This window comes from Gastrolobium bilobum, unplaced genomic scaffold (assembly GCF_033153095.1).
Source record: "Gastrolobium bilobum isolate Gb01-03AN ecotype WA unplaced genomic scaffold, APGP_CSIRO_Gbil_v1 utg7520, whole genome shotgun sequence".
NCBI classification, from domain to species: Eukaryota; Viridiplantae; Streptophyta; class Magnoliopsida; order Fabales; family Fabaceae; genus Gastrolobium; species Gastrolobium bilobum.
The window spans coordinates 11,769-83,857 of record NW_026896153.1 but is presented as its reverse complement, the minus strand read 5'-3'; the positions used below and the strand labels follow the sequence as shown (position 1 = coordinate 83,857).

The 72,089-nt window shown below is 33.8% G+C and overlaps 4 protein-coding genes across 7 annotated transcripts; 2 read left to right on the top strand and 2 right to left on the bottom strand.

Moving 5' to 3' along the window:
• The first annotated feature begins 5,793 nt into the window (after positions 1-5,793).
• On the top strand, positions 5,794-7,827 carry LOC133298046 (uncharacterized). 2 transcript variants are annotated; one of them, XM_061497287.1, is made up of 2 exons: positions 5,794-5,873; positions 6,862-7,827. In XM_061497287.1, exon 2 carries the CDS (start codon positions 6,909-6,911, stop codon positions 7,569-7,571), a length of 663 nt encoding a protein of 220 aa, XP_061353271.1. In that variant the 5' UTR covers positions 5,794-5,873; positions 6,862-6,908; the 3' UTR covers positions 7,572-7,827. The 2 variants fall into 2 exon arrangements, with proteins under 2 accessions (XP_061353271.1, XP_061353273.1); XM_061497289.1 differs by having other exon boundaries at positions 5,808-5,873; positions 6,901-7,827.
• Positions 7,828-9,574: 1,747 nt separating this feature from the next.
• On the bottom strand, positions 9,575-17,870 carry LOC133298040 (protein DNA-DAMAGE INDUCIBLE 1). Of its 2 annotated transcripts, none has more exons than XM_061497282.1 (16): positions 17,714-17,870; positions 17,582-17,614; positions 17,042-17,172; positions 16,118-16,226; positions 15,754-15,861; positions 15,509-15,574; positions 14,485-14,547; positions 14,352-14,396; positions 14,012-14,073; positions 12,944-13,037; positions 12,043-12,135; positions 11,885-11,954; positions 11,684-11,754; positions 10,972-11,017; positions 10,614-10,639; positions 9,575-9,897 (listed from the first exon to the last, which is right to left on the bottom strand). In XM_061497282.1, exons 1-16 carry the CDS (start codon positions 17,777-17,779, stop codon positions 9,769-9,771), a joined length of 1,212 nt encoding a protein of 403 aa, XP_061353266.1. In that variant the 5' UTR covers positions 17,780-17,870; the 3' UTR covers positions 9,575-9,768. The 2 variants fall into 2 exon arrangements, with proteins under 2 accessions (XP_061353266.1, XP_061353267.1); XM_061497283.1 differs by having other exon boundaries at positions 9,575-9,926; positions 10,628-10,639.
• Positions 17,871-32,269: 14,399 nt separating this feature from the next.
• LOC133298039 (enhancer of mRNA-decapping protein 4-like) lies at positions 32,270-45,685 on the top strand. 2 transcript variants are annotated; one of them, XM_061497280.1, is made up of 12 exons: positions 32,270-33,134; positions 39,042-39,091; positions 39,169-39,325; positions 39,434-39,652; positions 40,662-40,790; positions 41,053-42,654; positions 43,038-43,397; positions 43,487-43,606; positions 43,736-43,906; positions 44,222-44,380; positions 44,484-44,609; positions 45,109-45,685. In XM_061497280.1, exons 1-12 carry the CDS (start codon positions 32,409-32,411, stop codon positions 45,415-45,417), a joined length of 4,128 nt encoding a protein of 1,375 aa, XP_061353264.1. In that variant the 5' UTR covers positions 32,270-32,408; the 3' UTR covers positions 45,418-45,685. The 2 variants fall into 2 exon arrangements, with proteins under 2 accessions (XP_061353264.1, XP_061353265.1); XM_061497281.1 differs by having other exon boundaries at positions 33,002-33,134; positions 39,180-39,325.
• A 6,953-nt stretch (positions 45,686-52,638) lies between these two features.
• LOC133298047 (chaperone protein dnaJ 11, chloroplastic-like) lies at positions 52,639-53,344 on the bottom strand. The gene has a single exon (XM_061497290.1). The coding sequence runs from the start codon at positions 53,278-53,280 to the stop codon at positions 52,801-52,803; it is 480 nt and encodes a 159-aa protein (XP_061353274.1). The 5' UTR covers positions 53,281-53,344; the 3' UTR covers positions 52,639-52,800.
• Positions 53,345-72,089: the final 18,745 nt, after the last annotated feature.

The window sequence follows — 72,089 nt, the reverse complement described above, 5'->3', positions numbered from 1 at the left end:
TATATATCCCCTCTTGAACAATCAAGGGAACAGTGGATGAAGCTTCTAGAGATTCTGGAAATTCTTGATCTGAGATAAATCTCATCAAGAATAACCTAACTTAAGAGCTTATAATTTCTTATCTAGTCCTCCTTTAAGAAAATCATGTAAGTGCTCACTTAGATTATCTTGTCCTTAAAACTAAATAAGAAATCATCCCTAGTTCTCTTAGGGTAGCCAAAAGATATGCACTCTTCCATACAAGATTCCATCTCATTTGACTGCTGTTGTAGGACGTGTGTCGTAGCACCCTAAATCTGAATATGGTTTGATCTGGGCTTGCACCCTTTCCATAATTCTTTAAGTGTCTTTACAACAAACTTTGACGGAATCAAGTTAAGAAGATACATTTCCTTCTTTTAGGCATCTCCCTTGAACAACATTGACAAAGATGAATAACTGAACATGATCTTCACCAAGTTTAGAAATGTTTGATTTTTGCATACTGCAACTTCATTCAACTAACGCGTTCTTAGAGTTGACAGTTACAAAAACTATCCCCTCTTAAATCAGGTAAGACCTGAACTTACCAGACAGGTAGCCAACACTTTAGTCAGACCAAAGTGTTTTTGATTTGAACACCTACATGCTTTTCTGCCTCAGAATAAACCTCTTGGAATTTCCAAAAGCTTTAGACTTATGGCGCACTTGGTTCATCTGTCCAAATCCAGAGTAAACATTCATATAATGAAGTACTCATCACCTCTTCTGGTCTGAACGCTAATTGGTCCACATACATTAGTATGTACCAGTTCCAGTTGAATAGTTGCGCAAACCTTTTTGGCCCTTGTAGGATTGCTTGGCCACTTTACCTTCCAAATAAGACTAACATGTAGCTGTTAGTTAAAAGATTCTTGAACTTTCAGTCTCTCTTTTAACTAAAACATATTCTCTACTTGAGATAATGTGACTCAATCACAAAGGCCAAAGTTATGTTTCATTTGAAACTTTTATTTCTTTGGTGAACGTTCTTGTTCATCATCCTTTCCATTCAACATAACAAATTTAAAAAGGGTATAGGACATAGGTAATAAAGACTATTTAAACAATGTACCAGAACAAAACAAGACGAAAATGAACTTCGAAATGTAACTGAGGAATCAATTGCATTGTCAAACCATGTTTTAACCAAAACAACTAACAAAAATTGAATTCCTCTTGAAATCCGGAACAAATAAACAGTCACTCAAAACCATAGTCGTATAAATAACTTGTCTTACTGCAAATGCAGACACAAGTTTCCATTTTCAAGCTTAAAATATCTATGTCCATGTCTGGTTCTTTTCATCACCTCTGGGAAATTTTTCTTTCAGTATCCCTTCAGTCTGCACTTGAAGAACTTGCCTTGCGGCTTCTTCATAGCAACTGGTTTGACAACTGATAACCAAGTCATTTTGTTCTTGTTACCACCCTTGGGTTTCCCTTTGGATTTAACAAGACTCTTAGCAAAACCTGCACCGACTGCATTCTGTCTAGCAGAGCTGCTAGACGCAGCAAACATGTCATTAAGAGTCTGAAGCATTTCTACTCCACTCTTAATCATGTACACTTGCTTCTGCAAGTATTTGGAAAGACTGACAATAATATAGCAGCGAACTACCATATCTTCCCTTTCCTAATCTGAGAAATGCATCTTAGTTTCCTAAGACGCATCCTCTGCAGGTTGCTATGGCCCTCGCATTGTCAGAACAAATTTTAGCTTCCATGTTTTAGAACAATATCAAAAAAATTGCATTTCACTTATTCATAGTTGGTACTATCTAGAGGTTTTCGACTCAAAATCATTTCTAAGATATTTTCTGAAAAACATATAAAGCACACGATTACAAACAAATAATGCAATAAACAAACGAAGTGCAAGTAGATTCTCATAACTACTCTTGTTTATTGTTAACAATCCTTCAGTTTATCTTTACAAGGCTTACGATGGGCAAGTCACTTGTAAAAACCAAAATTGTTATTTGGGCCTTCAGTGCCATTGCCAGAGCCTCGATGGGAGGGTTAACAATTTTACCAAAGTTGAACGTAATTAACCATTGTTTAATTTCAAAATTATCCTTAGTGTCTAAGCATTGCCGACGATGGGCCGTACAATACTTTACTAAAATTTTGAAATTATTAAGATTTAATCTAGTGAAATCTGATTATCCTTATCCGATGGGGCTTCAGCGATAACCATTTCACTAATAAACCCACAAATGGAGCCCGCAGGTTTTAAAATTAATTAATTTTTAAAACCTTCACCCATTCAACATTTTTGTTTGAGAATTTTCATAAGCCCAGTCGAATTCATTGTTTAATTTCAAAATTATCTTTAATAACTTAGTATTATCGACGATAGGCCGTACAATACTTTATTAAAATTTTGAAATTATTAAGGCCCAATAAAATCCAATTATGCTAATCCGATGGGGCCTCACATGATTATTTTATTGATAGGCCCACAATGCGCCTGGAGGTTAAATTAATTTCTTAATTTAAATCTCCTCCCATAGATATTTAAGTCCAATCTAATAAAATCCAATCATGCTTATTCGATGGGACTTCACATGATTATTTTATTAATGGTCCTATAATGCGCTTGAAGGTTGAATTAATCTCTTAATTTAAATCTCCTTCCATTCAACATAAGCAACATTTTCTAATTTCCAAGAATTATTTAATTGAGAGTATCCTTTGTTTGATTTCAAAAACTATATAAGTAAGAGCGCCGATAAACGTGCACTAAGCTTAACATAATTTTGAAAGCATTAAGGTCCTGAAATCCGGTCACTTTACGTCAGCGTGTGCTCCAAACAATCATGATACATGAATGTTGTATGCAGCGTGTGTTATTCCATGACCATTTCAGAAAACCCTACAAATTACTCGCAAAATAAAAGAATTCTCTCAAGAAATTTTCTCTAATTATTTTTCTAGATTTAAATCATCCAAATAGCTGACTTAATTATTAATCTAGATTGCAACAATCATAATAATTATCATTTATGAGGATAATTTGAAATCAAAATAATTTCCATAACGATTATTTGTCTTGATGTTAATAATCCAAAATTAATTAATTCAATTATTAATCTAGATTTTTAATAAAAATCATAATAATTATTAATTAATTTCTTAGGATGATTTAAAATCAAAATAATCCTATAATAACTATCATACTAGTCGCTGAAGACATAATAGCTATTATGCTCATGCAATCATACAAGTTATGCAACAATATGGCACCACCTATTCTATATGGCATGTTATCGCATTAAAGCATGTTATCTATCATATAATTTATACCAATCAATAAAAGCATTAAATAATAAATCATAATTACTTTAATCCATGGCCTTCCTATTTTAAAGAAAATAAAATAAAATAAAATAAAATAATACAACTTTGGAATTCAACTTTCGCCTAGCCCATAGTATCTGTCTCAAGCCCCTTTAGGGTTTCATGGGCCCAAAAGCCCAAAGACCCAATCCTTTGGCGAGAAACCCTAGGACGCGAAAGAGGAACCCTAGCCGTCAGGTCTGCCGCGCCGTCACCCGAAGTCAAATCAAGCTGAAACTCCAGGGGAAGGACCGCCACGTAGAGACGAGTGCACCGCCGCCGGAATCACCCAAAAAGGTGGCCGGACGCTCCCTCACTCTCCCATTCTTTTCCGGAGAGTGGCGGCCACTCTCAGAATCTTGTGGAGGCGCGTGGAGGCGCGTGTAAACTCAGATGGCGGTAAGACACCCACCGTTGCGTTCGTCTTTCCGTCCTCTTTCCAACCATATATAGATCGCCTCATTCCGAGATCGGGAAGACCTCGAAAAGTCTCCGACAGTTCTGACTGCGCATCTTACTCGCGGTTTCTCGATCTTGAACTTTTACAAAATATTTGAAAAATACACAGAAATTCCAAAAATAAACAAAAACAGCAAGGAGGAAACCTAATCATATGGGATTAGCCTCCTTGTTACAAATCGAGAAATACACGAGAGACCTTAACCATGGATTAAAGCATTTTTACCGATTAAAATTTAATCTTTTATGAAAATGAATTATAAAATACACATGCTAGATTCATACCATAATCCTAGAACCCTAGGTGCCACATTTCAAGAAGCAAAACTAATTACATGAATAGTGAAACTAGATTCACATACCAATGTACAGCCAAGGCTCTGATACCAATTGAAGGAAATCTTAGATTTATGCGGAAGCGGTTTAGGACCTAGTACATTGGTATGCTTACCGAATCATCATCGTTTCACAATTACCTCTCGGTGCGCAGGTCTCGTGTAGAATCTTCCCTTGTAGGATTCCTCTTCACGAACAGCTCACCTCAGCGCCGCAGCACGAACAACCTCCTTGAAGCTGGACTGTGGCAGATCTTCCAGACTATCTCTCGAGGAGGATGAGATGGTTGTGTGGGCAACCGTTCAGATGATGAACGTCTGCCTCTTAGGTTTGTTTCTGATGATCTGATCACCTCCGAGGCACAAGAGGAGAAAACTATGAATATATACGCTTAGGTCTTAGACATAACTCAACCCTAAGCCTCATGGGCTCAAGTTTCACTGAAGCCCAATAGGACTTTAGTGACCAAAAGAGCATATATCCAACAGTTACTATAATTGCTAATCTTTGGATAAGAAAGTTAGTATGCTCTACACTTGCCCTGCAAAGGGATCACGTGTATCAGAAAGTGAACTCTGTAATGATCCAGTATTACGGTCCTCTCATCTTTAAGGACTCATGGATGATAGTCTCCGATAAAAAAACTAAGAGGCAAAGGTTTGCCATGAAATGCTTAGGTAAAAGGAAGACTAGTCTATGGATTCTTAAGGATTGTGAGGCTCCCAAACCACTTGGTAACAGAGCCTACCACTGTGTCATCTCCGATGACATGCTCCCTGCCTGATGAAGGCGGTCTTAAAGAAACTCTTGGAGTTTCTTCGAGAGAGAGAGGGTAAAGATAGTAATAATATTATATGAAGTGAGTAGGAGAGGAACTTCTCAAATCATGGATGACACAAACACTGAAAATACCCCGCCGATTATGCTACAGTCTTCCGTGTCCCTTCCTAAAGATTGGTCAAGTTACACTATGTATTACGGGTAGTATATAGTGTATTTCAGAAATTAAATATGTACTACGAGTAGTACATAGTTTTTTTCTCTCTTCAGAAATCATGTACTACCTGTAGTATGTAGTTAGTTTTTGAAATATACTATGTAGAAAATGATATATTTCCATTCTTTGTGTCTATCTCTCTCCTAAAATGATATAACTTATGTCATTTAAAATGACAAAAATCAAACCCAATTATTAATACTAACAAATAAAATCCTGAATTGATGATAATTTACTTCAGTAGTTTTATTGCTCCAGATAAATGATAAATTTTATTTAATCAAAATATTTTAGATATATTTAGATGGAATTTATGTTTTTCTAGGATATAATTTTAATTTCTACACGTATATAAAAGTGTACGAGATCTATACTTTTTTTATTTATTTTTCCTGGCCTCATATAAGTTCAACACATTTCTATTTGTATGTAGAAAATAAAATTAACTTCTATGATATAAAATATTAATCTTAATCTTATTATTATTGCGTCAAAAGTAAATCAACCACACATAAAAATATAACGTCATGACGTCCCATACATATAAGTAATATTTGAAACATAAAAATATTACTATCTAAAACCATCCTATAACATTACAAAAAAATAAATAAATAAATAAAATCATCCTATAAACCCTAGACATCTCCCTCGTACCATCTATTCTGTTGTTGCCCTTGTTTCTCATAGAGCCGCTCCCATATTCTGCTCGCAATCGCAGGTACGTGTTCCATCGTCTTGTCTCTTCTGTCTCTCTCTCTCTCTCTCTCTTTCTCTCTCACTTTTTCAGAACTAATCGTTTGAATCAGTGTGTTCTGGGGCCAAAAGAGATTGTGCGAGGCAAACCCACCTCAAATTTGGTTTCTGAAATCAGAACCAGATTTTCAGTGGGTGTGAAAGTGAGAGTTAGGGAACGACATGGGGTTCCTTCAAATTTTATTTTTTTTCTTTTTGACAAATCAAATGGGGTTTGATCGTATGGTTATTTGTGACTTCAATTATCACTTTTTTTCTCTGTTTTGTGGATGTAAAGAGCGTATTTATAATCTGTGTGATTGTTTTAATTTATCTGTTTAGGCAATATGAGCAGTTTTCGATTGTTTTTTGGATCTGTTATTGTGGCAACATGAGAAAAGCTTCATTGTTTGTCAATATGGTAGTATGACTGACTTAAAATTTTCTATCTTATTTGATCCTTGACTTACTGATTCTTTTTGAACCCTGAATCTCTGTGTGTTTGAACTTAAGAGACTATATGAGATTTAATAGGGTTTTTTCTTTTATTTAATTTTTTACATGTGGGGGAATAGGAATTTGAACACCTACTTTAAGAGATGAAAGAATCAAAAGGGTTTATTTTGTAGGATAAATTTTGTTTATAATCAAACAACGGCTCCAGTCCCCTTGTTTGATTACTGAATACTATAGAAAATGCAAATGTTTCAAAAACTATCAATGAGGTGAAGTCTATTGTTTAATACATTAGCATAGGATTTAACTGATTGAGGTTTGCAATCTGTTAGATATATGAGGTAGTACTGGTATTGGCTCAAAGTTATGAATCTCTGTAATAGTGATCACCAACATTGCTAACAGAAATTTGTTTAATATGCCCTTAAATGTTGTCGCTGAACTGCTATTCTCATACCTATTAATGCAGTAGTAGGTTTTGGCTTATTAACATTTAATTTTTATGTTTATTTCTGTAGATTTTAAATCAACTTTTATTTTGGGGTGCTCTTCGAAAGGTTGCACAATGCAGTCAAACGAGGCATCTTCTTCCATGGAAATTGAAGCTACCCTATCTGAACTCAAACTTTTGCCACCAAAGCCAAAGTTTGAGCCTTTGAAACCTCATGAGATGTCTGATGGTCAGGTTCAGTTCCGCAAAGTGTCTGTTCCACCGCATCGTTATACCCCTCTGAAGAAAGCTTGGATGGATATCTATGCTCCCATATATGAACAGATGAAGATTGACATACGCATGAATTTAAAGGCTCGGAAAGTTGAGCTGAAAACAAGGCGTGATACACCTGATATTAGTAACCTGCAAAAATGTGCTGATTTTGTGCATGCTTTCATGCTTGGTTTTGATGTCATAGATGCCATTGCTCTTCTGCGTTTGGATGAGCTCTATGTTGAGTCCTTTGAGATCAAGGATGTTAAAACACTTCGAGGTGATCACTTGTCCCGTGCTATTGGAAGATTATCTGGTAAAGGTGGTAAAACAAAGTTTGCAATAGAGAATGCAACAAAGACAAGAATTGTGATTGCTGACACCAAAATTCACATATTGGGATCTTTTTCCAACATTAAGATTGCCAGGGATTCTCTTTGTAGCTTAATCCTGGGATCACCAGCAGGAAAAGTATATTCCAAACTAAGAGCAGTTACTGCTAGATTGGCAGAAAGGTTTTGATCCTCTCTTAATCGTGGCATTGTAGGAACTTTTTCCTGTTTCTGTTTCCATAGATTTTTCTGTAATTTCTTTTTGAGTATTGTATGGAAGCCCCGCCACTGTGGTTGCTTAATTTGATTCAATTAAGCTATTTGTTAAGTTAAAATCAAGTTATGAATGTAAGAGCATCGCTTGGAAGTGAAGTTTTGCCTATGAACATTAATACATTATTGTAGAGTTATTTATTAATGTTTATTGCTTGATTGTTACGGAAATACTGGTTAGTTTCTGTCTTGTAATGTGCCCAGATCATCATCAAGGTTTAATAGACAATCAATTTATACTTTGTTTCGCTTATCTTCTGGTCTTTTCGAATGCAGTAACTATTAATCCATTTTTTTGTAATTTCCCTAGAGTTCAAAACCTGCAATACATGAAATATGGGGCGGAACATTGCGGTGTATTAGGTGAGGGCTTGAGAGGAGAGGAGAGGATAGTTAATTTTTATAATTTAATATTAGGCTTTAATGTTTCTATAGTGAATGTAGATAATTTATCTACGTTCCCAAACTAACATTGTTTTGGGTTGGAAAATTAAAAAATTACAATGAAAAAGACTTTGATTAAAAAATATATTGATTTCTGACTCAAAACGATGTTATTTTAGATTCAATGTAAATAAGTTATTTATATTAAGAGAAAAACTACTCTTATGTTACATGTGATAAATTTCTCTCCTACACATCCTTCGATAACTGTATCATCTTCTTTTTTTTTCTTTTTTAGGTGGTGGAGCTTACAAGTTTATTTCTGTAACATGAGATAACTTATCTCCTTTAACATGAGATTAATAAAACCCTTATATTAACTATAGAAAAAGTTAACCCTTTAATCTTATATCATTTTGTATGCTTTCACTTGATATGTTTCTTACATTTATATATATATATATATATATATATATATATATATATATATATATAAAATTCATTTTTTGTTAAGAATAAGTCTTCTTAATCGGAACCATCCATTCTAATTTGGCTATAATTAAACTCAATCTAATACTAATAATTGTGAAAAGAAAATTACGTGACCTATATAGATCGCAACCGGTAAGGGATTATTCTAGCTTAATTAGTTGTTTAGAGTTCGAGTTCTGAAACACAGTTGGATTAAAATTTGATAGAGACATTTGTTTCCCATGTGATTTTATCTGGCTCAAATTGAATTGGTCAAGTAATTGATGAACTGATAAATAATATTCAAAAAAAAAATTATAAAAATAAAATAGGCTCGTACTCTTTAAAATAACCTATTTAGAAAATATATATTATGTCTTCTTTTACAAGGCTCTATGTCTACACGCAAGCTTATATTATATTATTTATTTTTAAATAATATAAAATAAAATTATTAATAATAATTTTATATAATAAAAACTATTGTTTCAATTATTTTTTATAACTCTTGATAGGTCTTGAAAATCTAATAGACTTAAACAAATTAACAGGCATAGGCCAACCTCTTAATTTTTAAATACAAATATTTATAATTTAGCCTACACAAAATGAATAGGTTAAGCTAGGTTCAAAATATTTTATATATATCTAAATTATTATTTTTTGTAAATATATATCTAAATTATTTAAATCAAAGCCTTACTCAACCTATTTACACCCCTCGGTATAGCCAACATTGATGTTCATGTTTTTTATTTTCATGAAATGTCTTCACATTTTTTGGGTGTAACACTAATTCTTGCTCAGGTGTTTGCCAGCACTGATCAGAATATGCTGTATTATTGAAATTCAAAACTTTTACATTGCATAGAGAGGACATGTGATGCGACGTTCCTCCCAAATTTGTAATTTTATTCATATTCATTCATACATACAAAGTTGATAGCCCCATGAAGCAATTTAAATTTTTCACATAAACTTGTTTGGTTAATGACCCTTCCCCGTTCATATTATATATACTGACCCTTTAGAAATCAAGTTTGTCAAAAAAATTTCTTCACCCTCTAAAGATTACATAATAAGCATTGAGTAACTATAAATTGGTTTATCAATTAAAGAAAAACATTCCTTACATGAACAATTCCCAATAAATGCCATCAGGTCTATGATTTTGTTTTTAGAATTTGTAAAGAAATTGGCTAAAAGTAAAAATCATTTGAACTAATCCAATTAATCCTTTCCAATAAGAAATGTTATTTTCAGCCTCCAAAAAGAAACCCAGCTGCCTGTTCCTCATTGCCATTGAACAATTGAAGAGCTTGTATAACTGCATCTCTTCCAAATCCCAACTCAACAAGTTTTGCAACTTTGGCTTCAAAATCAGACTCCTGCAACCATAAAGACTTCATCAGAGAATCTAAAAAATGAACTTGTCTTCAGAAGTCCTTAAAAAAACCACATTTGAAGGCAGAAATAGAATGTTATCACACCAACACATCAAACATGTTCCAATCATGTACTTGTCATGAATATAGGTAGAATACAAACAACAGTAATTAGTCTTAGCATAAGCAAACCAAGTTTAACAAATAAATAAGGATTCAGTCTCAAAAAACTAGCTAAAAGACTAGCTTTAACCTTTAAATCAGAAAAGATGCGACTCCTAAATTCAGACCAGTACACCTCATGTCACCTATTGTAAGCATATTGTTCATTATGTTTATGTCTTATTGTTCATCATGTTCTTGCATCATAATACAATTAACCAACAGTTATATAAATACTATCCACTGTGAGTAAAACCTCTACTTCCTTTAAATATTAGTGTGTACTGTGTCACCACATTAGTTTTACAAAGATTGTTTTAAAAAAGTTAGTCAAAAATACTGTAGCTACCAAATTTGTCCTTTTGCGTAGTCCTAAAAGGACAGATATGGTGACATTTTAGATCTTTAAAGGACTAATGTGGTGACATTGTAATTTACTCAAAATTTTATTCTACACCTGCAAAGGAATGAAAGCCAATAATCACATACAATCAAGTACAAGATTTAAAAAGGTCAGTACAAAGCTGAAACAGTTGTTGATACTTGACAGTATATACCTTAGACTTGTCACCAGAAGCTCCTCCTGAAAATAAGGAAAAAATAAACTAAAATAAGCATGTTATTAACATTAGCTCTTGTGATCTGTTTAGCACATGTGAAATTTGACATGGCAAATAAAATGAATTTTAATTATATGGGCCACCAATAAGTTACTACCTCATTAACATTGTATAAAAGTAAGGCTAACCAGCACTACCCTAGAAAGAGTTAATAATGTTAAGATATATTGCAAGCATAAAAAACTTGTTTAATGGCAATCTAGCCAACTGAACCCCGAAATAAGACACATAAAAAATGAATTTTTCTTCATATTTTAAGCCCAAAATAAATAAAAAACTGCTATCCAGTACTAACCAGAAGACTGGACTCCTTTTGATGGAATATTGCTCCCTGATGTAACCTGAAGGTATAACACAACACAACTATCATTGTTTTCATCAAAACAAAATGACAAAGCAAACCAGAAAAGTCATAAGAATTTACGACACAAGTTGACAACGCATCATTGTTTGCATCTTTTTCTTTATTCATTTTGAATAGTACACACTTATTGATGCACTTAGATTCGGCTCATTTAAGCACAACCCAAGCAATTGGATTGATTCACGAATTAAATCTCAATGAGATTTATGACCCATCAAGCATGACACATTTGTTCAAGGAAGCTAATGTGTTTTGAGGATTAAAATTTGGGATGTGTTTTGAGCTTGATTGATTATCCAGTTTTCATTTATAAAACCTTCCTTTAATTATTAGGATAATTTAATTTTAAATGTTTCCTTATTTTTAGGCTATTTAATTTTGTTTGATTTGTAATTGGTTTATCAAAAGGAGTATAAGATTCCTATTGATTTTGTTAATTTGATAATCGAAACTAAGAGTCCAAAGACAAAGCCTTACACTCAGCAATGGCATATTCTCATCTCTTCTTTTATGATATGAAATTTATCTATTACAGAACTATCAAAAGAATAAGAACAATGACTGCACATTCCATATCTAGAAACAAATTAGAGTTTTACAGTTTCAACACAGTTGCTTTAAGAAAAGCTTAAAGTATACTTACTGGGCCTCCTGAGTTTGAAGCTTCCTTAGCATACTTTTCCTCATCTAAAAACCGAGATGGTATGTCTTTCTCTGAACATAACAGACAAGAAGGCTAACTATATTTAAAATCTAGAACAGGATCGAGTTGAAAAGAGAACTATGCAAACTTATAAGGAGAAAAAATGGTCATTATCACATATCCACATATGCGAAAACCAACCTTGCAAAAATGGCACAGAAACTTCTCCTCCACCAACTCGCAAGACATTTTCTTTTAAATCAATTATACACTGCAGAAATGAGCCACATTTATAAGAATAACAGCTCAGTGTAATTACTGAAAGCAATGATATCCAAGATTGCAATAGAGGATGGTACCTGGTGCTTTCGGAGCATATCCAGCCCAAAGAGAAACTCCATATTGGGAGAATCTAGCACTAAGAATGAGCAAGGGTAAAATATATCCCCAATCTACAGGAAAAAATACATGCACAAAATGGAAGTTAAGGTGAAACATATAATAAACAAAAACATACTGTAAGAGAACAGTCAGACATTTTAGTGCAAATTAAAATAAATCAATTTCAAATGATTCAATTGAAATAATCCTGCATAAAGACCTCAAACATTCTTCCATTGGTGAAACATGAGACATGTCATCAATACATAATTTACAAGATGACCTCCAGTAGACATTCCACACATTAAGAAAATCATACTCCCAATAAGCATTCACAGGAAAACCAGGAGACGTGAAGGCCCCCTCATGACTAAATTGCACTTCATGTCTTCAATCATTTCACCCTTATGAAAAAAACCATTCCCCATTTAACCCTGACCAATGAGGATAAGGACAATCTTTGTATGCAGCCTTACCCTTGCAAATTTGCAAAGAAGTTACTTCCCGTATTCGAACTCATAACATTTCAGTCATAAAAGGGAGATAACCCTTTACGAAAAAAACACATTAAAATGAATGACACAAAACAGTCATATATGAATAAGGGCAGAGGGAGATAATCTGTAATCACAAACTAGGATCCTTCTCAGTAATATATTAATACATTTTGTATCAGTAAATAATACCAGACAATTGATCATGCTCACTGATGTTTTAAGAAAAAATATTACAAATATAATTGATCTCCAAAATAGACATCTATGCGAATAAATTAAACATATTATCATTATCTAGTATCTACCAATATCAGCAAGCAATAAAACACACACAACTTCAGCATCACAAAATTCTCTCCATAAGACCTTTAAAAACATTTACCTTGATTGAAGCTACATGTATTCGACCTAATATTTCTGACTGGCCAACTCCATGAGCAATTCCTTTGTAACGCTGATCTAAAAGTCTCAACAATCTGGAAGATGACATGATCATTAAAAAATGTTACCACATCATAAAATCTGGCATCTAACAAATGCAGCCATGGAATTGGAAGGTACATCATACATGACCATACATTTGTCTAGACACTGCATAAGAGCTTGAAATATGATTTACATTTGTTAAGCTTGTGATTTATGCAATTAAAGTTACAGGATATAGGTGCAACCGTGAAAGATAAGTTCATGAATGACTTTAAGGAAGATTGGTGTTGCTTAAAACTAGCAGAGACATTAAAAGTTTTTTGTGAGCCTTAAAGTGTTTAAGCAGAGAGACATTAAATCCATTTTTTAATGGGTTTACTGTTTGTCCTTTAAAAGGACATGGAGTTATGTTATTTTAAGTAAGAGAAAAACATAAGCAATGAAAATCATGGGAGAAAAAGTGGGTGATTTTTTAAAAAAAATTAAATTTAAAAAAAGAATACTGTTGTGTCTTTCTCTCTCTTAAAATGACACAACTATGTGTCCTTTAAAAGAACAAATAGTTTCCCCTTTTTTAATAGTGAATTGACTCGTTTATGAAGTTTCTTTTTGTGAGCCTTAAGGGTCTCATTAGCCATATAATGCAACATAAAGACATCCCTTTTAGTGTAACTATCAATACAAATAACATAAACTCTGATATAGTCATTTATGTACATTCGTTGTACTCTACGGATAGAGAAATATATAGAGTTGAACATAGTAAAATAAAAAATTGAAAGATTTCGTTGAAATTGTTTCTTTTCTTTTTTCCTTCTCTGAACTACCTGTTTTATGTTTAATTCACATATTGAGCACAATACATAAGCAATTAACATGAAATTTACTTCCTTAATTGCACATCTATCTAGTTATATACAAGAAGAGTGAATTCATAGGAATGCAAATGTGCTACATAATAAATTTAATCATATAGTATTATAGATGTCTTGGAAGCGTATTCCAGACAAACCAATGTACATACCCACAACGCTCAGCACAGCTTTTGGATATTATGGTAGACTGGGCTCCACTATCAACAAATGCCTGAAACAAAGTGAAAATCCAATAATGTGTGTTCCATTCATATCCCCTGTCATTGAAGAGGGAAAGTGAAACTGCAATAGATAGAATGCACCACTAAATTAAATGGATAATAGGCACTAGTAGTCCCTCACAGCTTGAGAAAGACAAGAGCAGTCTAGTCATGTATTATTTTACAGAAAGTAATAAATGAAAGAAAGGGAACTGAAATATAATTCCTTTAATCTGTCTACTTATAAAACCCTGAATGAATGCACTTGTTGTGAGAACAAGCCATTTACCTTCAGCGGGACACCATTGACCTCCATGTCAACATACAACATGACCTGAAATATTGCAGAAAAAGCTAGGATTTTATTATGAAAAACAACGAAGATATTAGCATTAAATACAACACTTAAAAATCATACATACCACTCTAGCAAAAGCTTCAGGATTATATTCTAGTGCAGCTGCCCAATTTTCATCAATTCCTTTCTGTAAAATTAGTTAATTTGCCATTATTCATAATAAAACAATCATGATATCGTGAATCAGGAAGGGGGAAGTTTAAAATATAATCAATGATAGCAAACAGTAGCTATTGAGGACAACAAGATGCAATAGGTTGCATGTTACATAGTAATCTAACAGAAACTGATCATGACTAAACATATGTGTTCTGAACTCTGTACCGACAAGCACAAATTAACAAATTTGCCGAAATTTATGTGATATGGCAATGCTAGTGTTTATTCAATAAATTACAAAGTATAAACTAGTTAACTAAAGATTAATGGGGTAAAGAAGATTTAATTTAGTATTTTTTTTTTTTTCAGGGAGACAAGTCAATATCTAAACAAATATTAATTTAACTCTGTTGTAGACATGGTTAGGTCAACGATATGCTCTTGAATTCATTAGAATCATCAAAAGTTATATATAGTCAACATAATTACAAACAATCACACAGGACAGAATCATGCCTCAAGAAAACAAGCATAATAAATAGGTGATTTAAATTAATGAATAACAATTGAAAATTGACACATAATGATAGCTACTGGACAATCCCAAACACAAATGAAAATAGATGTCCAATAAGTGGATGCATCAAGCGTTTTAAAGGGGACAAGCCCCTCATAAGACAACTCTTAGAGTAGTAAAGCATAACTTTTGCTTAATGTTAACAATGAAATTGCCAAAAACCAGCTCTCCTAAAAGTTTAAGCTGTTAGGAGAAGGTCCGATAATGATTTTTATCCCTAATACACTACCTACTGCTTGAACTTCAGACAAATAAGAGAAGCAAGGAGCAAATTCATGAATAATTAGTCATAAGGCTTTGTTATCAAGTCAAAAGTCAACTCTACTAATACTTAAACAGTTAGGTGGAGGTTCATATATTATTTTTATCTCTAACAGAATCAGGGGGAAAAAAAGAAGATAAAAGAACTGACCTGGCGGATGGCAGCTTCAATCTTCTTTTGTGCTTCAACATCAAAAGGATCAGCATAAAGAAGAGCCTGGGAAAAAAGAACTCAAAACAAATTTAGAAGCATATTATAATAGCGGAATAATGGCAAAACACAAGGAATAAAAAAGAACTCCAAAGGGTTATAAGTAAAGTAGCTTATAATGATGCAATTAAACTCAATCTCTTGACAAATGTAGGGAAACAATAGTCACCATACAGCCTACTTACAAGCTCTTCTTCTTTCTGGCGCTTTGATTCATTTCGACGCATTCGTAAAATGTCCTGCAATCTATTAAGATCATTCCCTAGAATAGCTTGCGCCAACTCTGGATCACTCTGTATGTTCCATTTTAAAGATGGTCATAAGCATATCACAAGAGAGAGAGAACCAAAGAACAAGCTAGTGATTAAAATTTTCCAAATTATATCACATAATTTGATATTGGATTACACTTACATCTAAACCGCTAATCAGTGGGAAAGGAATATGTTTCAATAATTTTATTAAGCATCAGAGTACCATATCATGCATGTACTTCAAATCGTAATAAACAAAATGACTAAACTTAGTCATAACAGAGCATCAATTTACCTGAAAGAGCTGACCCATCAAATTAGAATCACGTCTAATGTGCTGCTGGAAAGCACCAGGGTTTATAGCAGAACCATCAGCATTTAAGCTCAAATCATTGGTAGATCCACTGAAATAATGTAAATTTATCGCAAAAAGTATATCAAGTTATTGATAATTTTCACTTCTATGAAAATGTGCTTTTCCAAAAATTGATTTAGAATATATAAAGATTAAAGTCAAGAGACGTGCATCATATGTCAACAACCCAACAGTTCTCTAGCATGCAATAGCTTCTTTCTTTATTCTTTTACTATTTTCGCAATCAAGATTCAATTATACAAATTACATGGATGGTGAGCAAATGCGAGAAATAGATTAAATAATAGAAATAGTTTCTCATCTAAAAAAATAGTAAGTCTATTTTCAAGCAGTACCCAATAAACATCTTCCAGACTTCCACTACCTTACTTACAGATGTATCACTTGATTTTCTAAGTTATGCATATTCTTTACAGCTTTCGTAAACAAATGGCATCCATTTAGCTCAGCTCGGGTTATTTGAAAATGCATTACTGAGTAAAATGTTAGGGGAGAGGCATGATTAGACTCTTGTCAAAATGGATAGAGTATGGAGCAAGCTGAGCTACAACCCAGAATCTTTCTGTGACCGGAGAAAATGGATAGAGTGTGGAGCAAGCTGAGCTACAACCCAGATTTTTTCAGGTAAAAGAAAGAAAAATTGTCAGAGATTTAACAGATTATATCACTGGTGAAATATCGACCTATTACATCACTATAACCTAAGTATAGGGTCATAGCCAAGTCACAGAGAATCTCAGTGTTCTTTTACTTATAAATTTCTAGCATTTATTAGTTCACACTTAACACGTAAGAAGAACTAGACCACAATGCAATGTAATGTAACATAATAAAAAGGCAAACCTAGAAGCAGCAGCACCAGATACCATCATTAGCAAATCGCCATCCTTAACACCAATGGCACTCAACTTCTCAGAATTCCTCACCTCACTCCCATTAAACAGAAGTTGCTGTTGCTGAAGAGACACACTTGTCTTCTCATGAGCACAAGTTTAGCACCAAACAAACACAATAAGAAATCCAATATCAGAACAGAAGCAACGTAACCCCTCCCCCCAAGACAAGAAAAGAAAAGATACACAAACTAAAATCAAATAAGATCCAACATCTCATGCACACCTCACGTGTCATCTCAAACTAAAAAAAGACACATAAATCGACCACCAGTATCATCAAACAAACCTTCACATGGGATTTTGCTTCTAGGTTGTCAAATAATGAAAAAAAAAAAAAAAAATAACGTAAAACCTAAATATCCTCAGCAACATTAGACATTGGAAGAAAATCACCCCACCCAAAAACAACACCCAAAAAAAAAAAAAAACTTTTTATCAAAAATTTAATTTTTTTGGGTAAAAAGAAGATGGGTAATGGAGAACTCACCTCAACTTCGAGCAATGCTTTGACGTTTTCCACCTATCACAAAAAGAAAGAGAAAAAAAAAAGTAATGAAAAGCAGTAATATGAAAAGATAGAGATGAAGATAAAAGCAAAAGTAGGATCTTTGATGATTACAGATTCGTGGGGATCCACATCCAACGTGATAATTTGTTCATCAGCAGACATGACAGTGATCTTCATCTTCAACCCGTTTCTCTTTCTATCTCTAGATTTGTGAGATGTTAATGTTGCAACAAAGGAGAAAAAGTTGATGGTTGTTTACAATGGTAGCTGAGGTAGCAGAATTTAAGACTATTGGAAGACTTGGGCTTAGGTTATATATACCTTACAAAAGGATGCGAACTTGATAAGTGTGACTTCTTGGAGTTGCTTACTTCAACTTACAATGATGACTTCTTAACTAAGAAAACTATTAATATTTACCAAAAAATAAACTAATATGTAACTATGTTTCTTTTTCTTCAAGATACATAAGTAACATTTCAATGACATTCACATGTGTATAAGTTTGTGTAAAAATGGCCAATAATAACAGAAAAAAGGGAATTTCGGCATAAAAAGTGAACTTTGAGTTTGTTTTTTTATTATAATTTACATACTTAAAGATGAAACACCGAACAAAATGTCACTCTTCACCAACTTTTTTACTTAAATGTCACGCGAACATTATTATTTTCCAATCTGTCATGGGGGCAAGTTCGCTATCCGGTGTAGCGAACTCGGTTTGCTGACGTGTCACATTTCTAGTAGATAACACGTACCAAGTTAAAAAAAAAAAATGAAGTTCGCTACCCCGTGTAGCGAACTTAGTGTCCACTAGAAACGTGACACGTCAGCAAACCGAGTTCGCTACACCGGGTAGCGAACTTGCCCCGTGACAGATTGGAAAATAACACTGTTCGCGTGGCATTTAGGTAAAAAAGTTGGTGAACAGTGACATTTTGGTCACTGTTCCCTTAAAGATTAGTAGAACCAAAAATATTTATTTACTTAAAAATTATGATTTTATTATAATTGTTAGACAAATTTGACCTTCATTTGATCATGGAAAGAAATAAAAAGTGAATTCAAATTTATGTTTATTTGAGAAAAAGGCAATCAACATAAAATGGTTTGGATTAAAATTGATTTTTTTGAATCAATCCTCTGATTAGCAAAAAGTTGATAGGATTTAGAGGTGGCAAAGTAGGCGATCTGTCCCGCCCCATCTTGTTATTAACCTATCAAAAAATAAGTCAGTCTGTCTTATCCCGCTTTTGAAAGTAGGCTGAAAAACTCAGTCCACCCCACCTCGTTTGGCAGGTTGGCCCGCCAGTCCAAGTCTATTTTACATTAACCTGTCTCGGCCTACCTATACCCGCCAAAAGACAAGCCCGCCCCGTTTAGTGAGCGAGGCGGGCTGGCCGGCTGAGCTGAGTCTGTTTTGTCGGCTCTAATAGGACCCCTGAATCGAAAAGTCGATGGTTTTGTTTAGATTATTTTTCCCTCAAAATCAAATCAAATCACAACAAAGATTCATCTATATTAAAAATAATCATAGTTGAAGGAGTTTGTGATTTGATTTGGTTTGATTTAAAAAAAAATGAACCAAATCATTCATGTACTTTTAATTAGAATATCAAACCATACCAAACACATCATAATCGCCTAGGTTTAGTTCAATCCAAGTATTTTTTTATTCTATATTTTTTTGAATAAATCAAATAATTACAAGGCAAAATAAAATAAAATTATAATTATAATAAGTGATATGCAATGAAAATGGAAAATAATCATGGTGGAGATTGAAGCTACCTTTCTTGATTATTAGAGAAGAAGATGCTAATACTAAGGTGTTCTTGGCTTGTGTTAACGTCGTGCCGCTTTTGAAACCGGAGAGAAAGATAGGGCGAGACTTATTTAAATAGATTTAGGTTTAAGAATGTATGTGTGCGCGTGTGCGTGCAAGTGTTTGTGTGTGTGTGTGCACGCGTCCCATACAAGATATTTTTGTGAAAAGAGATATTATTATTATTATTGTTATTATTATGGGCAAAATTATTCACATATTATATGAGATAAGTTTTTACTTCTACACACCCTTCGATAATTGTGCAATCTTTTTCTTTTCAGGTGAAAGAGCCATAAATTTATCTCTATGACATGAGATAACTTAACTCCTTTAATATGAGATTAATAAAACCCTATTATTATTGTTGTTGTTGTTGTTGTTGTTCTATGTGATAAATTATAGGGATTTTTCATAAGTTAAAAAAAGAAGAATATAGAACAATATGGTATATTGATGTGTTATAAAGTGATTGATATGATATAAAAGACAAAATATCAAGCCTTATTTATAATAAAAGTAGAATCCTAAAATTAAAAAATAAATCATGAAATATTCGGTAATAGAAAAATCAATCCAAAGAGATCATTTAAAATAACTCAAGACTCTATTAAGATATAATCAAAATATGTAAATATTCCAACCAATATTCAATTTTATTTTTTCTTCAAATGTCATCATTTATATTTTTTTATTATAAAAAATATATATAACTTTTTTTAAGTAGGCAAGGGCCCAAAGAAAAGAAAAGAAAAGTAGTCATCAGGTCTAGAGTATGGTGGTGAGTTGTCGTAGAAGTCATCAAGTCCATATATAAAAGCAAAGAAATTATCCATAGAAGTATGATATGTACACAAACCATTTCCTCCACCAAATATTAAATTAGTCATCCAATCAACACAAGCATTGGAATGACAATCCAAGTGAAGTAAAATACTATTTTATTCCCTATTAACCCATTCTTGAATGCAAGCTACTAGACGGGAATCACAGTCACCATGATCCTTTTGGTTGATGAGCTTTATAACAATTAGATCACCACTTTCAACGATAATCTAATGAAGTTGCAAGGCCCAAACCATTTCCAAACTTTTAAGAACCCTCCATAACTCAATTCTACAAGCTTATATTTTGTTGTAAGGGTGGTAAACGAACCCTTCATACCTTGAACGACACCATGCTTCTTTAGCAAGTTTCCATTTGCCTGCACTAAAGTAGTTCACTGGCCCGACTTTATCTAGCTTTCCTGCCGAGATCAGGTTGAGATGCATATCGGGAACATGTCTCACCTTTAGAACTAATTTGCATCTGACATTTGTAGTCAAGGTGACTTCTTTAATGCCGACTATCTTGCTGGTAACCTGACTACCCATCTTCACAATACCAAAGTCGTTACTTTTATACGATAAGAAAAACACTTCATGTGGAGTGACATAGAAGGACGCTTCTAAACCTATAATTCATGAACAGTCATCATATGCTACATTAAGATAATTGTCCTCACTGATTAGGAATACATCTTCTTTGGCATTAGTAATTACAGCCATGGTACTCTTCTCATCCTTTTTCTTTGAATCTATCTGATCCGGCTTCACGGTGTAATTCTTCTGATCTCTTTTGAACGTCTGATATTCAAACTTCCTGTGACCTGGTTTCTCACAATAGTAGCATGCTAAGTCGAATCTCGGCTTTGACCATCCTTAAGACTTATCTCGACCTTTACTTTTACTCATTCTCGATTCTTTGACCTCCCACAATTCTCGAAGAAATTGGCCTCGTACTGGTAGTCATTCCTTGTTCTTTCCTTCTAGCCTCTTCATTCAATAAGTTGTCTGGGACTAAGTCCATGGTCAATTTTTCTTCTACGACCGAGATGCTTAACATTACCACCAAGATGTCCCAATTCTCAGGCAATGAGCTGAAAAGTATGAGAGCATGTAACTCGTCATCAATATTTATGTTAATCTCTATTAACTGATTTACGAGCCCTTTGTATATGTTCAGATGCTCGATTATGCTTTATCTGTCCCTATAGTTAAAATTGATAAGTCGACGCATTAAGTGAGTTTTATTCCTTGGTATCTTCTTTTGAATCAAGAATTCAAGTTTTGTCCATAGTTCATGAGCATTGGTGTAAGTCACCATATGCTTGAAGAGACTATTGATAATGTACTTTCAGATCATTGCTATTGTCATGCGATTTAAGAGCTCCCATTATTTGTCGCTTTTTCCTTCTGGCTTCTTTGTGCTCAGGACTGGCTCATACAAATCTTTACAATAAAGGTGATCTTCCATCATATGTTTCCAGTAGGAGTAGTTTTCTACAGTGAGTTTGAATATTTCACCATCATAAGTGACAATACCTTCCATCTTGAAGACTTGAACCTCTCACAGCCCTTGACCTAAGAGCTTTGATACTAGTGTTGGGTTAAGGAGCTTGATCCAAAAGACTCTTATTTGTAGAAGTGATGTAAACCAGTCGAAAGTAGAGAAAAACAAAGAAATACGAGAAATACTCATAGAGAATACAAAGCAATTTTAATGTAGAAAACCTCCTCATGTGAGGAGTAAAAACCATGAGATCAATTAGTCTAAGAAAGCTTCCATTATAAAAGTAGTATTACAAAGATCGTCTCTCTAGTGCAAGACTAGAGGTTTATGCACAAATACTTCACCAACTAAGAATGAATTACAATAATTTTATTTCTCACTTAGAGGATTTCTCTCTCATTTATGTGGTGGAACTTTATTTATGTCTTCTAGGATGAACTCTCTCAAATGCTTACTTATTAATTCAAGGCTTTTCTTCAAATTGTATTTGTAGATGAACTATGGCACAATTTTTCAAAGACTAATTGATTAGGGGACAAGCAGGTGTAGAACTTTTTGACCAAAGTTGTCTTGAGTCATATGCACACCTAGAGTCATGTGCACCTTGAGCCTTGTGTAGCCTACCATTTTTTTGAGATATTCTATTCAGTTCATCGCTTTGCGACTAGTCCGATTCGGGGGCGGGTTCTTGGATTAATGCTTTAAACCCTTCCCAAATATGGTTCTAAGGAGGATCAAACACATGTTTTTATCCTCACTTATCAGTTCCCTAACGTCAACTGAGCTACCATTATTTTAATGTGTAGCCTACTTTCAATTAAGGTGGAAAATGCTCCAATATTTATGCATCTTATTAATATATACAATCAAGAAAAATGAGGGAGCACATCAAGAGCATGAAAAGAAAGACACTTAATCAGAAAATCAACAAAAAATATTCCAATAAATAAACTACCAAGTTTAAGAAAACAAAAAAGTAACAAGATATCCTAAAACAAATAAATATAAAAAAAAAATAGAAATGGAAGGGGGAGTTAGAACAATATAGGATATGTGTGACCCAAGGAAGATCTAGTTAACATCATCTTTGAACTTAGTGAAAATTATGCTTGAACACCTACAATCCCAGCAAACTTTTCAATATATTTAGTCTATTGCTAAAATCAAGCAAATGCACACTCTTCCCTCAGAACATATTCTTAATTTCTTGTGGGAATTATGAGTTACAATGTAGAATTAGTTAGGTTAGTAAAAGTTTTGAAGTTAAGGTGTAATTTAGAAAGAAGAAAGATAGGAAAGAGAATAGACAACAACGAGGATGTATAAGTAAATACAATAAAGTGAGTTAAGATTCTCTTGTCAAAATTTAAATGCGACGATATATAGAAAAAAAAAACTAAAAAAGAGAAAGCAAGCTTTTCTCTAAGATAATTTCTAAAATGAGAATAATGTAGTGGTAGAGTATATTAAAAAAATAAGCTAGAGAATATAGAATATAGAGGTTAAAAATTTGGTAATTGGAATGAAGTTGATTGCTACCATTTATGGATTAAAGGTCATTGTGCCTTATCCATATTCATTTTTTTTTGTCTAAATCATAATAAATATTATTTTATAATTCTCAAAGGTATCTTTTTTTGGCTTAGTGACGGGGGATGAAATAAAATAGAATAATAAAAGATATTATTGTTTATTTTTTTTAGACATGGTAAATATAATAGAATAGAAAAGCATTACATCGCGAAGTTAGAAAATTTAATAATGTAGAAAAATTGCAAGTGTGTTATTCCTTCTAAGTTAATTTATATGAAAAAAAACATGGACGATACTCAAAAAGAGTATAAATTAGGAAATGATAATATTGTGTACGTATTTAATTTTCCTATCATTACTACTCTTTTATGAATATTAGATTAAACTTAAATCAATAGTTGAAAGAGAGAGAAACAAGATGTACAATTTGTTGAGAAAAATAAGGGAGAGATAAGCAAAACTTAGAGGTTTGTTTATTTATTTATTTTAAAATATTTTACTTGAGACCGTTAATTTGAATTTAATCTAATGATAATAAAAATGTAACAAAACTAGACCAGTAATCAAAACACCTAACCTATAAGCAAAACTAGTAATCTAGTTTCCTTAAACATCCCTAACCAACCCACCACAAGAAGCTTATCTTAGATTGCCACGAGAAGCTCCGTTGGTGTTAACATTAACGAAACCCTCCATTAGAAACTGTCAAGCAATATCAACAGTCGTATATCTTTTTTCTGATTGCATACCAACCAAGGCTTGCAAAAATTCATGCACTTCTTTAACAAAATTATGAATCCAAAGCTTCCTATGACTCAACGGAGTAACCAAAGCACCGTGGACTATTCCATTCCTCCACTGCCATAACTTGCAACAAGTAATAAAAAAAGTAGATAAGTAGAGATCATGCACTAAAGTTCCCCTCTCATCACCAATGAATTATGAAGCCACAAGATCATAACATTAGCATTTTAAATATTATACATAAGTACAAGATCATAACATTATGTCATAATACAATGTAGTATAACATAAATGAAAAGACATACCAAGAATAGATCATCATTAGCACATTGCCATACTTAACACCAAAGTCACCCAACTTCTCGGAATCACTCACCTCTATCCGACCAAATAGAAGTTGTTATTGCTTAAGAGGCACACATGTCTTCTCAAAATTAAGCGCAAGTTTAGCATCAAACAAACACAATAATAAGACATCAAATCACAGAAGCAATCTACCTACAAAAAAAATATAATGGAGAACTCACCTCAACCTCGAGAAATGCTTTAAGGCTTTTCCCCAACCACAAAAAGGAAAAAAAAGAAAAGAAAAGAAAAGAAAGAAGGAATGAAAAATAGTGATATAATGAAAAGACAAAGATAAAGATGCAAAAAGGTAGGATCTTTGATCATTACATATTTAAGGGGGATGTACCGCCACCTTGAGAATTTGTTCATCAAAAGTCATGACAATGATACTCAACAGGTTCATCATGTTTCTTTCTCTATCTATAGATTTGCGACGATGTTGTAAATTATTGCAAAAAGAAAAAGAAAAATAGAGGTTAGTTTTCTATGGTATATAGAGGTGCAAGAGTTGAAGATTGTTGGAAGACTAGCTACGGTTATATATATGCTTCATGTAGAATGATGATTTCCTTTTTTCCTTTTTTTGGAAATTAGAATAATGATATCTAAACTATATGTCTTTTTCTTCAAAAGAGAAAAAAAATGTAGAGTTAGTGAAAAAATATCTAAGTAATATTTTATTCACATTCATATGTCTAGATATTTGATTAAAGATTTTGAGTTGAGACATGAAGTTCTCTTACTATATTTAGTATATCTTAACTTATTTTCTGACAAATATAAAAATTCTAATTTTTGTGGGTTTTTTTTTCTGTCATTTTATTTGAAAATAGTACAATGTTATATTTTTAAAAGGGGGAAAAATTTAATTGACTCTTTCTAACATTGTACAACAATTACATATGCAGGGTGGCTTTCATTTTGAACTAAATAGAGCTCAAAAAAGCCTAGCTAATATGAAAGCAGACAAGAAGAAAGTTAGGATTATCTTGTTTCTTACATAAAAAATGTTTAGCAATCATAGCTATTATCACAAATATTAACACTAGTAAACACACACTCTCGTCACCTTTTAAGAATAGCTTTGAAACCTTGAGAGCCTTTTTTTCCTAGATTACCAAAATGAGAACTCACAAAGGACAAGAAGGCTTACCATGCATCAATGCCTCCAAAAAAATTATAAAAAATAAGAAGGCTTTTTGCGGCTCTTTGACCTATTTGGGGTCTTAGACCACTCAATACACCTATTTGGTATTGGATGGGAATATTTTTCTGTTAGGGCACATTTGGTTGCAGGGGGTCCCAGCGGGTTCGAGTAATGCCCCCTCCCCCAGTAGAACTCGTTTTTCTTTCTTTTTCAACTAGTTTTGCCCCCTCCCATAGCGGAACTGTATTTTATTTTTTAACCAGTTTTACCTCTCTCCCCAACAAAACAATTTTTTTTTTGTTTTTTTTTTTAATTCTGCCTCTGATGTGTACTCGTGTCCATTAGGGTGCTTAGCGTGAGGTTATCACCCCAAGGGAGCAACTCTATGGATCCCGAAGGAGTTGTTCTATTACAATCGAAATCCATAAGGACCCCATGAATAGGGGTGAGATCTTTCTCCGAGAAGCCCAACTTCTTCAAGAAAATCAGGAATATGATGTCCGCACCATTACCCATGCCAACAAACATCCGCGAGACTTGAGGTTTAGCAATTATCCCAGAGGCTACCATAGGGTTGTTATGATCCAGTTCAGTGTTTATCTTTTTTTTAAAACAAAAAAACCCAATTCCACTGGGGGGAAGGGGCAGAATTGATTGAAAAAAATAATCAGCCTACCCAATACCAAACAAATCATCCTACCTAATACCAAACAAGTGAAAAACATATAGGGAACCCCAAACAGATTAAAGAGCCAGCTTTTTGCACATCTACACTGCCAACAAGTATATCTTTTGTGGTTTGGGACCATAATAATCCAACAACATATAATTTGCACATGTTTTTTCATGTTTCCACTTAACCAATTATTCCTTCAAACCGTCCATTGTGTCCATTGATTATTGTTCAAATGTTGTGGCTAGTTCATATATCTCACACCTTTAGGGAAGAGAATAACGTTGGTTAGCTATAAGGATATACAACCATAATTAGGAAGTTTAAATCTTTGATACTCCTTCGGATAACTGCAATAACCTAATGGAGAATGATTTGGAGGGCACTAGTTAGTCCATGATGTGCTCTTAGGGTAGCTAAGAAATTTTATTCTTCTCATTTTGATTCATTCTCTTTCCAAAAACAAAAAGTTACATCTTTGGGATATATAAAAGTAGATGACTAGAGTTTTTTTTTTTTGTTCTTGACTTCCTGTTCATATTTTATTGGAAAGAAATTTTTTCAGCGACTAAGGAATCACCTTGGCAATGATATATTTTGTTAAAACTTTCATGATAACTTAACATAGGATAGTGCTGGTGACATCCTTCTATGATAAGGTTTTTAGCGACTAAGGAATCACCTTCGATCCATATTTTACGGAACCCATGTTTCCACGAAATATCTAACCTTGTAAAAAAGCCCCACAATTATGCATAAAGGGAATTCCCCCAATCTTAGATTATTGGAAAACCCTGCCACATCCAGTTTTTTCGACATCCTTCTAATAGGAGCCATCAACATTAATCTTTACTTAATCAACAAAAGAAAAAGTGTAATAGATCATATGTTCTCTCTTTGCCTTTCCCACAAACCCATTTGATTCAATAGTGAGTTAAATGATATAATATTTTTGTAGCAAATGATGATAGTTCAGTTGACGCCAGAGAATTGAGCAGGTATGTGGGTGAGAACATGTGTACGATCATTTCCAGTACCATCTTTATGAGGGATTTAAAGCCTAAATCTCGAGACTTGCCTCAAATTGGACTAGTCGTGAAACGATGAACCGATTAAAATATCTCCAAAAAAATGATATAATATTTTTGCAGTAATAAAGTGTTTTTTGTGTGAAGTCACACTTAAGTATAATATTATCATCAAACACCAATTTGTTGCGTTCCATATTACCCAACACATTACTCAAAAAAAGAATGCTCCAACTTTCTTCCTCTAAACCCCTATCTATATGTTCTAGGTTATAGTCAATCCAATTCGTCAAGAAACTTGCAAAGACCGACTTGGATAATGTAATCCTTCCAACAAGGGAAAGAAAGGTTTGTTTCCAATAGCTGAGCTTTTTGTTGGACTTTGGCTAACACATGTGCAAAGTAATTTTTCCCCACTCGCTTATAATGTAAGGGAAATCCAACATATTTCCCAAGTCAAATGCAAATGAGAATCCTATATACTGACTAATTTCTTACGCTTTGGTGCAGTGTACATTCCTTGAGAAATATATCTTGGTCTTGTCATGGCTAACTCTTTGTCCCGATGAATTACAAAAGCAATTAAAGACATCTCTTATAATTATTGCTCGCTCCAAGGATGCCTCCACAAAGAGAAGTATAGCAAAGAATGTTCCTCTTGGTGGGCTATTACGCTTCAGCACAATAGTTTTCAATGTTCCTTATTGCGTAGCTATAACAATGAGGTGAGCTGCCTCTCTATACATAATATGAAGAGATACGGTGACAACAGATCTCCTTGTGCAATGTTTTTCGTCAGCTTGAACTCCTTCATCATTGATTCGTTCCAAAGAATGTTCATTGAAGAAGAATATACACAAGACATAATAAGGTTAATCAAGTTACTTGAGATTTTTAAGTCATAGAGAGTATCCAATAGAAAATCCCAACCCAATCGATCGTAGGCCTTCTCAAGGCCCACTTTTATTCCATTCACCGTCTATTCCTTCTTTTTCGCCTCATTGAATGTATAATTTCTTGTGCAATTATTATATTATCTATCCTATGTCTCCTGTAACACCCCATGTGCACCCGATGCATTAAACATACAATAGCATTAAACGCAGTTTAATTAAATGCAGAAGCTAATTATTTATATTATTAAAAGTTTTTAATTCATTATTCAACTTAACTTTTTCCTTTTTTTATCTTTATTAGCCTGATGAATTGCAATAACGACACAATTGCATATATAAAAATGCATACATGTCTTATCTCATAAACATAATCAAATACTAATCATGTACTTACATTGAATAAGCATGACAACATCCTTAAAACATGGTGTATACAAATACATACTCTCAATCAACAATAACAAGATCATTAAATAGTGGCATAAACAACCCTTTTGCTCACACCAAATAAAACATACATAATCTGAAGCATAATAAGCATGTCCAAGTACTACAGATATATATATATATATATATATATATATATATATATATATATAATCCATGCATGTCATGATAAAATGTCTACTCTGACCTCTTGCTTCTAGGAGCATCCATCTCATGGATATCTGTACCTAAAAAATGTGCCACAGATGGGGTGAGATTTTGACAAATCTCAGTAAATTGGGGTTCTCGAAGAATCACTCCGCCACAAGTTCACTTACAGGTATAATAAGTTCAACAGAATAATAAAATGCATAATGCTGGATATATAACATGTAACATGTGCAATATCACTATCTATTGGCCAGAGACAAGTATGCATTACACATGTCTGCAACATACTAAAAATATATGAGGATTCCCCCATACCCTACACCCAAAGATGTTGCCTGCATGTAGGACACACTATCACACTCGCATATATATATATATATATATATATATATATATATATATATATATATATATCAACACATTATGCCACAACTCATTTTCGAAGATATCAGATATATCAGTGCATAAATCATTTTCTAAAAACATACCATGCACATAAACCAACCTCCCATGGAGTTTGGTGGAACAACAAGGAATAAACCCTGAGAACCGAAAGCTTACCTGTCAGCTAAGTCATCCAGTACAACCTCCAAGCCCAACCGATCACAAGACAACAGTCCAAACAATGTCACAACCTAGATTTTACATGCAAATCAGTCAAAAGATATAATCTAGCTTTTCATGCCTAACGAGGCTCTATTTCTTTTTCGTTTCACGTACTGCAGGCTTCTTCCAAAGCCTGAAGCACTCAAACGCTTAGGTTCTGACTTACATAATTTTTATAGAGGTTCACATTGCTCATTTAAGGATCCTAGATCATTACACAGGGTTCTGTATAAGCAAAACAGAAGAAAACTTTTTCCTCAAATCAATATCTGGATATTTCGCGAAGAAATGCAGAAATGCATTTCACGCGAAGATATCCTTCAAGACTTCATTTTTAACACTAATAGAGGCCCAATACTCTGTTTTTAGCTTACTCATGCTATTTCACCCTTAGGTTACTTGGTTATCTCTATTTATATGATAAGACATAATCTTTTCATAGAAACTTAAAAGAGAAAGGTAGGAATATATACCCAAAGCTCAAAAACAACAAAACAGAGTATCTTCAAGATCAAAAGCTCACACTTTGCTTTTGTCCTCTAATTTGCACGAATTTGGCTTGACAAAAGAGAGTTCTTACCTCTCAAAGGTTACTCCTTGGTGCTCCAATGGTAGTGTAAAAGACTCCAACTCTCAAAACACACAAGAACCTCATTCGCCAGCCCAAAACAGCAACAAGAAGGTTTCTAGAAAAAATTTTGTTGCCCCAAGATAGTTGCTTTCAAGTGACAAGAGGGATCAAGAGGAAGAAAAATGAATAAAAATAAGGTTTTTGCTAACTACCATGAAGAAAAGGTGTGAACTTTCTTGGGAATAAAGAAGAGTGCGTCAAAAGTTTGAGAGGAGAGAGCTATGTACGTTTTTTGTGAGATATGAGAGGAATAACTAATTTTAGGTTATAATAGGTTAACTCACATAACCCAGCGGTATTAGTTCTAACACCTCTGTTACTTATTTTTTTTTCAAACGTTAAAATACTATCTTAGCATTTTTCAAGAATATTAATATTTTTATTTCTATTTTTTCAGGTCACTTCGCCAGTACACACTTATATCGCCAAATACACAATATTCACACTTTTTTTCCAAAAAGTGACTTGATATTAATAATTATAATTTTTCCTCTAATTATCCTATTTTAATTATGAAATAATTTCCTAAATTTATAATTAAATTATTAAAATTCCTAATTTAGTAATACAGATTCTTACACCTCCCACAAACAAATGCAGATTAGTTAGACATGATTAACAATTCCATGATGGGCTTCAACCCGGTAGCCATAATCTTTGTGATAATTTCATATAGTACATTACAGAAGCTAATAGTTCAGGATTATTTGACTTAGGTATCAAATAAGAGTCAGGTTCATCGCTTTCACGTTGGCTGGTTCCTAAAGACATCTTCAATAAGTGTGCATATCAATTATCAAGTCTCCTACTATGTCCTACTGGCTACTGGTATTGATATAGATGACATGAAGCCCATCATTTAGGATTTTTTTTTGGGCGTTGCGGAGTAAACAAGTCGGTGATTATTTTTCCTAAATAATTTTTCTATTCCATTTCTGTCCAAATATTTTTTACGACTTTCCTTTTAAGTCCTCACATTGTATCCCTTTTTTGGAAAAGATGTTGGTTAATAAAAAGCTAGCAACATTTTAAAAAGCCTTGTACGAACCCATTGAAAAGATAGCTTCCTCAATCTCCTCTCTCTATGGCAACCTCCAAACTCCAAAGCTTGGATCCGTTTTGAGAACTGCTTATCAACTTTGTCACCCTCTCATAGTTAATTAATGTTATTATTAACTCATATAATTCATATCTTTTAATTCTATTGCTGAAATGTATAATTAGAGGTCTTTTAACATAAATTCAACTTTTAAACATGAAGATCAGCTAGTGGCTTAAACTCTTAGTAAAATTCAGGGATAATTTTATGTTTTTTATTTATTTAAATCGTAATTTAAAACATATAGTATATTGCACAATAATGTACAGAAAATCCCATTGTGTTATATACTAGAATATAAGTAAGTGGCTTTTTTAATTTTTTTTTTTTTGGGCATAATTTGGAGGTGTCCTTGTTCAACCTTGTCTGACCATTTTATTCTCGGAGTATAGCTCTGAAGGCTATCCTCTTATTGAAACAGCGGGTTCATTGAACTTTACTATTAAAAGAAGGATGAGACTAATACTCCATTCGAGAAGGAAGACACAAATGTTGATAAAACTTCATACATTATAATAAATTAATAAGAATAAAATAAGGGAAATACTATTCTCATTTCACATGAGGTAATTATTTCACCATTATAATTATCTCATGTTATTTCACTTCGAAAATCCATCCACTTTTCTTTCTTTTTTCTTTTTTATCCTTTAATGGTGGGCCCCACATGATTTCTCTATGTGACATAACATGTTTGGTGCATAGTATATGATAAGGCCTGATAGTGTAATACCTGATTGTATAAGACCTGATTAAATTTTAATACTATCCAGCGTTTGGTATGGTATTGTATAAGATAATATCTTCCAATATTTTAAAAATTAATATATTAAAAAAATTTATTTTAATATATAAATATTGAAATGATATATTAGTTCTTGGGAATTGTATTTGTAAGCAATATTAATACATCAATCCCTTATCAGGCCTAATCCACCACTCCAATGCCAGATTAAGTTATACATCATTTTGATGTATAAAGGGATCTTGCTGTAAGCTTATACTATACGATGGTCACACCAAACAACTGAAAATGTCATAACGTATAGTATAAACTTATACTATCAAGCCTTATACGTTACACCAAACAGACCATCCACGTAAAATAATGACGTCAAAAAAATTGTGCAGAAAATTAGAAATCCCCTTTGTGTTTGTGGGTTGTAACTTGTAAGTTCCATTTCCAAAACCCCCACTCTTTCAGATCTCACTCTCTCTCTCTCTGCACGTACTCGCAGACTCTCTTTCTCTCTCTAATTCTCAATCTCAATCTATCTGCAAATTCTGCATTAGTCCTCACAAATTCAGTCAGATTGAATTGATTATCAATTGAATTCAATTCAATCTGATGATGGCTTCCCCTAATCAACCTCAACCTCCTCCCTTCGATATGCACACTTTCTTCAATCCCCCAAACCCAAACCCTAACCCTAACCCTTCTTCCCCATTCCCTCCGTCATCCTCTTCCTCCTCTTCATACCCTCCTCCATCCACCGGTCCCTTCTCCACCGCCCCTTTCCACCACAACATCCCCTACGACCACCTCCAAATCCACCACCACCACCGCTCCCTCTCTTTCCCCACTCCACCTCTCCAACCTCAACCCATCCCTCCTCCTTCCAACCCCAACGCCGGCGCTCGCCTAATGGCCCTCCTCAGCGCCCCGCCCAACCCGTCGCAGCCGCCGCCACCACAGCAACCAGCATCCACACCTTTCTCCTCAGATTATGTTGCCGCCAATTTCCCCGTTGTTCTGCCGACGATGGGCGTGTTGACTGCCGCCAATGCCGCTGCGGCGGCCGCGCTGATTCGGGCGCCGAGCAGTAAGGTCCCCAGAGGAAGGCATTTGATCGGGGAGCATGTTGTGTATGATGTGGATGTTAGGTTGCCTGGTGAGGTGCAGCCTCAGCTCGAGGTTGCTCCCATCACCAAATATGGGTCGGATCCTAACCCGGTTTTGGGTCGCCAAATTGCTGTGAATAAGTCGTATATATGCTATGGTTTGAAACAGGGGAACATTAGGGTGCTCAACATTCACACTGCGGTCAGATCTTTGCTGAGAGGCCACAATCAGGTTTGGTTTCTTGGTTTTAGAAATGGTTTATCTTGTTGCTTAGTTAGTGGCTTGTGCTGGTTTTGTAATAAAAGAAGAAAATAAAAATAAAACACCATATTTTTTCTTTAGGTAATTACTAATTAGTGTTGCAATGATTCTTGGTGAAAGGTGGCATTGTGTTTATTGTGAAACTAGTGATAAATAGAAAACACCTTAGATTGATTTTCCATTAAAAACATGTAAGTACAATGAGAGTAATCATCAATAAAGGCAACAAAATATCTAGACCCCAATGCGAGGAGCAATGGCATTCATGAGGTTTTGCGATACCCCATAAAGATGTTGACTGTTGAGTCATTGGTATAAAGGATGTTGGCCTGAGTGCAGATGAATTTGCTGGTAGCATGTACACTAAAGATCTGCTTCAAGGAAGGATGAATCATGGCTTTAATGGTGCTACATAGTTGAGCATCAACCTTTGTCAATAGAGGGACCATGTCAGCCTTAGTAGTGATGTGATCTGCATGATACTTGGCCACTGAGCTTTAGCTTTATTTCAGAGGCCAAGTATCATAGGACCATCCAATTTGTAGTTTGTGAAAACTGGGGGCTTTGCCTTTGGAATGGAATATCTTTCGACTCTGCTTGGGAACTAGATCTAACCATGGGTCAGCAAAATAAAGGCCCAAAGGGGGCCAAACAGCCTCTACAAGAAGCAAGGGAAATGTCATGGATGTGAAAAAGGGGTGGCACCAGACCTCTGACTTCAGCAGCAAACAGATCAACAAACGGCGGCGGGGAGGGCTATCTTTTGGGAGATTTTGCATAGAAAGGTCGCGAAAAATTTTATAGTGGCAGCAGGCGGCGGACAAAAAGATGACAAGGTTATGACACCACAAATTGGAGGTCAGAATGAGAGGCCATCACTGTGGAAACAGTGCACCATGTGGGTGGATATCCTCTGAGTCCTTTGGCTGTGAAACCATTATGGTTGAAAAGATGATCCAGATCCATGGGTTTTTTCTGGCGACAGACGGCTGGTGGCCGGAAGGATTACTCTACTATGTAGACAAGAAATCAGAGTGGAAATATGGTTACTGGAAGAAATTTGTCATCGATGGACAGTGAGTCCACTGGATAGCCATGAATTAAAGTTTCCTCTTCTCAAGCTCTCGATTCTACATTGAATGGAGAGGAAACTAGAAGAGGATGAAAAATTTCTGTATGTTTTGCTACTCTACAAGGTGTTGATTATATAAGGAAAGACTTGAAAGGAGAAAAATTGAAAAATATTATTGATTCTAAAAAAAAATGTACAGAGGAATATGATATATATATATATATAGAGAGAGAGAGAGAGACTAATGGGCCTAAAGGAATAAACCCAAATCCTAAAAAATAAGAAAACATAATCTGGCTACTAAAAAAAACAAACAATTACATAATCTGACTAATAAAGGAAAGATATAGTTGAGATTAAAGAATAATTGTACATTGAATAATCATAGTGTATTACAATGTACAAGAGCTCTCTATTTAAAGAGACTAAAAGACCTAATAGGTTGAGCTCATACGATGTGGGACTATATATATACTGAACTATTTTTACAACTATTCTAACACTCCCCCTCAAGCTGGAGCATATATATTGTAAGCACCCAGCTTGCCACAAATATATTCAACCCGAGGACCCCTAAGAGCTTTAGTGAAGACATCCGCGAGTTGATCATTGGAGTTGACAAATTCCGTTTTGATTTCTCCTGACTGAATCTTTTCTCGAATGAAATGACAATCGATCTCTATATGTTTGGTTCTCTCATGAAATACAGGATTAGAGGATATATGTAGTGCAGCTTGATTGTCACAAATGAGAGTCATGGGTTTCTTCTGTTCACAAAGATGGAGCTCCCGAATCAACTGCTTTAACCAGATTAGCTCGCAGGTAGCAACTCCCATTGCACGATACTCGGCCTCTGCACTAGATCGGGCAACAACAGTTTGTTTCTTACTTTTCCAAGAAATCAGGTTTCCTCCAAAGAAAACACAATAGCCTGAAGTAGAGCGCCTATCCGAGGGTGATCCTGCCCAATCGGCATCTGAATAACCACAAATTTCTGTATTTCCCTGATCTGAATATAATAAACCTTTCCCTGGTGCTTCTTTGATGTAACGAAGGATTCGAACAGCGGCATCCCAATGAGAATCACACGGAGAATCAAGAAACTGACTAGCGACATTAACAGCAAAAGAAATGTCCGGCCTAGTCACAGTGAGATAATTGAGCTTCCCAATCAACCTCTGATAACGTCCAGGATCAGATAATGGTTCTTCTTGTCCGAGTAGTAATTTGATAGTAGGATCCATGGGTGTGTCAAGTGGCTTACACGCCAACATGCCAGTCTCTTCTAGGATATCCAAGGCATACTTCCTTTGACAGATAGAAATACCCTGTCTAGATTGTGCTACCTCAATTCCCAAGAAGTAACGCAGCTTCCCGAGGTCCTTTGTCTGAAATTGACTGAATAAATACTGTTTTAACTGACGAATTCCAGCTTGATCACTCCCGGTGAGGATGATGTCATCAACATAGACTAACAAATAGATGCACTTATCAGGAGATGTGATCCTATAAAACACAGAGTGGTCAACTTTACTGCGAATTAAGCCAAACTTCTGAACAGTAGAACTGAAGCGACTGAACCATGCCCGAGGAGACTGCTTGAGACCATATAAGGATTTGCGAAGACGACACACCTTCCTAGACTCCCCCTGAGCAACAAAACCCGGTGGTTGCTCCATATAAACTTCTTGTAAATCACCATGAAGAAAGGCATTTTTGATGTCAAGTTGAAGGAGTGGCCAGTGACGAATAGCAGCAAGAGCAAGAAATAGGCGAACTGACGCCATCTTAGCGACCGGAGAGAATGTATCGCTATAATCAAAGCCGAATATTGAGTAAAATCCTTTGCAACTAGGCGGGCCTTGAGTCGATCAACATAGCCATCAGGTCCAACTTTCACAGTAAACACCCAGCGACGACCAACTGTAGATCTCTCTGGAGGAGCAGAAACAAGGTCCCAAGTGCCATTGGAATGAAGTGCAGTCATCTCATCAAGCATCGCTTGGCGCCACCCTGGATGGGAAAATGCTTCACCTGTGGTCTTAGGAATAGAAATAGAAGAAAGACTAGAAACAAAGGTGAAATGAGGTGAAGAAAGACGGTCATAGCTCAAAAAAGTATAAAGAGGATAAGGGTTACGAGTAGTACGTGTACCTTTTCTTTGAGCAATGGGAAGAGCCTCTGGTGAAGGATCCGGAGGGGAAGAAGCAACAGCAGTGGGCGATGAGTCAGCAAGAGTCGAGTCGACAGGAGGCACAGTTTTGCGACGCTGATAGGTGAGAAGTGGACTGTTCTCAGGTATAGAAGCAATAGGTTGCTCATCTGGAATAGAAGCACCTGCAGCTGGCAAAGACAAGTCAAGAAAAGGGACAGGAAGAACATGATCAACCTGTGACAACTGAGATGGGATAGAATTAAAGGGTTGTTGATCAAGAAAAGTGACATCAGCGGAAACTAAGTAACGCTTAAGATCGGGAGAATAACAACGATAACCCTTTTGAAGACGAGAATAACCAAGAAAGATACACTGAAAGGCTTTGGATGTTAACTTATCCTTACCAGGAGTGAGATCATGAACAAAACAAGTACAACCAAAGACATGTGGAGTTAGAGGATAAAGAGGAACATCTGGAAGCAATAGGTTATGAGGAATGTCATTGTTGAGCACAGATGAGGGCATGCGATTGATGAGAAAACAAGAGATGAGTACAACATTTGCCCAGAAGTGAAGGGGAACTTGCATATGAAGAAGAAGGGTACGTGCAGTTTCAATGAGATGTCTGTTTTTACGTTCAGCCACCCCATTTTGTTGTGGAGTGTGAGGACAAGTAGTTTGATGTAAAGTACCTTGTGTGGCCAAGAAATTAGAAAAATCAATAGAAACATATTCCTTAGCATTATCACTACGTAGAATACAAATAGAAACACCAAATTGAGTATGAATCTCAGTATAAAACTTTTTATAAATGGAAAATAACTCAGAACGATTTTTTATTAAATAGACCCAAGTGCAACGGGAAAAATCATCAATAAAGGTAACGAAATACCGAAAGCCTAAAACAGACAAGGTACGACTTGGACCCCAAATATCTGAATGAACAAGAGAGAAAGAGGCATCAGCTCGTTTATTGACTCGACTGGCAAAAGAGGAACGTGTATGCTTCCCTTGTTGACATGACACACAATCTAAAGACTGAAGACCGGATAAAAGAGGAACCATTTTCTGCAACTTTGAAAGACTTGAATGACCGAGGCGACTGTGGATAAATTGTGGAGATTCTGTGAGAGAGAGTGCCACTGAAGGACGAGGCACATCCAGATAGTAAAGCCCCCGTGACTCACGACCCACTCCAATCATTTTCCCCGTACCCGGATCCTGCACAGAAACAGAATGGTTAAAGAAAGTAATGGTGCAAGTGACGGAGTGGATCAACTTACTAATAGAAATTAAGTTATAAGGGATGTCAGGAATGTAATAAACAGATGTCAAGGCTAAGGTAGAGGTTGGACGAGCTTGTCCAATCCCACGAACTGGGGCTTTGGTTCCATCCGCAAGGGTAAAAGAAGGTAAATGATCAGAATAAGTAAGAGATGTAAATAGTTCCGTATTACCACAGAGATGATCGGTAGCACCTGAGTCAAATATTCAAGTGCCAAGTGATGTAGAATGAGAAACACAAGCAACGGGATTACCAGTATATGGTTGAGACTGAGGAGAAGCCTTCTTGAGAAGAGTTTGGAGTGCAGCATAGTCCGCAAGTGAGAGAGAAACTGAACCAAATGATGCATTGTCTGACTGAGCTATATTAGCAGCAAGAGAGCTAGAATCCTTCAGTTTGGAAGATGTAATGGGCCCAATATTAGTAGAGATGATTCCTGAGGAAGTTTTGACAGGAGGACAAGGAGAGTTAACCTCCGAGAGATCAGGGGACGCTGCTGCCATTTAAAGACAGAATATAAAATCCGTAAACGAAGGCAAACGATATCCAATCAAGGAGAACCACGCGTCTAAAGTGAGACCCACAAAGAACCAAGCACAGATCCGGAAAGAGGAGAAGAAGACGAGAAGTTCTGTCCAAGAACGGCCGGAAAACTCCACCGGAACAGTGCACACGCGCCGGTTGAAGGTGGCGCGTGAGCACCACGCGCAAAGGAGAAGAACGGCGCGTGGCTGACGCGACGGTGGTCGGACCACCATAGAACTGGTCGCCGGGATGAGACGGTCCTGATCGCAGGTAGTCTGGGCTAAAAACTCGCCGGAACAGTGCTTCGGTGGCCTGAACAGTGACGAGCGGCGGTTGTTGGCGGCGGGAAGTGGTTCTGACAGTTGAAGAAACAAGCCGGAGAGACACACGGCTTAGAGAAAAAACTCGCCGGAAGAATGCACGGCAAAGTAGAAGAAAACACCTAAGCAGTGGGCTTAGGGTTTTAGCGGAAGCGGATCCCCAGAGCTAAAAAGCTCTGATACCAAGTTGAGATTAAAGAATAATTGTATATTGAATAATCATAGTGTATTACAATGTTCAAGAGCTCTCTATTTAAAGAGACTAAAAGACCTAATAGGTTGAGCTCATACGATGTGGGACTATATATATACTGAACTATTTTTACAACTATTCTAACAGATATCTTCCATATTTACAACAGAAAAAGGTTCAATGAACCTAGACACTACATTAAACACTTCCCTATTTACACAATACTTTACTCTTTACGATATTTGTACACTGTACTTTACACTATGGAAACACAGTACAACACTGTTTCCAACACTTTGATTAATCTATTTCTTTTTTTCTTGTCAGAGGGTCACGGACTTGGCTTTTTTTGCTGAAGATGTTCATCTCTTGGCTAGGTAGTTTCTGTTTCCTGAAATTGTCAAATGGCCCAGTTTGTTTGTCTATGGATTATGGGAACATGCTTTTTCTACAGTGTTGGTGCAGATGGCCGTGTTTATGTGTGGAAGATCTCTGAAGGTCCAGATGATGAAGATAAGCCTCAAATTACTGCCAATATTGTTATTGCTATTCAAATAGTGGGAGAGGAGAAAGTTGAACATCCTCAAATTTGCTGGCACTGCCACAAACAAGTAATTGCCACATACTCTCCATTTTTGTTCTCAGTTCTGAAAGCTTTAAGCAATTATTGAACTTTCTTTCTTGTGTTCTTGTTATATTGATTTGACCTTTTCTTGCAGGAGATTTTGATAGTTGGTATGGGAAAATATGTGCTGAGAATTGACACCACAAAAGTTGGAAATGGTGAAGCCTTTGTGACGGAGGATCCTCTGAGATGTCCTGTTGACAAGCTCATTGATGGGGTTCAACTTGTAGGCACACATGATGGGGAGGTGACTGATTTGTCAATGTGCCAATGGATGACAAATCGATTGGTATCTGCCTCACAAGATGGCACGGTTTGTATTTTCTTGTTCTAATTAATTGCTAACTTTTTTTCCTTTTTTTCTTTCCAGTTTTGATTCATTTTTGGTTGATGATTTTATTTGAATTGGTATTTTATGGGCATTTATAAATATCTTTGCATCCTCTTATCTATACAGCTTGTAACAAATTTAATTCTTAGCTTGTTGTGCATAGTCTTGGGATAAAAGTAAAAGTAAACAATTAATATGTGCATTTAACAAATGATGGGCCTAAGTTTGTATGTACCTGTAGAAAGATTAATAAAGAGATCCAAGTCCATCAGCCTAAGAATACGGGGGCTGTCTCTAACAATGATAACGGAAAGAAGGTGGTTATTGAGAGATAAATCAAGAAATAATAAAGAGAATCATTCCATGGTGATGTAAAATGGTGAAATTGACTTGCTGGCCAAATAGAAGTGGCTCAATTAATTATGATGAAAAGATTTATTGGTGATGCCACTTGGGTTAAAGCTGAGACAATGTTACAGAATTTTTTCTGATCAGGATAAATAATGCAGTGGCATTAATGTTCCATGAATATCTATGATTTTCTTTTAGCTCGCATTGGTATTTACTAGAAAACGAAACACACATATATATTGGTGCATTAAGGGATAGAAATGGAGATAGAAAACAATATAGCAGATGCAGTTACAGAAAAAACTAGTGAGGACAATGATGGAGAACAACTATGAAACTGGGTAAAAAAGTTGGATATAAATATTTCAAAATTTTATTTTAATCTATACTTAAACTTAAAACTTGTCATTTTTTGTTGAAGTTATTGAACAGATTATGATCATTTGTAAACTCATGGGAAAAAAGTCCTGAATCTCCTGATAGAAAACTACCACTTGTTCTTTTCTCTTCATTAATTTGAATATTCTTATTTCTCAACTGAGTGTACCATTCTCATGGATGAGTATGTCCTGCTTTGTTATTTGTTTAATTTGTAATAGATGTGTCAATCATATTTGTCTTTGATCATCAAATGTGACAGATAAAGATCTGGGAAGATCGCAAGACACAGCCGCTTGTGATTTTGAGACCACATGATGGGCAGCCTGTTTTTTCTGCTACATTTTTTACTGCTCCACACCAGCCTGGTCATATTGTCCTTATAACAGCGGTAACTATATTTATCAAGTTTTCTAATATTGTTGAGTAGGTCTTCTATCTGAATTAGTGTTATCCAGAAGTCAATTCAATTCAATTTCTGTGATAATAACCAATTTCATTCACTAGAATCTACCTATTTCTCATTTTAATGCTTAAAAAAAAATTAGCAGAGTCCTGTATCCAAAGTTCATTAGTATTATCCAATAGTCCTCCATATGTAACTATTCTAGTGATATTTGTTTTACTTATTTATAATTGACACCTGTTTGTAGGGACCACAAAATCGGGAAGTGAAGCTTTGGGTCTCAGCAAGTGAAGAAGGTTGGCTGCTCCCAAGCGATGCTGAATCATGGAAATGCACTCACACATTGGAGCTGAAGAGTTCAGCTCAACCGTCTCATAAGGATGCATTTTTTAATCAAGTTGCAGCATTGTCTCATGCAGGTCTGCTTCTACTTGCAAATGCCCAGAGGAATGCTATATATGCTGTGCACTTAGAATATGGTCCTAATCCAGAATCGACCCGGATGGATTATATATCTGAGTTTACTGTGACAATGCCCATTTTGAGTTTTACTGGGACAAGTGATATATTACCTCATGGTGAACATATTGTTCAGGTTTATTGTGTTCAGACACAGGCTATTCAGCAGTATGCATTGGATTTAGCTCAGTGCTTGCCTCCACCACTGGAAAATGTGGGAGTAGAGAAGTCAGATTCCAGTGTTTCGCGAGATGCAGTTACTGCTGAAGGATTCACCTCTTTAGATTCATCTGCAGGTCGAACATCTGAAATGTCTTTAGCTAGTTCTGCTCCCAAAACAATGATACAAGCAAGTAGCACTGAGAGTGGACTTGTGGCAAGATACCCTTTAAGCTCTGGCCATATCGAGGCACCTATTTCTAAAGAAATCAGCAGCTCAAATATTGAAGCTAAACCAGTTACATTGGCTCCTTCTAGTAGTGATGCTGATATTGTTTGTGTTCCATCTCCGCCTCTTCCTTTGAGCCCAAGGTTGTCTAGGAAACTTTCTGATTTTAGGAGTCCACAGTCTAACTTGAGTGATCATGTTGGGGACCAACCTGTTAATGATTATTCAGTTGACCGACAAATGGATACCATTCATCGGAACTTGTCTGATGTACCACCACTGAATAATGATTTGAAGAATGATGATAAGAAAGTCAAACAGGATGACATTCCTGGTGTACTTAATCCTTCTGTCATGTTTAAGCAACCAACTCATCTGGTTACACCGTCTGAGATCATAAAAGCTGGTTCCTCCTCTGAGACTAATATAATTGATAGAAAGAGTGAAGGAGAAGCAAAGATCCAGGATGTGGTTGATGTGGGTAATGCTGAAGTGGAAGTGAAAGTTGTGGGTGAGGCAAGATCTAATCCAAGCGATGAGTTTGGCCGGCAAGGGCCACAACAAAACCTAGTCTCTGATAGTAAAGAAAAATACTTTTGCTCTCAGGCTTCGGATCTTGGTATTGACATGGCTCGAGAATGCTCTGCGATATCTAGGGAAACTTACATTACAGAGGAGCCTGGTCAAGTTGATTCTATTGTGGGCGACTCACTGGCCCAACATCCTAATGCCAGCGAGGATGGACTCCAAGACTTGGCAAAAGATGTCCATGAAAAGGTGTCTGACTCATCTACATCAATGACGATACCACCATCCCCTACGCCTAATACTAAAGGGAAGAGACAGAAGGGCAAAAGTTCTCAAGCATCAGGTCCATCTTCCCCATCTCCAAGTGCATGCAATTCAACTGATTTGTCTTATGAACCAAATGGAAGTTTGAGCCTCCCTTCTACAGAAAATGCTTTTCCTCAAATTCTAGGAATGCAAGAATCGCTCAACCAGGTGATTATTCAAGAGTTTTTTGCTGGTCACGATGCATACCTAACAATAAATTATAATGTGCATGTATTAGAATGCATTTGGGTGGACTTTTTTGGTGAACGTGCTTATAATAAAAAGTTTTTTTAAAATGGTAAAGTTTTGATTTTAGAAAAAGCTGTAAACAGCTTCCTTTTTTTTTTTTCCCTTATTGCAAAAAAGGCCCATCCAAATGAGCTATTTTTTCCCCTTATATCAAGAACATAAGGGACATATAGATTGTATATGTTTGTATTCATACTGAATTTTTACTTTCTTGCAAAATGTACTGAAGTAACTTTACAGAGTTGTATTTTCCATATTTGATCAGTTTGAGTCATCAATAATTTTGTCACCATACTTGGCAGTTATTGACAATGCAAAAAGAGATGCAGAAGCAAATGACCATGATGGTTACAGTTCCAGTTACAAAAGAAGGTAGAAGGCTCGAGGCTTCCCTAGGGAGGAGCATGGAAAAAGCTGTCAAGGCTAACACTGATGCCTTGTGGGCTCGAATTCAAGAGGAGAATGCGAAAAATGAAAAATTGTTAAGAGACCGCATCCAGCAAGTTACAGGTTTGATTAGTAACTTTGTGAATAAGGATCTACCAGCAATATTGGAAAAAACAGTGAAGAAGGAAATGGCTTCAGTTGGGCAAGCTGTAGTTCGTGCAATGTCACCTGCTGTGGAAAAAATAATATCTTCTTCTATTGCAGAGTCCTTCCAGGTTTGTACACTATCTTTATATCTAGTAGAATTAAGAATTAACTTGGTGAAGTTATCTTGCTGGGATCTAATTGGCACTTTATGCCACAGAGAGGTGTGGGTGATAAGGCAGTGAATCAACTTGATAAATCAGTTAATTCAAAACTTGAAGCTACCGTAGCTAGACAAATCCAAGCACAGTTTCAGACAACTGGCAAACAGGTGCTTCAGGTATGACACTTACCTTGCATTTACGTTAAGTGTGTTGTATCTTATATTAATTCATTCGTGGAGTAAGTGGTATTTGTGATTTCATAGAGTTCGCATTTGTTCATTAGTGTGAAATAATTTCTCCTGTAGGATGGACTCAAATCCAGTTTTGAAACATCAGTGGTTCCTGCATTCGAGATGTCATGCAAAGCCATGTTTGAGCAAGTAGATGCTACATTTCAAAAAGGCATGGTTGAACATTCAACTGCAGTGCAGCAACGCCTTGAATCTGGGCCCACTTCTTTGGCAATGACTTTAAGGGTGAGTATACTTGTTCATTTGGACAAAAATGTCTTGCTTCACTCTTTTGGAAAATCAAGTTCTAGGTTACATTTTATTCAAGAGATACAGATAAATTAATGACTGTGGAAAAAGATGATCAAAGAGTTCAATGATATGAGAAAAAAGGAGAGTGTATTCAAGAGAGATAAATAACGTACTTGTCACTTTCTGAATAGAACTAATTGTTCTAAGTGATGTCAAGACAAAGCTTTTGGACGTGGTTGTTACTCTCATTTATAGCTTGCCCCCCTTTTTGTATCTCAATGGTAGTATTCCTCTTAATTCAATTTGCAGGATTCCATTAATTCAGCATCGTCAGTTACTCAAACCTTGAGTAGAGAAGTTCTCGAGGGCCAGAGAAAGCTAGTGGCACTTGCAGCTGCAAGAACAACCTCGGGCACATTAAATCCTTTGCCCGTCCAGCTGAACAATGGTCCTTTACTTCATGAGAAGGTGGGGTAACTTTGCTAACCACTTGTGGGTCCTTGTTGTAGGAACCCATACTTTTGAGTGTACATGATAGTAATAGCTCTTGCAATTTTGTGATGCATCTCAGGTTGAAGTGCCACTGGATCCCACTCAGGAGCTATCAAGGCTGATTTCTGAACGGAAATATGAGGAGGCTTTCACTGGAGCTTTACAAAGAAGTGATGTGTCGATTGTATCTTGGTTATGTTCTCAGGTATGCCAAAATGTTTCCATATCTTCAATCAAAAAACAAACTGTAGGTCAGCTTGGGTAAAATCTGTTGTAATATGTTTCCTTTGTTATTATCCCTGATTGGTTTAGGAAGGGTAAATTGTGTAGAAGTTCCCAATCCCTTGCAATTCAATTCTTTGCTGTATAACTTTTTTAGGTCTCTGATTCATACCATGTCTATGAATTGAGAGTGGCATTTTGAGTTGTCAAATGTATCACAGGAATCAAAGTGAACCATCATCATCCTGTGCACAACATTCCACATTTTCTTGTTTGTTTTGGGGGAGGAGAAAATGTGTGTGCCATTGGACCCTTATTTTGAGGGAGCATTAACCTAGTAGCATTTTATTAGTCCTTATTTCAGCCAAGCATTAATTAATTTAAGTTACTTGCTGTTATATGGGTGCTTGGAGATTTCTTATCTGAACTTTCCTCAAATAAATATTGATTATTAACAGAATCACTCCATTTCTGCTAAGCAGGTTGATTTGCATGGACTTCTGTCAATGGTTCCTCTTCCTTTAAGCCAAGGAGTAGTGCTTTCACTTCTGCAGCAGTTGGCTTGTGATATTAACAACGAGACACCCCGAAAGATTGCGTGGATGACAGATGTAGCTGCTGCCATTAATCCCTCAGACCCCATGATTACAATGCACGTGCGACCCATCTTTGAGCAAGTCTATCAGATACTGAATCATCAACGTAGTTTGCCTACAATGACTGGAGCTGATCTCTCCAGTATCCGTCTTTTGTTGCATGTCATCAACTCTATGCTTATGACATGTAAATGATTTTTCTCATTTCCAGAAATGTGCAAATTCACTAGCATTCATGGTCGATATGGTAGTTGTTGGAGGACAATGCCAGAATGGTCCAGGTTCAAATGCTGGTAGAGTTCAAAAAAAAAAAAGAAATGTGCAAATTCGCCTTTTGAACTTCTAATGATTGGAATTTTGTACAAAGCTCAGTGAGTTTCTTTGTAGTCATTTTTCTATGAACGAAGGAAGTAGATAAGTAGTTTATCTATCAAATTATTCTGCAGTAACGAAATTGATTTTGACTCCCAACTCACCCGCTCTTCCTTCTACATCATTAGGAAGCCATAATTTCCAAATGCGTTAATTAGTTTAGGAGTAGGATGAAGATATAAGTTCAATTTTATTTTATTTTACCATTAGGTTATCGAGTATTATTTTATGAGATGTTTATTGTTAAAACGCGGAGTATTCTAACAGAAAAGGAAGTTAGTTAAAGTGTTTAATCATGTCGTAGGAGATAAGTTTATTTTTTTATTCATACATAAAAGTATATGTATGAGTTGTTTATTGTTAAAACGAGCATTTTAATGGAAAAGGAAGTTTTGTTAAAGTGTTTAATGTTGCTTATGTGGTAGGAGATAATTTTTTTTTAATATATATATAGAAAAGTACACGAGATCTATGTGAGGAGAAAAGAGAGAAAAAAAATAAATTTTATAATTTTGTGTATATAAGAGATAAATTTATCTCTTATAATATGATAAACATTAAACATTTAATTAAATGTTCAAGTTCTTCGAACTCTCTTTTAGGATTATTCTAATGCTTGGAACATATTAGTTTATAGAGATAGATTTGTGTAGGCATTGTAGATTTTGTTTATATATTATGTAGATTAAATGAAGAATAGATATAATATTATTTTTTCTATACAGGGGTGGTACTGAGGTATCAACTTAAGGAAACTATCCAAGTAAGTATCTTATGTTAATCCGTTTCTAGTGATTTTATATGTAATTATGATGGGCTTATTGTCTCTCTAACAATAGGAGAGACAATTTTTGAGTGTTATTAAATCTGACTCGGGCATCGATCCGGTCGGGGTATTAGGTTACTGGGTCACTGGTCGGATCGGTGGATCACTGGTCGGACCGTTTGACCCGAATATATATAGATATATAAAAATATATATAAATATGAACATATAAATTCAATTATATTCTCCATATCTAAAATGAATTAAACAAGGTTCATTAAATAAACTAAAAAACAAGAAGCATAAATAAATAAAAATGCATGCTATTACTATGTCAATTTAAATTGCAACTCAGAATCTCCATAAATATACCTCTCAATGACATTGTGATTGAACTCATATTTTTCAAATTCAGCTACATTAAAATGACTTATGTCACATTCTCTTAATTTATTATTCCGCAAATTGCTTCAGTATTAGAAGCTAAAATTTGAGGTCATTGTAGAAGAGTATACTAGCAAATAAAATTATAAAAAGTTTTAAAATGAGTTCTATATTTTTTTTGACAAGATGAAACAATTTTGATTTTTTGATTTTTTTTAAATGCATGACCCGACCGGGTCATCGGATTTGGCCAGTTTTGACCGGATTTGATTGGGTCGATGCATGACCGGTCCAATACTTAACCCGAACCAGTTTGATGACCGGTTCGTCAGGTTCCGAGTCGACCCGGATTTTACAACTATGCAATTTTCTCTCGCACACACTATGGAAAAATATGTCAATTTTTTTATTTTGTGGGTTCCTTACGTTTTTTTGTGTATTTATAATGTAAAGAGAATGACTCTCCTGCGAGAGTCATATACCCCAATTATTATTGTTAATTTTAGGGTTCCATCATCATTGAGATGGCTTGAGAGAAATTTATATAGGATGTTTTGAGAAATTTATATATCCTCCTCCATAGGTCTTGGAGTCTTAATAATTTGTAAACTTGAAGACTGTGTTTGGTAGTTTGGAGAGGAAGGGAAATAAGAGGATCTAAGAGGGGTGTTTGATAGTGAGAATTTTTTTTTTTTGGTCTGGGAATCATGATTACTAGAAATATAGTACGAATACGAGTTTTCCGGGAATATTATCAAAAAAGTGTTTGGTAGAGAAAAATATTACTAAGAATATTGGTTAAGTTTACTAATGTATGTGTTTGGTTGATGATAAAATATTGCTTGGAATATAGGATGAATTGACGAAACTAACTTGGACACTATAACTTATGAAACACGATCAGAACAAAAAAAACCATTGGATGCTAAGAACGAAGGATAGAGCGTAATTTAGTCCGAAAACACAATCTACATTTTACCACTTTATTGGTATCCTAAAATACCACATCTTCAAGGGGAATCGTGGTTCACATTTTTATGTGTTAAAGTGAATACTGGGTATCCATATTTTTCAGGACAAATTTGCAACTACCTTCTAACAAACATGAGTATTTCACATTGCTATACCCACTTTACCGGTAATATAAAATATGTCATCGTAACAAACAACCCCTAAGGACGAGGGAAATGAAGGAAATTGAATGGTATTTCATTCCCTTATTTGGGAATTAAAAAAAAAAGGTAAGGGAGAAAATATAGGGTTAATGAGATATTTTTACCATTTATCATTTTTTTAAAAATTAATAAAATTATTATATTTTACAAATAAAATTAAATTTAAGATTTCTAAAAAAAATTATTTGTGTACTTTTCACACTATTAAAAAAAATCATATTTTTGACACAATTTTTTCGTCGAAAGATGACTGAATTTTTTATTCGACGAGATTTTTGTTGGAAATAAATTTGTGTCAAAATTTTCGACGAAAAATAATCCGTCAAAAATCTTGTTTTTCTATCGAAATATAAAACAATAACATATGACACGGGGTGAGATTTGACGCAAATTAATGACACTAGTTTTTTTTTAAATTTTCAACGTAAAAAAAATCCGTCAGAAAATTTCAATTAAAAAACAAATTTTTTCAAAAAGTTTCTTGCGGATTGATGATATTTTTTTTTAAAAATTTTCCATTAAAAAAATTGTCAAATTTTTTTTACTGAATTTAGTTTCCATAAAAAAATTTGACGAAAATGATTTCTTAAATATTTTTGACAAATTTTTTTTCGGAAATATTTTCTGTCAAATTTCTTTACAGAAATATTTTACGTCAAAAAGTTTCGATGAAAATGTGGACGTAAATATTTTCGTCGAAATTTTTGATGGAAATATTTTTACGTTAAAAATTTTGACGAAAATATATCCGTTAAATTAAATTCCGTAAAGAATTTTGACGAAATTTTTTTCCGTCAAAATTTTTGACGCAAATATTTTTCGTCAAAACTCATTTCGGTCAAAAATTTGGACGAAAATATTTTCATCGAAAGTTTCGACAGAATTTAGATTCTGTCAAGAGTTTTGACGAAAAAAATTTTCGTCAAAAATGTTTTCTGTCAAATTTTTTTACCGTAATGGTTTTCGTCGAAAATTTTCTATGAAAATGTGTTCTGTCAAAAATTTGAACGAAAATAGTTCTTAACGATAATGTTTATGTCAAAACTTTTTACATAATTTTTTTCTGTAAATTTTGTCTCTATTTTCGACGGAATATGATTTGTGTCGAAAATTTCGTTGAAAGATTTTGTCAATATTTGAAACGTTTCTAGTAGTATCACATTTAAAACATAGATTACACATGTAATTTTCATATTTTAATACTAAGGATAGATAAGTAATTTTTAATATTTTCTCCTCAAACTCTCAATATGTTTAAATAAAATTCTATCATTTCTTTCTTTCCTAAAAATACTCTCAAACAAGCCCTAAAAATAGGCACACATGCTCACAACTTTGGTTTCAAGGTCCAAGAATTCATGTCATGTGTTCCCCTTCTCCTGTAGGATGTAGCAGGCATAGGCCTACCCAGAATGTGTTAGTTGTAGTTGTTTTTTCTTTCCCTCGTGTATCAATAAACAAATAAATAAATGAGAAAGGGAAAAGGAGATGGAAAATAAAAAGTGCATGGTGGATTTGAATTTGACAGTGTTTTTTTTTTTTTTTTTATTAAAAAAAACAATGTTTAAAGCTTAATTATCAATTTAATGAAGTTGGAATATTTTAGGGGTTTAGTGGACCTGTCACGTGGCAGTACTACAAATAATAATTAGATCATAAATAATATATATTTTTAAATTGACATTGAATTCATAAGTCAAATAATAATTAATAAATTAAATAATTTTTATTTGTTTTTCGCAATTTATTAGAATCTCTATAAATTTTAAAAATGCAAATTTATTATTACTAATGATAATTTGATATTGATTTTTCTTTTTGTTTTCCTTCTTGTTTGAAGAATTCAAATATTTAATATATTTAAATTTGGTGAGTCATATAATGCATATTCCATAATTGCTTGAATGATAGTTATTCTTGAAACATCATGATTCTTGTGTTGTGATTCCCATTTTTTCTAGAGATTAGTCGATATATTTGTTGTGTCTCAGAACCTGACAATTCTTAGCCCGACCTCAGATTCAATTAGTTCAATCTTCTTTGGGTCGGCCTGCAGAAGCATTGGTGAACAGTAATAGCAAATTAAATTTTAAAAACAGAGATAAAAAGGAAGAGAATACCAAGAATTTTTTTTAAAAAAAGAGGATGTGAAGAGTAAAAATTACGGGACCAAGTTCAAAAAAACGTCCAATACGAATAATCAGATTACACAAGATTCACTATGGCTAAATAATCAGAGGACTTCATTCTCTAAAGGATGGATATACTCATTAGTGTCTCACACAAGTGTTTCTCTCTGTAAAAGGGATATAGAATCTTACTGTACATGATATTCTTCTTCTTCAGCAATGGCACTGGGTTTCTTCCTCAGAAAATCTTCATCTCTGACTTGTGCTTTCTCTAGGCATTTCTTTTTCGCTCTCTTCTCTCTGACATCTCAATTTCTAAGTATCTCTTATAAACAAGAGATTATGACACCAATTAATTTGCGTCGGGTTCATCATGAGACATGGACCCAACAATACTCTATTTCATTTCAATAGGTCTGAAGAGTTAAACAATGAGAAGTTTATGTTTCAAGAATTAGTCACTTGAAGTCATTGAACTCTATCAAATATTTTAAAAAAATTGGGAGAAGAGCAAAAAAAAATCAATAATAAAAGTATTATTATTGGCGATATATTTGATATTTTTTTAATTTACAAGGTTTTGAAAGATTGTGATATACAAATGAGAAGTGTATACAGTATTAATTATTATTTGACTCGATGAATTTAATGTTATTTAATAAAATGATAATAATGTTATTATTTATTATTTTAATCATTACATATTAATTATTATCTATCAACTTAATTAATATTTAAATGAAGTAAAAGAATATCGATAAAAGTAAGAGTGATTTTGAGAGAAATAGTGAGAATACTACCAAATGACAATATATGGCTTCTTTCTTTTGAGTTAACTTAATCTTAATTATAGTTTTGAAGGGAGTTGGATTCTCTTGATATTCTTATCTGAAATCGTTTATAGGATTGATTCAGAGTACAAGAAGGTCAGAGATGAAAATATCTAAATTTCTTTCAGAGATGACATATGAGGATCGAACCGACACTCTTTTCTTTCTACTTATTTAATTTTCTTACTATCAACTGATTTATCATCATTTGATATACGCTGAACCTTTTTTGAGTCAAGTCGAATCCCAACATGTTTATGGCATGTGTCAGTCTTTTCATATTAATAGTTTAATCAATTCAGCTACGCCAAGTACAAAATATATCGTTACTTTAAATTAAAAATAATAGTGCACCATAAGGATTTATGGAATTATTTAATGTAAAATAGTAGCGTGTTATTTTTTATTTTTTTTGGTAATCAAGATGAAAATAATAGCGTGTTATTTGTTAATAAGTTTAGTCTACATGAAAAGATTAGTTCTACTAAAAAAATTCACTTTACACGTGTGAGGTGAGATAACCAAAGTATGAGCGTATAAAAAATAAGGTAGAATTAGTTGTAACTATATAATAAAAACTATGGTAAATAGTATTCTTAATAAAAAAATTCAGTTTACATGTATTTCCAAAAAATATATAATACAAACTTTTTTTTTGGGTAGAAATATAATACAAACTTTACAAATATGCTATGATGTATATGGTAAGTAATATTCTTAAGATTATTGAGCCTAAAATAATGTTCATTGTAAGAGCATGACATAAATTTTTGCTACAACTAAATCAAAAAAGTTATCATTGTAACTAGTTAGTCATTCAAAATGCAAGTTACATAATTCAATCCTTTAATTGTAAAAGTGATTTCTCGTATGGGTTTAATATTTCTTGAGATAAATTTAGTTTCTATATACATATAAAAGTATGTGGATTCTATACGGACCCATATGGAAAGAAGATAGAAAAAAAATATAATCTCTATATACTTATTATATATCTATATATATGAGATTAATTTATTTACTACAATAAAAGAAACATTAAACTCTTTAAAAAAAAAAAAAAACTTAAATCGTAACAACCTTGATACCACTTTCTAGAAACTAAATCGAAGTCAAAGATTTAATTAATGTCATCCATCTATTATGAGGACTAAAATGGACGATTAACCTTTTTAAGTGCCTCTTAATTGTCATTTGTCTGAGTTTTAGATGACTATTAATTAATTGAGAGATAAATAAACGAGATTATTTACATTTTAGAGTTATATAAAAATTATTTGAGATAATTATACTTACCATTATTTTCTGTTATAATTCTTAGGGCTTTATTAATCTCATGCAATAAGAGAGAAGCTCTCTCATGCTATAAGACAATCATGTGTGGGACCCACCACTTATAGAAAAAGATAAAAATAATAATAAAAAAACACAGAAATCCATGTACATGACAAAAAAATACTCTCCTACAACATAAGAGTATATTTTCCCTAATTCTTATTACCTATTTTGTTATTTGAAATCAATAGCAGTTATTTTTTTTCTTCTTCTTTTTCAACTATTAATGTTAAATGTATCCACCAACATCCAAATAGATAATAAAAACAATAACATTACCCAAATTATTTTAGACTTTTTCAGTAAGTTTAGCATATCAACGCAAATAGAATTCCCATTTTGTTGTTTTTTAAATTGCAATAAAATGGAAATGAAAAATAACCCAATTAAAAAAACTTTACATTCTCACAAAAAGAAAGGGTCAGAATTTACATCATTTTTTGTTTTTGTTTTTTTCTTTGTTGTATGTATGTAGCTAAAGTTAGTAACTTTCATAACCCAATCACTTTATCGTAATGTCTCTTTCATAAGCCCCATAACTTTTCTCTTTTCATTGTTATTTGCCAAAGCAAAGTTAAAAGCTCTTTCTACCAGCATTGGTCCGTTTCCCATTTCCGGGTCGGGTAAAACCCAGAATCCCGATTCAGGCTCATCGGAGCCGAGAACGGGCGGTTCCTCCCACCACGTGCCACCGCAAGCGACAGATCGTACATCGCCCTCGCTGACGGATCTGAAAGGGTCTCATACGCGTTGCAGATCTCGATGAAGTCTCCGCCGTCGGTCTCCGGCGACCGCCGCAATACCGCGTCGGGGTGGTAGAGCTTCGCCAGGCTCCGGTAAGCCGACTTGATCTCCGTCGGCGACGCGTCCTTCTCGACTCGCAGCACCTCGTAGTGACTCGCCGCCGGCCGCCGAGAATAAGTTACCACCGGTCCGGCCTCTGCTGCCACGGAACGGATCGACAACCGGCGGTGGTTCGCTGATTCGAAACTCGGCCGCCGGATAAACCTGGCGGAGGTGAAGCAGTAGGAGGAGGGAAGAGCGGCGAGTCCGAACGTTGCCGGCATCGGGAAATGAACAGAAGGGTAGCTATGTGTTTTTTTTCCGGCGAGGGGTAAATTGGGAATGTGAAATATTCACTCTGATTTTTGTGCTGAGCAAAGTACGCTTATGAGGGTTATATAGAAGTCAAAGATGGAGAGAGAAAGTGAAGAGAGAAGGAAGGGCATAAGAGTCATTTTGATTGCCACGATGGATGAATACATAACTGTGGGGTTTGTTTAAAGAAAAGGGAGACTAGAAAAAATGAAAATGATGACGTGGCTTATGCTGTGCGTTAAAGAGGTTCTAGAAGGCTTGGAATTTGAAAATGAAACAATAGTGGGGTGGGATCCACGTCTGTCTGCTGCAAAAAATGAACAGAATTTAAAAGTTTTTTTTTTTTTTATCAAAAAAAAAAAGAAGAATTTTTTTAATATTTTATTGTTGTCTATATAAGTATGTACATTTCATTATAAATATAAATATTTAAATTAACAAAATATTTTATATTCTTCCTAAAATGCATCTTTTTATTTAGAAGAGTCGAATTTTATTTTTCAGAGCTTGTTTGGTGTGATGTATAAGTCAAATAGTATAAGTTTATACTATACGTTACAACATTTTTAGTTGTTTGGTGTGACCATCGTATAGTATAAGCTTATACAGCAGGATCCTTTTATACATTAAAATAATGTATAACTTAATCCGGCCTAGGAGGGTAGGATTAGGCATGATAAGGGGTTGATGTATTAACCAATGCAACTCTCAAGATTTTAATATATTATTTTAATACTAATATATTAAAATAAAAAATAATTTTTCAATATATAATTTTTTAAAATATTGGAGCCTTTTATTTTTATAAAAATTAATATATTTTTTGGACACACTGATCAACATATTTCTATAAGATATATTTGGAAGAATTATGTAAATTAATTATTGAAAGGTATTTTTGAAAAAAATATTTATTTTTAACCTATCTAGTATTATACAGTGCATTACCAAACATTGGATGATATTATCTTATACAGTATATTATCTTATACAAATCATGCCAAACGCTAGATAATATTAAAATTTAATCAGATCTTATACAATCAGGTCTTATATTATCATGCCTTATCCTATACTATGTACCAAACATGTCCTTATATTACAAAAATAATAGTTTAGTAAGAGCCTCGATAATGGAGCATTTATAAATAGTTTTTATAATGGAGCCTTTAATGTGTTTATGCAGGGTTAATGTTTTTAACATTTTAAGAGATAATTTTATCTCATATATATATATATATATATATATATATATATATATATATATATATAAATGTATGTATGTAGGACTCATGTAGGGTTATGTGAAAAAAGAGAAAAAAAAAGCATGGTCTACACACTTTTATATATGTGTAAGAAATAAGTTATCTCATATAATATGAGAAACATAAATCTTTTTGAGATATTATCTTAAAATAGTTTTTGAAAATTCTTGAATGAATATATCAAATTTTTTGAGTATTTAATATATTAAGTATTTTATTTATTATATTCTATTTTTAATTTCTTAATTAATATTTCCACTTGATAGTACATACTTAAAATTAGACAATTTTTTTTCTGAAGAGAGGGGATGCTTATGTTTGAGTTTTTTATTTTCTTTCTCTCTCCCATTCAATGATTATCTGATTCATTCAGTCGAGTTGTAAAAATATTTACACAAGATCCCGGTAAGGTCAATGGATCAAGAGTCCGTTTGTTTTCCTTTCTAAAAAAATAACTTTTATCTCTTCTTTATTTTAGAAATCTTTTTTACAAAAGTTAAAGTTGTTTATACTTTTATAAAAATATTTAGTTTTGAAAAAAATATTTGGCTTTTGACTTCTGCTTTTTTTAGAAGTTAAAATTTTAGCTTCTGAAAAATTAAGTTTTTGATTTTTTTGTGACTTCTGCTTTTTTTAAAAGCAGATATCCAAATGAACTAAAAACTGAGAAGTGCTTTTTTTCAAGAAAAAAAAGCATCTTTTGAACAAAAAAAGTCCAGCCAAACGGGTCCTAAAAGATTCAACATCCCGGGTAGGATAAAATGTATTTGATTGCAACTACGGTGATTTGTGTAACTTAAAATTGTGAGTTTAGGTTTATTTTGTATTTAAAATATTAATTACAATTTCTTAATATTTGCAAATAGACAATGTTAGAAATATTATATTAAAATAATTATTGAAAGGATAATTTGTATTCAAGAAAATGTTTCAGTAACATATGCGGGTATTTGACTCTTTTACCTTTTATTAATTAATTAATAACCATTTTGTCCCTCATTCAAAACTATCTATCAATCTGTCCCTCTTTAATCGATTAAGTTGAAAATTTAATCGATTAAATGGTCAAAACGGGCAAAAATGGTTGACTTGAAGATAGAATTGATTAAATCTTCAACTTAATCGATTGAATCTTCAACAGTGAAGCGAGCGAATTTTCAAGTCCTCTGCTTTGGACAGGCAACGTTAAATCACAAGGTGATGGTGGCAATGATGACGTTGACCATGAGGGACAGAGGCAAAGGGGAAACTCTTCTATCCCAGCAACTCTTATACTTAGCACCCTTGTTGTTGTTCTTGATTCTTTCGTTTTTGGGTCTGCTGTAAGTTAGTTACCATTTTTCTCACATTTTGTTTTGGCAAATCCATCAATGACCACTGTCACATGAGTAGTAATTAATTTTGCAGGTGGCATATTCACCCCCTACTCAATCTAGAATCATGGATGACCTCAATCTCGGTGTGGCTGAGGTTTGAACATTTTTGCTAGTTTTGTTGCTTGTTGACTGTTGGAGATTTAATCGATTAAGTTGAAGATTTAATCGATTAAATCTTCAAGTCAACTATTTTTGTCAGTTTTAACTATTTAATCGATTAGATCTTCAACTTAATCGATTAAAGAAGGGCAAATTAGTAGATAGTTTTGAATGAGAGGCAAAATAATTATTAATTAATTAATGAAGGGTAAAAGGGTCAAAAAGCCAACATATGTTGTTTAATGTAACACATGTAAAAATCTAAAATTAATTAATACCAAGGCAAAACATATCGTACAAAAATATATGATAGCAACAAGGAAAAATTAAAGCTTAATCTTAGACATTATGTCTTTAAGACAATTTGTCATCTCTATGTTGCGCAAGATTCATGTACAATTATTTTCCACGATAAAATAAATTATCTCTATTCCTGTGGTGGCACTTTCACATAAAACAGCTCTATCATATTCAATTTATATTTGACTAATCGCATTTGAGTAGAAAAATAAAAAGAGTAAATACCATTTTCAGTCCTCAGCAAATTTTACGATGTCCTCTTTAGTCCATAGCAAATAAAAAGGGTATTCATGGTCCCTAAGAAATTCAAAATGGATCCATTTTAGTTCTTTTGAGGGACTAATGTGGGTCTTTTTTGAATTTGTGAGGGACCACGATTTCAACTAAATGGTTCCATTTTGAATTTTTTAGGGACCACAAATAGCCTTTTTATTTGCTAGAGACTAAAGCGAGCATCATGAAATTTGCTGAGGGCCAAAAATGATATTTACTCAAATAAAAATGTAAATAATGTACAAAAACCAATAAGAAAAAAAAAACTAGGGTATTGAAATTTTGATCCCTTATATATTTATAAAAAAAATAAGGTCATGATACTCAATCAAAGACGAAACAATACCGGCGATGAAACAACATAACTTTTCAAATCAAATTTCTTATTCACAAAAATAATTAATTTAAAATATTAATTATAACAAATAATGTAATAGTGCTGTAGTAAATTTGAAAAAAATAAATTAGAGAAGCTTGAGAAAATCTGAAAATGGATATATAAGACGTTTCTGTGATTACAACAAGGGTTTATTGTTTCTTATATTGCAGGAGATAAATTTATCTCCTACATACATATAAAAGTGTGTATGGTATAACAACCCTAATTCTCAAGTTGTGTTAAACAGAGGTTTAAGTGAGACAGTATGTGAATTTTGTGACTGTTTAGATGACTCTAATAGTTAAATCATGAAATTGTCATAATAATGAATAGAGGGATACAATTCATGTCTAACAAGTCAATTAGGACTTAATAAGAACATTAGTTATGTTAAGAGACATAAATACCAAATTTGTAATACCAAGGGTATTTTGGTAATTTTACAAATTAGGTTTGAACTGAGCTCTAACAGTCTAGTTAAATTCTCTAGTGAATTTTAAGAGATATAAATGTCTTTAATTTGATAGGATGATGTGTAGAATAATTTAAAGAATTAGGTCAAAGATTAAGAAAATTAAAAGTCAAAAACTAGGTTAAGTAAGCTTAAACTTTACAGCTAGACTTAATTCTTAGTCAAAGATGATTGTTTTGAATTATTTGCTATATCATGTGTGTAAGTGTAATTACTTCATTATATGATTGATTGGTCAAAAGTTCAAGTAACTGAGGTGTAAAGTGAAAACCAATAAGAATTTAATTACTTTAAAGCTTTGAAAAAAGTCAAAAATGGTGGTTTTGTGTGGTTTCTTCCAACCAAGTTGGTTCTTCCTTCATTTGTGGTGCATTTTCACGCCACTTTGGCTGCACACAAGTGTGTGTGTCTTCTCTTGGAAGCTAACTTAAAGTTTGATAAATATCTTAAGTGTTTAAAGTAAAAATGTTAAGAAACTTGAGTATTAAGTCTTTGAAATTGTACAAGTGGTCATCTTTCCTTTCTTCTTTCATTTCCATGCCACTTTCTTCTCTTCTCTTCTTCTTCCATGTTCGTGAGCTTCAAGAGGGAGAGAGCTTGAGAGAACTTGATTTTTAGCCATTATTTCAAGAAACTTTCAATATGAAAAAGATTCCTTGTGAGCTTGTGAGCAAAACCCCTCAATCTATACACTTGGAAGCTTTGTTTTGAGTGAGATATCTTCTCCTAAAGCCTTGATATAGCTGCTGTACTCTTGGTATTTGGATGAATTTTTGCTTAGTTTTTATGTTGGAAAGGATTTTGATCATCTAAAGGAAGCTATACAAGGTATTTGATGTTAATTATATTGGTTGGAAAATAATTTCTAAACCTAGGGTTTCTTTTGTTTTCATGAAGTATCATGGATGTTTTGTGATGATGTTTGAAGTGGTTTTGATGTTGGAAATTGATTGATTAATCATTTAAAGTAAAGAGAATATTAAAGATGTTTGAAAATGCAAAGATAAATCACCTAACTTCTATTGCATGATTCGGCCATATATGTAATACGTGTGAAGATTATGTATTCATGCTATAATGAAGATGAAATTAGGATTGTTGAGTGGTTTAATAATGATTCAAGTGATAAAAATACAATGAAATTCATAAACCTTTGATGATACATATGATTCGGCCATCACCAAGTAATTAAGGTCTACGTGTGATTGATATTGTATTGATGTTGTGTGTTGCTTTAATTTGTTATTGATTTCAAGTTAAATGAATGGATAATAAGTTAAGAAAATGCATGTAAAGAGGTTGTTTCTTTGAGATTCCAATTCGGTCATGACATGTTAATTTAAGGTTTGTATGTTGTTTGATTAAATGAGTATGTGAAACATGGATTCAATGATTAACTAAGTGTTTTAGATCATTGGGTTAAAGTTTGAATGTGTAAATATTGATAAAACCTAACCTATACCATTCAGCCATTTTTTTGTTAATAGGGTATTAATAATGTTTAATTTGTATTGAATGATGTTAAGTGCATGTTGTGTACAATGAAGTGTAATGGAATGATTAAAGTAAGTGTTTAAAATTATGAATGTAAATTGACACTTGGAAGGATAATTGGACAATGATTTTGAAGTCTGAGTTAAAGTGTATCTTGTGATGCATGATGAAATGTTAAATGGGGAAAGAAAGATGAATGAAAAGTATGAAAATGTGTGTGAATGTGTGTGCTAGAGTTTCGGCCATGTTGGTTTTATATGGTTGGAATTGAAGTTAATTGATAACTAAACCCTAGAAACTTGAGTGAAGTGTGTTCAAATGAGTTTGAACTGTTAAGTCTCTAATTGATGGTGTTTGAATATAGGTTTAACCTAATGTCAAATATTAAGGTCTAGGTATGACTTGTAGTATAGGCATGAATTGTTAAGAGTGAATTGTGTAAGAAATGAAAATGTGGAAGTAACAAGATATAAGTTTTGTGGTTCATTGGATTGTGTGAAGGTTAAATATGATATATGTTTGGATAACAGGTATGAGTCAAGAGATACAGTGATTCCTGATCATAATTCCAAGGATTTGATCTAGTTACTTGTACTACAAGTAAGCTTGCTATAGGAGCTGCAAGAGATAAACTCTTGGTTTAAGAGGATTCTTCCTCTTTGTTTGTTCTATCAGGACAAAAATGAACCGTTAAGATTTAGTGTCAAAATTTTTAGTTTGACATCAATGTCAAAGGATCATATATATATATGGAAAAAATATTTCTACAACCACTTTAGATAAGGTAGCTATCCCAAAAAGTATGTCGTTTTGATTAATGAACAACGTTTATGTAATATTAGGTGAATTAATTAAGGGTGTTTCAGTAAAATATATATTATAAAAAAATAAACAAAATTACAGAAACACCCTTCATTAATCAAAACGACGTAGTTTTTTGGGCAGCTGTAGATAACCTTATCTAAAGTGGCTGTAGAAATTTTTACCCCTATATATATATATATAGGTAGGATCCTTTGACACCTCATCTAAGAGCCGTTAGATCAGAATAATCAATGATGTCACATGCTTACAAATCAGAGTCGTTGATCTTTTTTGATCTAACGGCTCTCAGATGAGGTGTTTACAAATCACTGATGTCAAAAGATTCTACCTCATATATACACACACACAGACACATGGACAAGATCAATTTACACCAGTGTAAGAATAATAAATGTTACGTTCAATCTTAACCATTGATTTTTGCCATCAAACGATTGTAATTAATTGAATTATTTTTATTATTTAATTATTAATTTCCAATAAATTATAACTGTCATATATCAAAAATCAATGGTTAAGATTTATTATTCTTACACCGATGTAAGAAGATCCTGCCCCATATTTATATATATATATATATATATATATATATATATATATATATATATATGAAAATACTAGTTTCATGTTATAAGAGACTAATATCTTATTTCATATACACTGCGATAATTGTGTTGCCATTCTCTCTCTCTCTGTCTCTCTTTCTATCTTTTTAGTGGTGAGCCGTGTCATTTTGTGTTTTAGCATGAGGTATGCTCTTCTATTACATGAGAGTAGATAAGCCTCTATATATATAGATAAATACTTATCTCATGCAACAAAGACAAGATAGTGGAGTCCACATTATTTTGTTTTTTTGTTTTTTTACAAATGGTGGATCCCACTATCTTGTCTTTGTTGCATGAGATAATTATCTCATGCAACATGAGATTAATAGATCCCATATATATAAAGTATGATATTCTTATTACCTATTTGTTTACTACCAACTTATTATTATTATAATCACCGTTGGATTTTATTTTTTAGTTGATAATCTCTGAAAACATTTTGAAAAGAGAGAAAAAATAATTTTTAATATATTTTTTGAAGTACATAATTATATTTAAATGATAATATGTTGATAGTAAAAAATTTGATAGTAAGAATATCTTTACTCTATATATATATTGAGTAAAGAAAATCAAAGTAGTTAAATACTTAAATATGTGTTCTGAGAGAAAGCTTCTGGAAAGCATAGACCTGGTATGATACAATATATGGAAATGAGAAAAGTACACAGATCCTTGTATCAGTCAAAATCTTATTCAATTTGGAAAAATGCATAAATGCAATAGCCAGAGGTCGCAGCATATAATAAAACTAAATTACATTATTTGAATTGGTTCGGGAAAAAAAGTTACCAATTTTTTTTTAACTGTTAGTATTTTTTTTATTTCCTGAAAATCGATTTTAAATCAGATTGAAACCAAAACTGAATCGTAAAATAATAAAATAAAATAAAATAAAATCGGTAATGCCATAATAATTGGCGCATGCTAATGGTTTTTTTATGATGATGTCAGTACTCCTCACCCCAGTTGTCATAACGAGCCCCAGTTGTCATAATGAGCTGTAAAAGAAAAAAATGTCTTCACTATAACGGATGTATCATCGATTATTCTGTATATTTTTTATTAAATATAAAAATTTATATATAATATTTTTATTTGGAACAGATTATATTTATAAACTTTTTTGTTTACAAACTCTTACAAATTACACTATATTTTCTCAGAAGAACACTCATTTCACTATGTTCTCCCGGAAGAACATAGTGTAATTTGTAAAAAAAAATTTAAAAAAATTTGTAAACTGATTCTTCCTCTTTTTATTTTTATAATTATTTTCTATGTGTTTATTTTTTTTAGTAAGAATATAAATACTTCTATTGTACAAAACACATGTTCGCAAAAGAGAGAAGGACATGAAATGTCAGTGGACCCTACACTTTCAAGTTGGGCTACGAATAGAATATTTATAAATTTTTTATTACATTTTAAAATATACATTTTAAAAAATTTATTTTTCAAGAATACATAATATAGTTTATGAATAAAAAATTCGTAAATATATATAACCTCATTTCTGCTGGTCCTTCTCTACATTACAATTTACATAGTGGTCTTACCATATCCTAGGGTTTCTAAAATTCTCGTATTATTATTATTTTTCGAAAATAAATTTAAAAATTGAGTTGTTTCCAACTTTTTCTTTTCCTTCTTTTATCCGTCGAAGGTTTTTGCTAATAAAGGGTTAGAGCCACCTAAGAATTAGAGGGAATCAATCTATAATTTAAAATTATTAAATTCCATCAGGCATTACATATAAGTTTAAATTTTTGAATTAAACTTGCGGTTTAAACTTAAGTTGTTGGGGAAGATAATTATTTAATATGTGATCATGAGGTCAGAGTTCGATCATCATCGCTATTACTTTATGTGATACAGAAGAGAAACTGTATTGAGTAACAAGAACAAGAACAATCTGTTTATTCCGCAATTCCAAGATAAACCGTTTCCATACAACTAACTTCCCTTTATACATATTTCCCAAGCCACGTAGGCATTACCAACTAATCTTCCCCAACTGTTAACAACCGTAACTTTACAATGTTATTAGGCTTTTCCTTTAACTATTCTATAACAGCCAGTGGGCTTATAAGACAAAGTCTTTGACCCATGTTGGACCACCCTTGAGTCTGGCTCCCCTTCTTGCTACCGTATCAACTGCCCTCCCTTCGACGGTGACCTTGTCCTCAAGGTGCAATTGTGGATACGTCTTGCGCAATTCGGCAGCTGCTTCCCATGATGCATCCTCCGGAACCGTAGCTGACCACTGGATCAAATGTTGCTGCTGTGGAACACCATTGACCAGCATTTCCCGCGAGTCTAAAATGGCGAGAGGTTGTTGAACCGGTTTGTTCTGCACACTTACTGATGGCAAAGGTTCACAACTAACAGCATTAGGGCCATAAAATTGTTTCAACACTGAAACATGAAACACTGGATGAATCATACTTCTCGCGGGTAGAGTTAATCGATAAGCTACAGGACTAATGACTTGCTCGACAACATAAGGACCAAAGTATCGTTTGGCTAACTTATGATTGGATCTTCTCTCAACAGACAATTGGCGATAAGGTTGTAACTTGATTAAGACCTTGTCACCAACTTTAAAGAGACGTTCCTGCCTATGTTTGTCAGCTTGATGCTTCATACGGGCCTGAGCTCTTTGTAACTGAAGCTTCAAATAATCCCACACCTCTTGCCTCTGTTGGAGCATCACATCTACTGCCTCTAACTGGACAACACCCTTCTCATATTGTGGAATGAGGAGTGGAATCTTCCCAAACACTGCTTGATAAGGTGACATATTAAGAGCAGAATGCACTGATGTGTTATAATGCAATTCTGCCCAACACAACATCTGGGACCATTGAGAATGCAGTTCAGAGCAAAATGCTCGCATATACTGCTCCAAATATCGATTTGTAACTTCCGATTGACCATCAGTTTGTGGGTGGTAAGCTGAAGTTGCAAGGAGTTTAGTACCACTCAACTGAAATAAATGGCGCCAAAACTTACTCATAAACACTGGATCGCGGTCAGACAATAAAGTTCTAGGAAACCCATGATGTTTGACCACTAAGTCACAGAATAGCTGGGCCACTGTTGCTGCTGTGTAGGATGAAGGAAGAGGTCCAAAATGAGCATATTTGGATAGTCTATCCACTACAACCAAGACTGTAGTAAAACCATGAGATCGAGGAAGAGCTGTAATAAAGTCCAGTGTGAGATCATCAAAGATAGCATTTGGAATAGGCAAAGGTTGCAACAATCCCCATGGCACTTAAGTTGATGTCTTAATTTGCTGACACACAGTACAGTTTCGAATGAACTGCTTCACATCACTGCGCATATTCTTCCAAAAGAAGGATGTGGACAAACGTAAATAGGTCCGTTGAACTCCAGCATGACCTCCTATGGGTGTGCAATGAGCTTCCTGTAATAATATTGCCTTAAGAGGAGAACGGGATCCCAACATACATCTATTGTTAATAAAAAGCATACCATGTCTTTTGGAAATTGCAGGACCAGTATATGTCCCTTCTTCTAAAGCTTTATGAAGGGCCAACAATTCAGTATCCTGTTTATGCTCTTCCTTAATTTGTTCCCAAATTTCCAATGTTGGTTCTGACCTCAAAGTATGTATATTTGCCTTATCGTCATCAGGAAATTGTCGGGATAAAGCATCTGCAACTATATTCGAAACCCCTGATTCATATCAATTGTAAAATTGTAGCCCATTAATTTGTAAAGATACTTTTGCTGATCTGCAGTATGGACATTTTGGTGGAGCAATTCCCTTAAACTTTGATGATCTGTTTTGATCACAAAATGAGATCCAAGGAGGTAATGTCTCCATTTCTTAATGGCTTCAGTCAAGGCATACAATTCTCGAACATATGCTGATGAGGCAGCCATGCGTGGACCAAATTTCTTGCTAAAAAAGAGATTGGCTTCCCACCTTGCAATAAAACTGCACCTGCAGCAATATTTGAAGCATCCGATTCCACTATAAAAGGTGCTGTAAAGTCAGGCAACTGTAATATGGGAGTAGATGACATTGCTGTCTTCAATTGTGTAAAAGCCAAATCAGCTTCTGTGGTCCATGTAATTTTGTCCTGCTTAAGTAATTCAGTTAAAGGATGAGCTAAAGAAGCATAGCTCTTAACAAACCTTCTATAGTATCCTGTTAAACCAAGGAAAGCCCTCAATTGCTTGATTGACTTGGGAATTGGCCAATCTATCATAGCTGCAATTTTTTGACATCCACATTAACACCAGTGGCAGAAACCACATGTCTCAAATAGGCTATCTCACCCACTCCAAATTTACTGAGTTTAATGAAAAACGAATTTTGTAGCAAACAAGTCAATGCTATCTGCAAATGATCAACATGCTTCTCCAAGGATACACTATAAATCAACACATCATCAAAAAATACTACAATGAATTTCCTTAAAAATGGACGAAAAATACCATTCATGGGCTTGAAAAGTGGCAGGAGCATTAGTGAGACCAAAAGGCATCACCTTAAACTCATAGTGGCCCTCATGAGTTCTAAAAGCTGTCTTATGTATGTCTTCGGGCTTCATACGTATTTGATGATAACCGGAACGCAAGTCAAGCTTGTAAAATACCTTAGCTGTAAAAAGCTCATCCAACAACTCATCTATGGTTGGAATAGGAAAAGCATCTTTGATGGTCATAGCATTTAAAGCCCTATAATCTACACACATTCGCCAAGATTGATCCTGCTTTCGAACTAATAACACCGGAGAAGAAAAGGCACTATGGCTGTGTTGTATCCAGCCATTGCTCAATAACTCAGCAACTTGTCTCTCAATTTCGGCCTTATGATGATAAGGGTACCGATAAGGCTTGACCTTAACATATTGAGAATTATCTAATAGCTGAATGGCATGAGTACTGTCCCTAAAAGGGGGTAACACCTTAGGAGTAGCAAACACTTGCTGACAGTCAACCAAAATAGACCACAAGGATGAAGGGATCTTATCTTGTAAAGCTAACAATTCAGGAAGTACCTCTTCTTGGATACCTTGGTCTTGGCTTAGGAGAAAATGGCAGTTGGTGTCAGCAATAACATCAGACTCGGAATTCTGTAATTGGGTACCACCTTGTAATGTAATGAGTTTCCCTTGCCAAAGAAATTCCATCAGCAACTCCTTATAATGGTGAGTAACTCTGCCCAAAGTCACCAACCATTGCATCCCCAACACTATGCTGAGATCACAGAGGTCCACCACAAATAAATCAGTTTCGAAACAATGCCCTTGAATACACAATTTCACCTTAGGACATTTTTTGTCACACTTTAAAAACTCACAATTACCCATAAAAACCCTCATCTTTGGAGATTTGATTATTGGTAAGTGAAGTTGAGTAGCTAAATCTCTTCTGATAAAGCTATGTGAACTGCCAGAATCAATCAACACCTGAACCTCGCGACTATTAACCAAGGCAATCAGTACTAGTGACCTAGCATCAGCAGGACCCGATAAAGAATGCAATGCAGCATCTATTTTAGGACCTGAATTATCAGTTTGACACCACAAAATCTCCTCCTCAGATTCCCCTTCTTGATCATCCTCATCTACAATCATGAATAACATTTTGGACTTGCAACGATGTTTATTGGTTCATTTTTCATCACATGTATAACACAATCCCAATTCCCTCCTTTGTCTTAATTGATCAGAAGACAATTTCTTAATTGGCAAGGATTCAGTAGCAGTAGTAGACAGAGCACTATTCTGTGATGCAATAGGTGATGAAGAAGAAACTACCTTATCAGCGAAATTGGTCTTTGGAAAGAACTTCCTTTGTGGAGTCGTAAGAGAAGACCTCAATTCACAATGATGGCTATCATAAGCAATAGCTAACTGCATAGCTTGATGCAGTGTAGTTGGCCAACGTAATTGGACAACACCTTGAAGATCAGATTGCAAACCAGCAATAAAAAATGTCATCAACAAATCATCACCCACATTGGTTACCTGGTTCATCAACTTCTGAAATTCAGCCATGTACTCAGCCAAAGAACCTTTCTGCATCAATTTAGCCAACGTTCCTCGAATATCCTTATAACTAGAAGGGCCAAAGCGTTCACGTACCGCTTTCACAAATGTTTCCCAAGATATAATGGTTCCACTTGTTGAAATCCACTGAAACCAATCAGCAGCAACACCATCCATGCGCAAACCAGCGAGATCCACCTTGAATGTCTCTGGAACCTGTTGGATCTTAAAAAACAATTCTGCTTTGAAAATCCAAGTATTCAGTTCAGACCCATCAAATTTGGGTATTTCGGGTTTCACAAACTTCAACACAGCCCTAGGATCCTCATGATGTCCCCCGGAATGTTCACCGCCACTAGAATGATGAGAACTATGCAGCGGAGTAGCACCTGCCGATTTTGACCCATGCGTCAACAATTCGCGAAAGTTCGATTGAACTTCTTGAAACCTGGATTCCATGGTGAGCAATAACTGCTCAAAACGCTGATTCGTTTGGTCACGATACTGTGAAAATTCATCAGCAAGCTCCTGCATCTTCATTTCGGGAAGAATGAAGGAGTTCAAAACTCAGTGAAAGCACCAAATGATACAGAAGAGAAACTGTATTGAGTAACAAGAACAAGAACAATCTGTTTATTCCGCAATTCCAAGATAAACCGTTTCCATACAACTAACTTCCCTTTATACATGCTTCCCAAGCCACGTAGGCATTACCAACTAATCTTCCCCAACTGTTAACAACCGTAACTTTACAATGTTATTGGGCTTTTCCTTTAACTATTCTATAACAGCCAGTGGGCTTATAAGACAAAGTCTTTGACCCATGTTGGACTACCCTTGAGTCTGGCTCCCCTTCTTGCTACCGTATCATTATGCTATAATAAATTCATCATAAGGTAGAATCAAAAATTAAGTCGGTGTGATATTCACGTTTTACGCTCAAAGACCTTTTATATAATGAGTGTATTAAAGAGATATAATATAAAACTATTAAAGGTGTATTACTTGTAAATTTAAATTTTTGGATTGAATTGACGCTTTATTATCCCTTTCAAATTCGTCAAGATTCATTTTAAATTACAATCAGATCTAAAAAAATGATATAACATAAGTTAGTCCTCGTTTATCATTAATATTATTCTTTAGGTTTTTTTTTTCTCATATTGCTGCAAATTTTTTTTATCTTATGTCACTCATTATAACTATATATTCTTGAAAGTATATAATTATAATATTAAAATTATTTTTCTCTCTTTTCACATCAGCTGACAACTTCTTAAGAGAGATTTTTTTTTAATATTATAATTATATAATTTCCGAAATATATAGTTATAATGGATGACATAGGATAATTTTTTTTACAACAACATAAGAATATGATTTCCTTTATTCTTTGTCGCTATTATATGGTTTTACTTTAGTTAATATAAATTTTGAATTATTCATCCTCTCACAAAATTTTCATGCTCTGCCATTAATCGGAGTTTTTGAATCAACTGCACCTATATCGGAACCACTAGTGGACAAGCCATCTTGGAACTAATGGGTCTAGCTCTTGTTGTTTGCAGAGGCAGAGGAAGTGGAAGCAGTGGTTAGTTCCATGAACATAAGTTGTAGTGGTGGAGCTAGAAGTAAAACTCAATTAGTGCTAAAAGACTCAATCACATAGATTCAACCAGTGTTAAAGTTGTATTATTTATAAAAACTCAACTATTATTAAGGTTGTACCATAATTTTTTAAAAAAATTATACCTTTTTTGAAAATTAACAGATGTCAAGGCACCACCTGAGCAACAAGTGGCTCTGCTACTGATAAGCCGGGATATGATCAAGTTGTTTCAAAAAATTGGCAAGACCCATTTTTATATTTTAAAGTGTAAAGAATCATTTCAATCGAAAAATTTAAACGGTGAGATTAGGTTACATTAATGATTTATATATTTCTTTAATATACCCAACACAACACACGAGAACCTATCGAGTTTGAAAGGTAGATGATACTTATGTTAAAAAACTTCATAATATTTAATTATTTATTAATAAAATGAGGTTCATATCAAACTCGTGACGTTTTGATCGAATTCGTAAGTGATGAGTCTTCAATAATTTATATTACACCTCTCTAATACATCTTCTTATCTAAGAGCCTTAAGGACTTGAAGTGTGGATATTATATAAACCCATTTTTTTGTTCTATCATGTGTTAACTTAATTCTACTTGAAAATGAGGGTCAATCATCTTAACTAAAACCTTAAACATGTAAGTTATGGGTCTTTAATAATTTTATATTTTACTTCTCTAACATAAATTTTAATATTCTAATTTTTTTTTCTCTGCTTCCCCATTTTGATCAACGATATTTGGTCTTTGCTTAAAAATAAGTATCTAATATGAGAGAAATGCATATAGTGTAGTCTGTTTTCTACATTAATTTTTAAATGTTTATGTCGCTACTCACGCTAAGTTGCAACCGGCGTACAAATTAATTAACATAGTCTAATAAAACTTTACCACATAAGATTTTAACATCAAATTATAGAGTTAATACTAATTCCATATTTTCTAGCTATATTTAGAGAAATTTCTAACAATATTATGATAGAGTTTTCGCTTAAATATTAACATTCCCGAAATAATACAAGTATTTTGTAATAAATAAAAATAAACTTGGTTTTATTGTCACGCAACAAAAATAAACTTTTTAATTGAATGTCTCAAAAATTAGTTTCAACAACATATTCGAAAATTAGCATTAACTGGGTAAAAGTTATTGTTTCGCATCTAAGCTTTCCTTGGCTACGAATTTTTTGAAGAAAAGAACAAACAAACAAATAATAATAATCTAGCCCAAGTTCATTTTTTCATTTTTTGATTGTAAGAATCTAGTGCCGCTGCTTAACTCTATGATTAGAGGATGTAAGAATAATAATTGAATGACCATCTCACAATTAAACAAATTAAGGATTAGGATAATGAGTTTGACAGCACCATCACCACAATGATTTTGATTGTTATATAAAGTAACGATTAAAAGAAAGCGAATGAAATATTGGTTATACCGAACGCAACGGAACACCATGCATGTCCACACTAAGAAAAAGATAAGTGCTCTAGACATAGCTTATGGCCTCATTACAAGATATTTAGTTCAACATGTTGTAGAATACAAAATTTAAGAAATCATATAATTATTTTAAACTTGTGTCAGATTGACAGTTAGGTTAATATTTTCTTATAATATTTTAATAAAAAAGAATGAAAATTAAAATAACCTAAATGGAAACAACTAATGAGTGGCCGGCCATAAGGGTTAGAATACTGATCAATGAACTATACTTCCTAAAATTCTAATCATAATATCTCGTGTATCGGTGTATGAAAGGATTAGTTCACTTAATAATAAATGTGTAATGAATCTAAAAATAAGAATTAACTAACGCATCTCATCAGCGTTAGAACACATGAACATGGTGGGTTAAGCTTAGAAAGAAAACAAATTCACAATGAATACAAATTAATTACTTATTCCTCTTAAGATTATCAATGCAAATTGAAACTAGCTAGCTAGGTTATGTTTGTACGAATTAATTAATTAATAGCACTCACTTTCAACTCTTTGAGTGTCGTTAATTATGATTATTTATTTTCTTTCTATATAAGATATATTTTGAGATGGGAATATACTAACATTTAGTGTTCTCTCTCATTCTTTATCATCATTGATTCATCTTTGTACGATTATGATTTAGTGGCTGGAGATAAAATTATCTCAAGCTGTTTGAGATAACTTAATCTCCGGCTATTAAATCATAACCGTACAAACATGGATGAATGGTGATAAAGGAGTAAAGAGAAAAATAAAATCATAACCATTCAAAGGTGAATCAATTAATATAAGAAAACAAATAAATAAAATGACGTAGTTTTGAAGTTGACGGAAATAAATATATCTCAAGCTACTTGAGAAATATTTTTCTCATATATATATATATATGGACTTATCGTTTCTCAAGATGCTTGATATAATCTTATCTCCGGCTACTAAATCATAATCGTACAAAGATGGATCAATGATGATAAAGAAAGAGAGAGAAAAGGGGAATCATAACCATTCAATTGTGAATCAATTAATATAAGGAAATAAATAAATAATACGACGTAGTTTTGGGCTTACCAGAGATAAACTTATCTCAAGCTGTTTGAGAATTGTTTTTCCATATATATATATATATATATATATATATATATATATATATATATATATATATATATATATATATATATATATATATATATTTGACACCAGTGTCAAATTTAAAATTTAACACCTCATTTGAGAGCCATTAGATCAAAAAAGATCAATGGTGTCACATGCTTACAAATTAAAGTCATTGATCTTTTTTGATCTAATGGGTCTCAGATGAGGTGTCAAATTTCAAATTTAACACTGGTGTCAAAAAATCTTACCTTATATATATATATATATATATATATATATATATATATATATATATATATATATATCGGTGGAAGAAAATGAAAGTTAAGAGTTAAATATGTGGTCCGCGAGAAAGCTTCTGGAAGGTAGGGACCTAGTGTGGACCAATGTGATAGAACATGGACATGAGAGAACTAATCAGACGAGTCGTTCCTTGTATGAGTCAAAATATGATTCATTATTTACAAAAAATAAACTTGATTCAATTTGGAAAAATACATTAATGCAATGGCCAGAGAAATCAGCATATAATAATTTTTTCACTGATTCGAATGTTGCATTCTATCAGAATCAAATGTCAATATGGAATGCAGATTCATGACCACGACCATTCACCAGAGCATGCCACAGTCTGCACCTCTACCTATGACTCCAAGTCTTTAATAATCTACAATTTACCCTCTATTTCTAAATTCTTGTCCCTCGTAACAGAAAGATTCTCTTCAGGTATATATTAAAAAAATCTCGAAACAATTAAATTATTATAATTTAATTGTTTTAACAATTAAATTATTATATTTTGTTTTATAAATGTGTGCCATAATAGTTGGCTCATGCTAACGACGAGGGTTTTTCTTCTAGAAGCAATTTTTATTATTCTTTGGACCCACAAATGAGACTTAAGATAACCTCATTTAAAATGGGCCCTGCTCCACTGTACATATGCCCGGGTTTCTAGAAGGATTCTCATATTTTTTAAAAAAATTTAAATTTAAAAATTGAGGTGTTTTCAACTTTCATTTTTTTTTTTTTTTTTTTGGAGAACAAACTTTCATTTCTTTCTTCATTCATCCCTTGAAGGCTTTTAAAAACCGTGGAACCACCGGTGGAGCAGGCCTTATTGGACTCAAGGGGTCTAACTCTTGTTGCAGTGGCTGAGGAAGTGTAAGTATTGGTTAGTTCTGTGAACATAACTTGGGACATGAAGTAGTTTCGAAAAATTGGAAAGACCCATTTTTTATATTCGAAAAGTTTAATATTCCATTCGTTTTCTCTACTACCCCATTTTTATTTGCGTTATTTTCGCATTCCATAGAAATATCTAATATGAGAGAAATGCATCTAGCGTAGTCTGTTTCCTACATTAATTTTTGAATGTTTATGGCACTACTCGCGTTAAGTTGCAACCGGCGTACAAATTGATTAATATAGT

Bases quoted from the DNA above. Each gene is read 5' to 3' on its own strand.
- LOC133298046 (XM_061497287.1), top strand. From the start codon at position 6,909: ATGCAGTCAAACGAGGCATCTTCTTCCATGGAAATTGAAGCTACCCTA.
- LOC133298040 (XM_061497283.1), bottom strand. From the start codon at position 17,779: ATGAAGATCACTGTCATGTCTGCTGATGAACAAATTATCACGTTGGAT. The intron at 17,173-17,581 runs GTGAGTTCTCCA...GCTCATGAGAAG, and splicing joins AAGCATTGCTCGAAGTTGAG to ACAAGTGTGTCTCTTCAGCA. The intron at 15,575-15,753 runs GTAAGTAGGCTG...CTTTTTTCCCAG, and splicing joins GCCAGAAAGAAGAAGAGCTT to GCTCTTCTTTATGCTGATCC.
- LOC133298039 (XM_061497280.1), top strand. From the start codon at position 32,409: ATGATGGCTTCCCCTAATCAACCTCAACCTCCTCCCTTCGATATGCAC. The intron at 39,653-40,661 runs GTTTGTATTTTC...CAAATGTGACAG, and splicing joins CTGCCTCACAAGATGGCACG to ATAAAGATCTGGGAAGATCG. The intron at 43,398-43,486 runs GTTTGTACACTA...TTTATGCCACAG, and splicing joins CTATTGCAGAGTCCTTCCAG to AGAGGTGTGGGTGATAAGGC.
- LOC133298047 (XM_061497290.1), bottom strand. From the start codon at position 53,280: ATGCCGGCAACGTTCGGACTCGCCGCTCTTCCCTCCTCCTACTGCTTC.